At 35.9% G+C, this 72,089-nt stretch overlaps 1 protein-coding gene across 3 annotated transcripts; it reads right to left on the minus strand.

Moving 5' to 3' along the window:
• Positions 1–3,643: 3,643 nt before the first annotated feature.
• Positions 3,644–60,118, minus strand: LOC110442455 (LIM/homeobox protein Lhx9-like). Of its 3 annotated transcripts, none has more exons than XM_021486068.1 (6): positions 60,046–60,118; positions 53,078–53,238; positions 46,983–47,188; positions 33,510–33,859; positions 8,152–8,369; positions 3,644–6,550 (listed from the first exon to the last, which is right to left on the minus strand). In XM_021486068.1, the coding sequence occupies exons 2-6, from the start codon at positions 53,219–53,221 to the stop codon at positions 6,254–6,256; spliced, it is 1,215 nt and encodes a 404-aa protein (XP_021341743.1). In that variant the 5' UTR covers positions 53,222–53,238; positions 60,046–60,118; the 3' UTR covers positions 3,644–6,253. The 3 variants fall into 3 exon arrangements, with proteins under 3 accessions (XP_021341743.1, XP_021341742.1, XP_021341744.1); XM_021486067.1 differs by lacking the exon at positions 60,046–60,118 and adding an exon at positions 58,021–58,034; XM_021486069.1 differs by lacking the exon at positions 60,046–60,118 and having other exon boundaries at positions 33,510–33,856; positions 53,078–54,118.
• Between the last annotated feature and the right edge of the window lie 11,971 nt (positions 60,119–72,089).

Raw genomic sequence — 72,089 nt, forward strand, 5'->3', positions numbered from 1 at the left:
GCGATTTACGCACGTGCTGTAAGTATACCGATAGGGTGCACGTGCTGCGTATTACCGTTATGATGTACCAATGTCATAGATCAGAAACAAAAGCGCGATGTTTGTGATTTGTGCCGTGGTAACTCCCCGGACATTCTGACATTTTGCGGAGATATATGTCCGATGTGGGAGTTGGGCCGGCTCCCCTTTCTGCCGATCAATGTTTGTTGGCACCAAACCCATGGGTACAGTAACACACAATACGGGGGCCGGATAATTAGAGGTTTGGTCGGGCACTCGCCTATCTACCAGGCTTTCATCAATGGGGTCTGCGCCCGGTGATAAAATCCCTGTACGCCGGCTGTGTTTATGTCTACCTGTTTCACGTTCTTGGAGTACAAAACCATATTTTCCCCAGAATAAAGCCAACTTCAGTTACATCTGTCATAAACAACCAGCGTTGTTAAAACTTACTTTACTTTCGAACTGCAAACATATTTATTAGAGATTTTTTAAAATGGTCAAACTATCAGATAGGTTGTAAATTATACGAATTAATAATTTGCTGTATAATATTCAGACACAAGAAATGAAAAAAGTCTTCAGCAAAAAAGTTGACAATGTGGTATATTTTGTGTTGTCTGTTTGTTGGTGATGTGGTATATTTTGCCCGTGTGATGATGATGTGGTATATTTTGTTCATGCGTCGACAATGAGGTATATTTTGTGTTGTCTGTTTGTTGGTGATGTGGTATAGTTTGCCCGTGTGATGATGTTGTGGTATATTTTTGTCCGTGTGATGACAATGTGGTATATTTTGTGTTGTCTGTTTGTTGATGATTTGGTCAATTTTGTCCGTGTGAGGACAATGTGGTATATTTTGTGTTTTCTGTTTGTTGGTGAAGTGGTTTATTATTGTCCGTGTGATGACAATGTGGTATATTTTGTGTTGTCTGTTTGTTGGTGATTTGGTATATTTTGTCCGTGTTATGATGATGTGGTATATTTTGTGTTGGTTGTTTGTTGGTGATGTGATATTTTTTGTCCATGTGATGACAATGTAGTATATTTGATGTTGTCTGTTTGTTGGCGATATGGTATATTTTGTCCATGAATTGACAATGTGGTATATTTTGCTCATGTGTTAATGATTTGGTATATTTTGTCCGTGAGTTGACGATGTGGCATATTTTATGTTGTCTGTTTGTTAGTGATGTGGTATATTTTGTCCATGAGTTGACAATGTGGTATGTTTTACCCGTGTGTTAATGATGTGGTATATTTTGTACGTGAGTTGACAATGAGGTATATTTTGTCCGTGAGTTGACAATGTGGTATATTTTGTGTTGTCTGTTTGTTGGTGATGTGGTATATTTTTGTACGTGTGTTGACGATGTGGTATATTTTTGTCCGTGTGTCGACGATGTGGTATATTTTTGTCCATGTGTTGACGATGTGGTATATTTTACGTCCGTGTGTTGACGATGTGGTATATTTTTGTCCGTGTGTTGACGATGTGTTCTACATTGTATATTGTTACTTTTTTTATTGCAGATCCCAAGGTACACTGGAAAATTCCCAGCCTGCTTCACTTGGGACGGCTAATGTGGGCCTATGCAGAATCGGCGGTTCTTTGGGCGCTGTCCGATGTGGGATGTTTCTTTGGGCGCTGTCTGATGTCGGAGGTATCTTTGGACGCGGTCTGATGTCGGAGGTTTGTTTGGGCGCTGTCTGATGTCGGAGGTTTGTTTGGGCGCTGTCTGATGTCGGAGGTTTGTTTGGGCGCTGTCTGATGTCGGAGGTATCTTTGGGCGCTGTCTGATGTCGGAGGTTTCTTTGGGCGCTGTCTGATTTCGGAGGTATCTTTGGGCGCCGTCTGATGTCGGAGGTTTCTTTGGGCGCTGTCTGATGTCGGAGGTTTCTTTGGGCGCTGTCTGATGTCGGAGGTATCTTTGGGCGCCGTCTGATGTCGGATGTTTCTTTGGGCGCTGTCTGATGTCGGAGGTTTCTTTGGGCGCTGTCTGATGGTGAACGATATTGAAGAAACCAAAGATGGTCTGTTGTACCCGTTGTGATTCCTTGGACTTTTCACACTTGCCCTCCTCATACCTTTCTATTCCGTGTCTGTCGTTCCTGTTTACCCATTTTGTACCGTGTCACCATTTCTGACATTTTTCAGGTCGATTAGTGGTTTAGATTAAGAAAAAAAAATATTCCACCAAACCACTGTATCATTTCTTCAGTAGTCAGCAGTACACAAGTTTGTAACCACTGTTTTCTTTTTGCTGTCGATGAATACCAAAATACCCGTGTTTCTGGTGATAGATGCATGTGCTTATGTAAAAGAAAACTTTTCCTTGATACGATGTCTAGTTTTTGAAAATTGAAATGATTTGTTTATAATGTAGTTTAATACTGAATATTTTTAATTGAACCCTTTCTATTTTTAGAAGAAGAAAAATTAGGCTACACTTCAGAATTGGTGAATGTATCAGGTGTATAGTTAGGTGTAGTTTTACCCATGTGAGGGTACTGCGGTTTTTGCCATATGCTTGATATGTTAAGTTTGTTCTACGCTATTTAATAAGAAGTACGGTTGTGTTGCTCCTGATGTATCACTGGGCCAGCATCCTGGTATATATTGATCTGGCGGCGGTCATAAGGTAGATACATCAGAAACCAATCACTAAGCACATTGTGAGGTGTACGAGAGGATCTGACCAATGGCGTCGTGGCAGCACATCGTGAGGTGTACCAGAGGATCTGACCAATGTCGTCGTAGCAGCACATCGTGAGGTGTACGAGAGGATCTGACCAATGGCGTCGTGGCAGCACATCGTGAGGTGTACCAGAGGATCTGACCAACGTCGTCCTAGCTACTAGGATGGTCGGCTGACAGTACGTTTGTGTTAGAGACTGTCTGACGTTCACAACACGTACCACTCGTGGTTAGGTGGAAACTAGAATGCTATAAATATGTACATGCGTCTGAATACATTTATTGGCGTGTAAATATATAATTGTATGCGTATGCTTCATACTTTTATAGTTACATGTGTGTAATATAATTGCATGCGTATAAATATATAATTATACTTGGGTAACTGTATCGTGGAACGTGTGTAAATACACACTGTGCACATGTTAATGTATATAAATCTTATTGTGTAAGTGTAAATAATTGTTACATGCAAGCTTGTAAATATACTGACATCCGACGTTTTAACAAGTACATAACTGTTTTGATTTCTGCTGTTAATTATGATATTTTAAGGTCATTGCGTTCATGTGACACGTGACCGACAGACTTGATTGGACGGTGGTCATCACGACATATGCCTACCTCTCCAAAACACCGCGTGGTTTTGAGGGTATTCATGTCAATGTGTTGAGGCATTAGTACATTGTAATTTTGTTTCTGTATATTTCACACCTTGATAAAGTCTAAAAGTTTAAATTTAACGTTCTTGTAGTGAGGATTTGACGCCCGTCTGTTTTTGTTTGAAATAAATCAGAAAACGTTTTAACTAAGCGTTCCCTGATATTAAAGTGCATTTTCTTTTGAATCATGAAATAGTCGATTATTGCATATTGATGTAAGTATTCAGAACCCTCACTAGGTCTGACTTACTAACGATAGAAATGATAATGACAAAATCAGATATATACATCAACTGTAGTAGTCATACATACAGATACTTTAATCAATAAACAACAATGTAATATGTAAAACAAAATTTTAAAAACCTCATGAGTGACGTCACTTCCGGATTTAAGAAGAACAGTAGTATAAAATCAATTACGATATTGAGAAGTGTGTATACAAAAGTAGAGCATTACAAAGACAATCTGACCAGGGATATACAACATGGGGTTTATAAATAAAATCACACCTCAACACCTCAGACGAGTAAAACACGACAGCCTCGATACATGACAAAACACGATACGGCATTTATTATCACTATATAATCCTGTATTTGATTGAAAACGTGTCTGTAATACCTTTATATGGATTTCATTTTGAATTTGCACTGGGCGTATTTTTCTGTAATAAATTGTAAACGTGTCTGCGATTAACTATAGTAAATGTATGTAATTTATTTATCTGTAAATGATTGTAACTGAGCATGGTTTTTATTTATCTGTTTTTGATCCGTAATTAATTGACATGTATCTCATCCATGCGTACTTGATCTAGACTTTATGTCTATTTGGTTGTACCAGGAAATATTAAATCTCTTATATATTGTAACTGGTCTGGGATTAATTTACCTGTATTTGATTGTAACTGGCCTGTGATTAATTTACCTGTATTTGATTGTAACTGGCATTGTATTCATTTACCTGTATTTGATTGTAACTGGCCTGTGATTAATTTACCTGTATTTGATTGTAACTGGCCTTGGATTCATTTACCTGTATTTGATTATAACTGGCCTGTGATTAATTTACCTGTATTTGATTGTAACTGGCCTGTGATTAATTTACCTGTATTTGATTGTAACTGGCCTTGTATTCATTTACCTGTATTTGATTGTAACTGGCATTGGATTCATTTACCTGTATTTGATTGTAACTGGACTGAAATTAATTAACCTGTATTTAATTGGAACTGGTCTGGGATTAATTTAACTGTATTTGATTGTAACTGACATGGGATTAATTTACCTGTATACTGATTGTAAGTGGCATGGGATTAGTTTACCTGTATTTGATTGTTACGAGTCAGGAATTAATTCACCAGTAATTGTTTATGTGCTTGTATGAGTTTATCTATATTTTAACGTAACTTTACCCGAAACTAATTAACCAGTATTTGATTGTCATGGTGTCTAGAAAAAAATCATCTGTAATGGATCGTAACCTGCCTGGAGTTTATTAACCTAGGTCTAAACTTAATTATCTCTATTTAATTATAAATTCCTGTTTTTGACTGTATCTTGGTCTTGACTTCCTTTATCAGTATCTAAAGGTATCTGTGCGTTGACTTACTTTATCTGTAAGTGACATGATATCACGGTAGATCTTCACATTTACTCATTGGTGACGTTGATTACATTTATCCTGATAGTCATGTCTTCACATTTACCTTAGCCTTGGTTTTGTTATAGTTGTTCTAATACTCCTAACTAGTCAGCAGTGACGTTCTTGGCATTAATCGTTAGTGAGTAGTAACGTTGTTCACATTTATCCTTGACCCAACTAGCAATAGTAAGGTTTAGAACGTGTTAACAATATGTAAAAACAATTCAAAGTATATATGGTCTAGAGCCATTTAGAAGCAATTGGGGCTGAGGGTGGGGGAGAGAGGCAGTACCCACGGGGGATATACTTTATAACGAACATTGCCTTACTGGGAAATAATGCTGTTGTTCAGGAGCCCTGGTTAGGGAAGGTTTCTTGGTGATAAAAATAACTAATTGTAAAAATACACAATTTGAAAAGCCACTGTTTAAACATTTTAACGGCTAAGATAATCATCATTCACAGCTTGATTAGATAAAAGATGAAAACTTCTATAAAAGTTATATTAAGTTGACTTCATCACTAACCACACCCTATATATCCCTGTGTTATCATTGGTCTAATCTGGTTCTAAATATAGCCATGTAAAATGGTCAAAATGACGTGACACTAAAACAGGTCAGTAGAGTTGGAACAGAATATCACAGAAGTATCTGTTTCAGACTGGAGTGATCCGCCGTCATCATGGCTGTGGTAAAAAAACGTGAGGTACGACGTAATAGTGGAAACAGATGCTTGTAAATATACGGATTAAGATCAGAACGTCATTGCACACATGATGAAAACAAATATCATATACTTCAAAATAATTAATATCATTTTAGCACTATCACACTTATACAATGTGGTCCAACACATACCAAAGTATAGAAGAGAACCATTCCCTGGTATTTCGAGCACTCAGAACCTTTCACTTCAAATTAAAGCGTCTCTGATGATCAGTCATCGGCGTTCTCATATGTACAACACATACAAAGTGAACGATCAGCTGTTTGGTCAAAGTTTCTGGAAACATCCCATGGTCCTTACTTTGAACTCGTCGACCTAGCGTCACATACAGTAGAATCCATCGTATAAACAGCGTGCCACCTGTTTTACACTAGTAGAACGCTAAAAATGTCACTATATGTTTTTTGATTCGAGTATTTTACTGATAAACATAGTCTTTTATCGTTAATCAATTTTTTGTGAGGGATTCGATTTGTATTGTTTTGATATTGAACACAAATGATCAACGCAGAACGATTTAGCTGATGGAATTAATGGAATTTGTGAAAAGGTCCGATAAACTACTGCTGGAGTGGTCCGACTCCAAATGGCTACTGTGGAGTTCTGATAGGGAGGGCGAAGAACTTATGTCGGACATGGCGGGGGAGCCACTGTCGGTCATCTCAGACAGCGATAGGTTCTCCTTAGACTTCTCGTCCTCGGGACTGTCTCCTGCCTGACTTCCGGCCTGACTACCGCCCCCACCGGAACCAGGTTTGTCGTCTTGTTTGAGTACGTTCCTCCTGTACTTCGCTCTGGCGTTCTGGAACCAGACCTGTGGAATATAGAAATGTCGTAAAAGTGAGTGTTTTGATACATCACCGTGTTCGTTAAAATCATTAATTGAAATTATCGTAAAAGATTGCAATAAACTTTCTTAGAAATGGAACAACCTGACGGGTCTAATTGCAAAATAATAACACAATATTTATCAATTGTATTTTGAAACTTATTTTTAAAATTAAATGTTGATTGTTTCTTTAAAGAAAGTAACATTATATTGCGTTGAAATTAGAAGAAAAAGAAACCACGTTAGAAATCTTTTGAGCACGTGCGTTTTAATGAGAACGTCGATTGGATGCACGTGCTTTAATGGATGCACCCGCATACGATTTGGCGCACGCGCACCTCTTAAGATATGAGGGGACCGCGACAGCAGGTGCGCAGATCGTGGCGCTAGGCCCTTAAAGCAAAGCTATCATTAACCATCCAAGGAGACTGGGACTTCCCCAGGAATGTTCACGCTCCAGACATCTCATGATCCAGGATCAATAAACTTTCTTAGAAATGGAACAACCTGATGGGTCTATCGGAGAGATGGTGGAAGGCGAAAACTCACAAACATATAATGTAATCGATGTGTTCGACTGAAAGAATATCTCGGTGTCACACTTATTGAATAAAGTATCACATGTGCAAAATGCTTCCTGGCCACAGGGTATTGTCTCCAATTTTGGGATTCATGATGTCTTTCCTTTTGTTTTGGTGTGGCCTCAGATCCTACTTCTTATCAACAGCATTATTATTTTTTATTTCAAAATCGTGTGCCTCCCCTGTTATGGATTTGTTCCCTATTTTACTGAACTATTTACATCATATGGAATGTAATGCTAGGTTATTCACCAGACAGACGTATTGAATGCTGCTGACATTTCGGTGGCGGATTCCGTGGGGCAGTAGGGGGTCTATACTATGTCTATAACACGGAGTATCTCATACCTGTGTGTTGACAGTACACTAAGGTATAACATTCAATCACCGTTAAACAATATACTAGTTACGAATTCACACCTCCGGTTTTACTTTAAACTTGAAAACATCTTAAATAAAACACAAAAAGACGTGGAAAATCCTAGTTAAAGTTCGCGTAAAAAGGCTTAGATCGTGTCAATGCTTGAAACTGGGATATCTTCAAATATTTGATTATCTTATGAGATCCGTATAGACCAAACACTCATGTTGGCTGGTCTTTGTGTGGCGATGATATCCCGCCCACACTGGCCATCATCATGTCAGCTTCGGAGCGACACAGGTGTCCAAACTTGAGCTATCGCTTTCACGTTTGTTATTTATACAAACGGCATGGCTGTATTCTTCCGAGTCTGTTTCCCATGTATCGACCTTTTCACACACATGACGCTGCATGGTTTACTTTACCGCCCATGTGCCGTTTTAAATAATGAATACAAAGTTTTAAATTCTATTCAAAGTCTGTTTTGTGATTTCTAGTTAAAAAAAAAATAGTTACAAATTTAAAAGAAACTTCTTGATTAAATATCACGATAAAGCCTTATCCCAAGGTATTTAAAAGCTTCAACTAAGAAAACGATGGATCAGATTAACATTAATATTACCAAACCAAGACCAGGTTCGTACCTGTAGCACTCGTTTTGAAAGACCCGTTTTCTGAGCCAACTGTTTGAGGTCTTTGGCGTCCGGGTTGTGGTTCAGTCCGAAGTACGATTTCATGGTCCTCAGTTGGTGATGCTTAAACGACGTCCGTACTCTTTTCTGTCGCGGAGGTGGGTGTGACCCATAACCGTCTTGTCGCATCATGTCTCCTCCCCGTTCATGTCCATCTCCGTGACCCAAACCTGGAACAGTACGGAACCGTTAATTGGTTGTCAAAAAGAAAAAGAAAAAGAAATGTTATTTGATCTCTTCGGTTACTTCACAAAATGTGATCCAGTAGCGTTATTTTTTTTATAGCAAGTATAATCCTTTTCTCATGTGGGTTATACCCAGAACATTAAACCAAGTCCGTCGTATGATATACGAATATATAAACACTTATCAAAAGGAAAATAACACTTGGTTTGGTTCTATATTCTGTTTAACGTCCCAATAACAGCTAAGGTCATTCAAGGACGTGCCTTCATGCGTGTTATGTATGCGTGTTTATGCAGATGTATTTACTCCCTTTGCCGACCTTTAGAGTGCTACCTCACTGAAATACCATGCCAAAGGCACCCAGCACATCATTTCATGCGGTCACATTATACTGACAACGGGTGAACCGGTTGTTGCGATCCCCCAAACACTGAACGCAAGCAGAGAATAACAACTACCATTTTAGAGGGCTCTGGTATGTGTTAGCCTAGGGACAGAACCCATGACCTACCCCACCTGGGCTAACGCTCTACACTAAAGCCAAACGTGAGGTGTTGTCAAGCAAGGCACTAGGAAACAAAAAAGGTTTTCAGGAAATATAGAGAAAATGTAAAGATCCAAAATGTTGCAAAGGCGGAAGCAGATCAATTGTGGTTTCGTCAACCTAACCTCAGCAGAAGACACGGAAAGCCCCAGTTTGTTCAGGGGGCCCTCATTGGTCGACTTTTAAGACGTATAGTACGATACAACAGGCCTAATTTCCTAATTTGCCCCGAACGTGCGCGAGAAAAATACCGAATGAATGTGTTTTTCTCCCCTAAAGATTCGCGGGGGTGGGGGTGGGGGGCTAATGTACCCCACTACATGTCGTAAAAGGCGACTGCAGAATCGAGAGCTTTCTTCTTCTTGTCGAAGTCTTTCAATGTCAGTTTAATATTGAAACCACTTACTGATCACGTGATACCTGTTTAAGATAACGTGATGATAGAGACGCGTTAATTTGAGCTTAGTTTGTTTATATTGTATTTACTATTCGTCCATCATTTTCAGCAACTTGCATAAGCTGTCGATGGCTACCAATCGTAAACCCAACACAGCATTCTACAAAGACCGTCTAGTTAAGATGAAACGCGGGCTGACACTGGACCGGAGATTGTTTAGTCACAGTGCGTGGTATTCAATGAATGATATTCTACTTCTACTTTCATGTCCAAAAGTATTCCATGTTGTTTTTACGGCAGAAGGAGAAACAATGGAGTGTGCGGTAAACAGCCTGGCTATCACATTACCAGTCGCGGTGGAATCCGAGAGATCAGGGCTGGGAAAGCAAATTACACTCGATTCATGAACCTTCCTTATTTCAGTAATATTTTCGAATATGTCCATTTTTTCTCAACGCCTCAGTATTTTGCTTTGAATGTGATCCTTCTTTCAGCAATCGCTCATCTCAGCGAGGATGTTATTGTTACAACAATTCTCATTTAAACAATATCCCGAATACGAACATTTGCCCAAATTATACTGGTACTCAGTAACACGTACAAGTTAGAAGAAATTATAAAAACGGATCGTGTTATTCTGATATTTTGTTTTTAAACGTTTAAAGGTGGCAACTTGTATTATATCAAACAACATTGGTAGATGTTGTATTTTATGGGTATTGGTTACATATTTTAGCTATGAGACAAGGATTTCATTTCATTTTTTTTTTTTTTTTAATATTTCACTGATAGTTCCTCAAGTGCATGTGCTAGCGTGACTATCTTTTATATAATTAAATTCGTTACATTTCCCTAAGACTTGTACACCTTCACCTCAGTAGGGGGCGTGTCTGTGTGCTTCTCGAGGAGTGTATTGTGCCTCTGTTCGGTAAAACCTATACTAGAGGTACGCCATAAGGTTAGGGTTGGGTAGCTGTCAGATTGGTTCAACAACACCTCAATAATACACATGGATGTATATGAAAGTGTTCGGTATAGGGAAGGGACATTCGTTTTGCCCCGTAGGGTACTACTCGTTTTGATCACTTTTAAGTCGTTTATATTGCTTGTCAATTTATTGATATGAATATGTGAAAGCTTCTTTGTTGATCTGTACACTACACAATACGTAAAAATGTTTAAATATTTATCTGTTTACAATATTTGAGATTAAAATATTCATTTGACCATACTTTAGCTATTAACTATTTACCATACTTTAGTTCGTAACTATTTACCATTCTTTTGTTTTTATCAATTCGTATATTTTTATTCACCATGTTTTTGTAAGTATATCTTTGCAATGTCATTCATTTACCATGATTAAGTATATATTTATTAACGGTTAAGTATATCTTTATCTTACCAGGTTTAATATATGTCTATTGAGCAATGGTTAAGTATTTATCCATTAACCATAGTAAAGTAAAAATCTGTTTACCAAGTTTAAGCATTAAACTGTTGACGATCTTCAAAGTAAATATATTTACAATGTTTAAGTTTGAATTTATTTACAGTAATTTATCTTTAACATAGCATGTTTTATTTCCTCGATTATCGTCAATACAACTGTCAGCAAGTACTCTTAAATAATTACATACATGTTGGTTATTCTTTTGAAGTAAAAATAGAAAGTATTGCTATAATTAAAAGTGTTATGTCAGAGGTGTACATGAAGAACGGTTTATTAACATTTGATGGTTGATATCAGATAAAACCTTTACGGCCATTCAGCACAGTAAGTTCATACAGACATAAATACCCTCACGCAAACGTTAGATGTGCCAATACAGACACTGAGGTGAACATAGTAGAAAAATGAGTGTAGAATGAAAACGATGCCAAGTACGTATTAAAGTGGGGAGAGCAGATTTTGTTTATTTCCTCAACATCCCCTTAACAAAGTAAACCAAAAAGGGCCACACTCTAATTCAGGAGATACCATAGTAATCACCTCATGCGATCATGAAGTGGGGTACAACAGGCAAGGTATTCCCCTACTACCATGCAGGGTATCAATAAACTATATAAAATAAAACGGGTTATCAGTAATCTGTTTCGGTTCGTGCGAATGGGGTTATTCATAAATTAGATATTTCATATACTACGGTGTCGTTTACATGTTTTTTTTCTGCACACGAAATATGTGTGAGAATGTCTAGAAATCAAGTTATTAAAATTATATCTTTAATGGAAATCTTAACCGGTTAAAGTATTATTTAAAAAAAAAAATGTAATAATAAGAAAATAAAGTGTTAGATTTAGGTATTAATGTTGAGATGAAGCTGGGTTGGCGATGATGTATGTTAGGAGGTCTGTTTGCTGTGTATCGGTGATCATGGTAGCGGTGTGGTAAACACTGTGATAGATACAAGCCAGGTCCACCACTACATACCAAACACACGGCACTCTCCACCATCAACACACTCCATAAATCACACTTACCTCCTACATCAAATCCAATTAATAACAGACAGGCACCGTCAACCCTACTTCTCCCCCGAGTCTGCACTACACTTACAGAAAAGCATCCATATTTACGAATTACGCCTAGTTTTATTAAATCACTGTTTCTATTAAGATTTCACTTTTGAATTAAATATTATGCGATATCTAATATTTTAAACCGAATATAATAATGAAAGCAGGTAGAATGTGATGTGCGAGTGCGAAAACGGAAATGTCTCGAGGGTAACACATTATAGCAGAAAACTAACATGAGCGTACAAATGCTGGATCATATTGTACCAGGGTACAAGGGACATCATTTCGTGACAGTCTCTTGTTCGGGTGCAACGACTGATTAGCGCCACACGAGCTTACTTGTGAGAACCTCGTTTTACAACAGATCTGTTCTTTATAAGACAACAGACGTTCATTATATATGGTAGCGTAGCGACTTTCTATATAACAAAACTACTGTCGAAAGGACATAAATGAAGTGGTTTGCTTACGGAAGTGATACATGGTATTCAGTTGGTAACTTCAAATCCCTCAACACGTTCGCTCAAATCTGCTGAATTCTTCCCTTTACCAGTAACTCGAACCTATTGCTGTCCTATTCATGGTTTTCATTAGTGCTCCATTCCTTCTAGTCTATATATCGTGTGTACTTCTGCCTCGGCAAAATTAACCCAGGTGCAAATATGTCCTATTTTTGTACGCCATTTTTTCATTCATACTGAATCCAATTCTTCATCAATCAGAGCCTTCATCGCGCTCTCCCCTTCACCTACGTTACATTGACAGAAGCATGTAGGCTTTCCGACCCGCTCCGCACGATTTGGCACCCTCCGCATCACGACCGTAAATCCGTCGTCCCCTCTTCGCCCCTCCCGATTCCCCCTCCCTAGTATGTCGTTATTTATGTGAGTTCCGATACCGTCTTGATAACGGCAATCTGTATCAGTGGCGCGCGCACCTGTTGTCGCATTTCTGTCATCTGCCAGTCCAACTTCCGCTGAAGTCATCTGGGAAGTTATGACTTCGGTTACCACGACAAATCGGTTTCACTTCCGATCTTACGAGTTATGAGGGGAGGGGGGCAGGGTAATGAGGAGCATGTGCATGCAGTCTGTCGCTGACAAATTCATGGACTGACAGTTTCATCGACTCAGAGGTGTAAAATATCTCGACATGACATTTTGACTTTTCCTCGAAGCCAGACTCCATTACGTATACCTATACTTGTTAGTACCTACTGCTGGTTATCGGAAGGGTCGTACAACCTTCAATAGAAGTGTTGATAAGGAAATGAACGTTCTATCATAATAGTAGGAAAAGACATCTCATTATCATGGTTATAAATAAGCTACTGATGTGAATTAAATACAATATAGATTCTCCTTGAAATAAAACAACTATAAGCAAGTTTAAATAATTTCAGATCGATCGAAAATGACGTGTTTATCACTGATAACGATTAAAACACTACTGAAACTTCATATATACGTGACGTTTGTTCAACAGACCAGTCGTAATTTTATTAAAAATACACGTTTTTCATATTTGTGAAGGTTTTACGATTTTTATAAAAAGTACGGAATAAAGAGGTATATGTAAGTATATGGTTGTTTTATTGACGTAAAAATAACAAACATACGACTACACTGGTAGACGACGGTATACTAGTACGGAGAGCCTCAATCATTGGCCGATGTGTTGGTGTTATTAGCAGTCGTAACATTCAAAAGTAGGATTTTTATCGCTCGACATTTCCCTTCAGCAGGTTCGTATTAAATGTTATTACTCTCGCATTCAATCTTCTGCTCTCCTTCACATTTCAGGCCCCAGATATGCCCGGGAAGGCTTATGGTATACTTTTGAACTTAAACCCTTTACATCCGTCATCGTCGCCTTGTATAAGTCTATCAATGCTATCATTGCGATCAGAATATACCACACAAAACAAGTATCAGGCAACTTCAAAAATCTTTCTACAAACCTCTTAACATTCAAAAGTTAAACCCCTGATATATTATTTCATAAATTTGTTTGTGCTGCCGTGTCGCAATTGTTTATTTAAACATTCGTTGAAATCGCATATCAGCATGTCTTTAAACTATCAGTCAGCGCTAGGAGGATGGTTCAGTATAATTGGGTTTAAAAGTAGTCATAAAACATCCCAAATGACGGGTTTACAAGTAATTCTACCCCGCTGTGTAAACACAGGCTAACTTACTACAATCTCATCAACAGCAAGTCATTTCAATATACATTGATGTGTCCGCATTTCTGTTCATAAATGGTTTCGAATTGATAGAAATGTCAATATGATGATTTTGCATGTCTGTCGAATAATGTCAATATCACTCGCTTACACATAATATAAACACTCGAAGCTGATAGAGCTCTCAGCAAGTATACCCTGTTCGACAACAGGGGGCGTTTTATTCGCTCATAACACTGAAATCCCCCTCCCCATCGCTATACTAGATCCCCCATGAAGATCAGGTGATAGCTCTTATTGCCGTGTTATCACGTGGTTTTAACAGCCGCCATTAATTCTCATCCCCTTCTGTCATTTTCACTATAGTTCTAACTTTTCAGCACAGCTACAGAGGACCTCAGTTGGCAGAGCGGCACTCCCTGACTGGTTCGCATCTCTTATCCTTATGTTTCCGTTTTTTATAAGAACGATGCTTTCTGTCTGTTGAAGTATTTGGCATATTAGCAGTGCTGTACAACCCAATCATTTGAAGTTATCTAAATGAATGCAAATGGTTAGTTTGTTATGAAAACTGAGGTCCTATTCTATATTTCCCAACACTCCTATCAAGTGATACAAACGTCACGTGGTTTTCGAAACTGACGTTTTCATGTCTCCGCGCGGGATACTATAAATCACAGACTTGTTATCGGACCCGAAGTCCGGAACAGCGTTCACGCTGGGCACAGCATTTTGTTGTGGCGGATTGACACTAAACACGGTGTGCACGGCGGTGCTAACAAATTACTCCGCTGCAGGAACTATCAGCGAAAATAATTCTGATCCATAAAACTGTATGTAGTTTTGAATTCCCCCCTGATAATAACACAGATTATGATGAGCCTATTTATAAAACCAGACCATTTATGAGTGCCGAGGGATTTCTCAAACCAGAGCAGGATTGGCAGTAGAATATCGGATTTAGCTCTGGTGTCACAGAAATCGCGCTCGTGCATGTTGTCGAGGATGAACATTAATTCTTTTTAAACCAAAGCTTTGAAATTAAAATAAGCTTTTAGAAATCGAAAACAAAATGCGAGAATTAAAATGAGATAAAAAAGATCAAAGATTAATTATGTGGCATTTAAGGGTCAAGTTTTACACAATCTAACCGATGTTACGGCTTAGCGCCATTCGACAGTGCGTCAGGAGTAGAGGGGATTACAAAGTGTCGTGTAGCGGCTCATCGCGTACATCCTAATCAACCTGACGAGGGTTACATTTAAGTACTGATTAAATAACAACAATTATGTCTTTTACACTCGCTCTTTTACGTCATACCAAAGCAAAGCTTGAGTTCACAAAAACTATAATTACATTTTAGAAACTTTTATTGATATCTTCAGGAAAAAAGGAAAGGCAAATGAAACGGTCGACTTAAACAAATCAATCATTACACTGTCCTCGACATTTGAAGCCGACGCTTATCAGATGTTAACTGCAATGTATATTATTGATGCGACGTTGACTCAAACATTTTTAACGTCGCTGACTAAGAGTTAATCAGGCGACATTGACCCACACAAATTTACAACTATACAAACAACTTTTTTTTCTGATAGAGAAACGACACAGATGACATTTTCCATTTAATGATAAGAATATTCTTGTTGGCATAAACTATATATTTATTGTATTTCCTTTTCTATTGACGACATATATTAAACCAACACATCCTAACCCCTGTTGCTTTGTTTTTGAAGAACGTAAAATATTCAACCCACCAAATTGTCGCCCTCATTCCTTATAAAACTAGTTTAATTTCCCAGAACTGCTTACAAATATATTATATATTATTGTATAAATTGTCGTCTTTATGCCTTATAGAACTAGTTTTATTAACCAGCACTGCTTATAATATATATTTTTTAATATTGTATACATTGTCGTCCTCATGCATTATAACACGAATTACATTGATCAGTACTGCAAGCAATATATAATAATAACTTTATACCATTTTAACCCTATTCGGTAATTACCAGGATGATAAATGCCAGTTACGCCAGAACATGATTGGTTTTATTCGGCGTTAGATGCTATTCGTGACATTGGGACGGAATGTTTACGTAGAACCTACAATATTGTCTATTATATTCAACACTTTGTTTACACACAGTAGATATCACAGTCAAAAACATTTTGGTTAAGGCACATACATTTATGTTAAAACTACTAGCATCTACCTGAAGAACTGGTAACGTGTATGTGGGTGGGTGGGGAGTTACATATTATTGTTGGGGGATAACTATATATTTACTGTTGCAATGATACCAGAGAAACATCATATTACATGGACAAGTAAGACGCCTGATCCTTTAAACTCCATTAGCCAACAGACTCCCATTCTATCAGTCAATTTCAACTCTATCATAAAACATAAGTAGACCAATGTAAACTATATTGTGATAATTTCACATGCACTATATTTTATTGGTATTTTATTGTAATGGTTGTGTTTTATTAGGATATTTCCAACAACAATAAAACCCAATACTTCTCATGGGTTATTTTTCTCAAACATTTACGTTAATGTTTTCCATCTGGTCGCGATTACTATGAAAATGTCAAGGTCACTGCTCATAACTGTATGCATGATTCGGATGTAATATCAATTGGTTAAATAAGATATAGCAACAGTATATGTGGGAGTTTCCTCCCAGAAAGCACATTTAATAACTCACAAGAGCTGTACAACGAATGGTACATATGTATAAATACATAAATATTAGATATTCAGTAAAACGTGGCGATTATAATGTAATGCACCAATGTGATTTTCTTACAAGCTTGTGTAAAACTTCAACCATGAAAAAGGATGCTTTATCAAAGAGTCTTAAACAAGCTGTGTCGGTATCCTTTTGTTGCTGTTTGACGTTATGTCTATGTCTCTGGGAACATCACCGGTGTTGACTAAGGAACGATCCCTGTGTAACATTCCTCCTCAAGTACGCGTCCCTTTAAACAACTAGAGAATGTTCATTCTGTTTACAAAGAAATATTTTTATCTTGAAAGCAGAAGAAACGTTTCGAAATATTCCTAGACAGTGTATATGAAACAGTGGGAAAGTCGGATAATTTCTTTATAGGAAATAAGATGTAGAGCCAAGCTTTCCTTCTGATGTATGAATACAAGCCTCGGTCAAGTGTGTAAAGAAATATTTAGGATTACACATGATCAGGATCTTTATTGTATTTATAGTCTATTAATGGTACACTGTTGTTTATTGTCGAGTTCAAAAACTATATGAACGAAGGGCAAATGTTGAAGAATATCTTTACCCTGATAATATTGTGTGGGCGTGATCTTGAACGCATTTCCATAATCATAAGGTCGGCTACTAGAACAAACAGACATGAACAGAAAATTAAAAAAAAAAATATCGAATTAGACAGAGAACCTAATATTTGAATAATGCTCCTGTGCTATGCTGATATTATTTTTATATTGGCGAGCCAACAAATATAAGTAAGACAATGTAGACAAGTTTAATGCTCAGATTCCATTTCAAAATAACTCACGTCTGCGATGACGATGATTTTTGCAAGAGTACATATTTATACATATATAACACTAATAAACTAATGTATTCCCGAGATTGCTTTGAAAATATACTCTAAGCTTAGTCATCAACTTTGCATTTGTTAATTGTGGCCACTGATACAACACAGTATATTGCTAACAACACATTTATTCAATGTAATTCCATTTGTTCTATACAGTTAAACTACCTAAGTACATTGTTCTACTCAGTGTACAATCCAGATTTAAACGATAACATATTGTTGTCACACGCATGTATTTGTTAGTCAATGTAAACATGCTGTTAGATATGCTCTGTGATTCCCAACAGACCGGATACACTATGATTAAAAACAGTTTTTGTTCAAGGCCTGCCGGTTTCTTGGTTCTAAACCTCCTGATAAATCACCCAGAGGCCATTCTTACATGCTAAAACAAAAGCTCATCAAAGTCGACAGTAACTAGCTGAATTATGCCTTGGGATTGTACATTACTAAATCGCCGTTTGAGCCCCATTCCTTTTTATTTCTCAGTCCGTCCAGGAACGTCCTTACCAACAACAGGCTTCTTAGAGAAAACGGGAGAACTACTCTCAGATACAAAATAATAAACATTTCATATAACTCTCAGAGTAGACGTTATTTACATCTAGGCGAAACTTCTTTGACGGTAAGAACACACGATAGTTTGATGCTAGTTGTTTTATCCTTATTAAATAAAACGGAGCAATTAGAACACATTAGTGAGCAAGAAACCTCGTGGGGGATAGAGAAAAAAATTGTACAGCCATACCCCCTCCCCATAACTATCCCTCCTCTCGGCTAACACCACACACACCGACACCTACGTCTGCTACACAAGGGGCATCCAGGTCTACCTTTCTCTTGGTACGATACCTCTGGCCACTGTATATTACAGCAACAAAATATCACATTGTAATGTCTACTATCAATACTTGAATAGCGAGTTGCTTATGAACACATAAAATTCCCCGTACAAAGTCTATTTGTAAAATGTACTTTGTGGAAATATGTTTTCATCATCGCTATGCCTTTTGTCTTTGTCCGTGTTTGGACTCGGCAATACGTAACAATTACGTCCCTGTTGTAGGATCTTAAATGAAGTACAGCTTTACATGGTGGTACCAGCACAACTTGACACGGATCAAAGCCGTAACACGAGACCTACAGGTTTGGGATACAAGAAAGACCTATAAGTGGCCGAAAGCGTTTTGTGGCAGCTAGTAGCCTGTCAGCCTTAGTAGTCGGGTGTTCGACTGTAGGTGACCTCAGATCAGACAGTCACAAGACAATAACACACAGCCCCCGTCAGTCAAAAACAAAAGGTACAAAGTACATGTAGTCGTCAACACCACGGTCAGTTTACCTAGGTATAATGCTTCGAAGATATCGAATCTACATTAATCAAGATTTATATTGTATTCCATTAATAATCAACGAAGTTCAGGGTGTTTAGATTATTTTTAAGAATTTTACGCACGAATTTAGATATAAAACAATCACGATCAACTTTTTGAGTTGAAAAACTGGTTTATCATGAATTCATATATTATAAACTTACTATTCGCTAAATGTGATGATGTGTCATCGGCATTCGGGAGAACCTTGTGTAAGACGCGATGTTAATACGGAGGTGTAAAACAATAGAAAAATACCGAAAGTGATAAAGTGTATAAGCATTCATATGATAACAATGTTATAATGAATAGTATCGTCATTAATTCATAAATCAAATTGTAATAATACATTAATGACAACGATACCAACAACCAACCATACATTATTACTCCCATTGCGGTAAACAACTATGACATCAAAAGACATACGCACGTGACCTTTGACAGTTATATCACTAATGATTTGGCCATTCACAAAAAAAATGTAGGTCAAGAGATGCTATAAAGTTCACACGGTCAAATCTTTACCTACATTTCAGGAGCGGAAGGATATTAGAAGTGCATAGACAAAGTACCGCCATCCTTAGAGATCCTATCAGCGGATGTAGAACTACGACTTCCGGACAGAGGGGTTATATTTAGAAATTTCGAGAAAATTATCACGTATGTTGATTTATGAAAGTTGTTTCGAAAACAACAATTAAGCCATAAATGTGCAATATCCCAGGAAGTCAAGGCACAATCTCCCTTTTCCAGTTTTCCGTCAGATGGGATGCGATAATGGATGAATCAAGGGTAAAAAACCCAGACTATTCGCCAAATCATAAATGTTTGATTCAGATCTGCTGAGAAACTTCATATTTGTATTTAAAAGTATAATATTTGGAATACATAGGTCGGATACTCTAAGTTTATCCGCTACAATTTACCCACAACTTCACCCAGGCACACATACACACATTTTTTAATGACACCTTCTAAAAATGCACGTCAAGCATACGCCCAGAAGCAGTTTCCTTCAAATATCACGATTTTTGCCTTTGACGCAAAAGGACAGAAATATAATCACCAGAAAACAAGACGCTTACGGATATTTTGTCTCCGTTAAAAAATACTCAGCGGTGTACATATCACTTAAATTTAAGTTTCGACTACACGTGTCCACCTCTACCAGTCAACACTTATCGACTACATATGTTTGACTTTATTAGTCAAAACGTATCGACTACATATGTCTGACCTTATTAATCAGTATCTCGGTTGTTCTCTGTAATCTGCTGACGAGATTTAAAGTTGTATCATTTCTCAAAAATGTCAGATTTCTCCGGGTTGCTTTGTTAATTTATTGGAGATTAAGTTTCTAAACTTTCACTGGTTTGTGATTACGAAGTAAATAATAGTCATACATTTTTGCCTTTCATGAATATGATAGGTACGTTTGTTTAGTGGACAGAAATGGACATCAAATCATACTAATCATATAATATCATGAACCTCGATCTTCTATTTCAGAACTGTCTCCATAGGGAAGTCATTATACAAGCATGTCTTTGAATCTGTTTCTTCATTGAGTGCCGGGGATGATTTCGATACTGAAGAAGGATATAACCCTAAAAATGCTGAAAGACAGGTTGGCCTTAAAAACTGTCATGCCATTTGTTCACGAATAGCCTTTTTATCAGCTTTGGCTGACATTTTTTATCAATTGTAAAAATGAATGCGTAGAAACGTTATGGTATCTTGTTTTATCACCTTTTGTTTGAACTTACATATTCATCTCTATATTGTCCAACTATTTCGATGTAAATACTAGAAAAGACTTTTGCTACATTCCCTTACAAAAACATGTAAATACTGTATTTAAGTGTGTTTACTCGATCAAATGAACAGTGGTATAGTCCCGGATCAGTGTGCTTTGTACTATGTACGCGCGTGTTATAGACAATATAATAAGAATTGAAATAAAATAAATATCACCACATACAATATTTGATGCGAAGACGACAATACCAGGAATTGAAGATTCTCAAAAACGACGTAAACTATCACAAAGGGAAATTTTTCTGACATTTTATATATATACATGGTACTCCACATTTTTTTCCCCAAAGTTTTGCAATGAATTGATTCAAATCTGATCAACTCAATATTGTTGCAAAATAACATTTTTAAATCAATAAAATTACACATACCTAAGCTAGCCATCATTGCAAATCTAATCATTTTAATTCATGTTGACGTAAAGGTCTAACTAAGACTTCCGTATATCATATACTGCCTGTATTATATAGGTTGATGAGAACCAGAACCAGTGTATCGGATCTTGGTTTTACACTTCATATTACACACTGATGTATGTACACACCTGTCTCCCATATCGACTTTATAAATATGCCGTATTTTTTATTTCCCTGAACATGATACATGAGTGTAACCTCTTTCTAACAGCATATGAAGCTATCAGGCTAGGTGTCACATTATATCTCGGTTACACTGATCGCCTGTACTTTGATTTCATATCGCCGAAACATTTCAACAAATCTAGTTCGACTAGGGTAAGGTGACATTTACTCTTTTCTTGTAGAGAGAATTCCTTATAACTCCGTCACTAGGCCTGTAGTTATAGTACAACTGTCGCAGAATTGTATATACACCTGTCGCCGGACCTGTTAAAATTTCTAAAACAAAGCTCGTACATTCTTCTAAAGTTTCCTATAAATACAACTCTTTCATTAGGCCTGTTGTAGCTCTACAGTAAAATAGACAATGCGTAGATTTTAGATTAAAAATGTTTCCCTACATTATTTTGAGATATTGAATGTTGCCTATGAAGAAGCGTCAAAATGATATCACAAATATTAGAAATCAATAAGACGCGCACCTGTTCAAACAAGGTTACAATGCATTATGCCTGGAGAAAAACAGATTTCTTTCATTAAAATATTTGCTTTGATTTTTATGATAGGAAATCTTGATAAAAAAAAAATTATTTTTATCTTGAAACGTCAGTCATTAGTTTAGTTTGAGTAACTCAAAAATATCTATACTTCCGGTGTTAGCAGCAATTAAAAACAAAGTGGAACAAAGCAGTACTCAAATATTAAAATTTTGAAACAAAACTAATATAATGCATGATGTCCAGAATGAAGAGCCAAAAAACCGCAGTCGAGACACGATTACTCAGCAAAGTCAGAAGTTCATAAAATAAAACGTTTACTGCACCACATATTGACCTTAATGCACCACATATGGACCATGCCAATCTTCTACATCGACGGTTTTTATGTTATAAACTAGAATACAATATTCCTGTAGCTAAATGTTATCGCTAAACACTCTTTGATGTATACTGTATTCGTCAGAAATCCACCTTTTAATGGTTCTACGTATTAAAATTGCAAAAGAAAAAATACTCTGAAAATAATGCAACCAATCATTTAGTGGCGTATTACGCAAGGTAAATCCTATCTATATACTCTACGATCACACAGCTTTTAGAACAAGATAGTATCAATGCTTTATTTTCTCTATAGTCTCGCTTAATCTTCACATTGCTATCTATTCTTTAGGTGATTCTTACAGATACAGCTGGTAACATTCTGCGGTCAAATCAGAAATGTTTATTCCGCTGGACTGACCATAAACCACGCCGTGAGTATCGGACTTCAATACACGAGACTACCATTGCCGGAGCCTGTCTCCGGTAATCTGGCGTTCTTATCTGTGGCCCCGCCCTCCGGGGTTTTCCTAGCTCAGTCCCTGACAGGTCCGATAACGACGTCGACGCCGTATCAGGCTGCTGCGACAAGTCTCCTGGGGTGACTATAAAACTACAGTTTAAGTGTAAATTTGTTGTTGCTCGGGGTTATCACAAGGTTCAAGTGCTGTAATACCTCACGGTGCTAGCACAGATAGCATATCTACCGGCCAAACGTCGTCGCAGCGTACTTATTGCCAGAGTTCAAAGCGTTGAATTCCATGTATACTATAGGTTTTCGGGTGTAAAAACTTAAATGAATCCCAAGTTTTAATAAAGTGCATTATTTTGTTGCGATTCTGTTGTTTTTTTTCAATATTAAAAACATTATTGCTCTTTATATTTATGTACAGTCTCCTTCCTAATGAGCGTATTGTCTCCCTAAACATCAGTGCAAGTATATGTTCCTATTTCGGAGGAGACAGTTATGAGGTGATATATATGTAGTCTTTCTTGGCCATTTTCTTGAGGAAGCTTCATTTCAGATTTATGATCAGAATGTGTTTGAAAATATTATAATTCTCATTCATACATATCCAATGTTGTAAGTAAGTGGAACAATCTATGCATCCATAGTGTAAGTATAAATAATGGTAATGGTCCGAGGAACACCGAACCGGTTACCGGGACCCTTTTAGTGTAAACATTCTCTGGTCGACACCCATTGTCCTGTGGACTAATTATGGTTTCTGTTCAACATAAAATACTGCATCATCCAGCACCATGATTGCCTTGTCATCTCTCTAATTCACTGGACAACAGGGTAAGGACCATCACACATTTCTTGTCCAAATATTTTCTGTCCAATATTTAAAAAGACAACCCATAATATTCCTTCTTTTCTACGGCAGTCCCTCTATACCGCCAGACTCGTATACAAACCTGAGTAATCATGGCATTCTCTAGACTACCCCAGTGTTTCTTACCGGTGTCACAATTCGTGCGACATTGCTGACACGTTTCTGATATACCATTGTTGATGTACACAAATAAACTATTCAATAATATAAGAGAATACGAAGGCTAATTATATCCAACAAGAGTGCAAAGTTTATAGTCGAGAAATTCCTCTATCAATTAGTCGACGGATCTTAAGTACAATCAAAGAACGCAGCGTTATTTATGATCGCAGAGCAGGTGTACTTCTGCGATACATATATCGAAATATGATGAGGTGAACATGCATATCATGAACCTAGTAAATTTTATATTAACCGACGCGACGCTTAATGTTGGAGAATTACGTTATATTATACAAGATATATAATCACAACTCCAAGGCTGGCAAGCGTCACTATCGTTGACAATTGGAGACTTTGATAATGTTATAGAACTGGAAAACTCGATTTTGACAGACACAGCACTTGTTGAGTAGATTATTTTTGATGCCAATACTTCTACAACTGTTGACCCAGAATTCATCAGTTGTAGCTCTTGTAATCACTCACTGTCTTTTTTCTTTTTTCTTCAGTAGATCAAATCTACATACCCGGGTGCACGATATGCTGACTACGTCATCAAGGAATAGCAAGTAGGCCACACTAACTCACTAAATACCTAATGAAGATTGCTAATTAGCTCTAGTTTTACGCGATTAAGTCTGGCATATGACAGATGGATTAATAAAGTCATTTTCTGTCTACCTAATCAACAACACAAGAAAGCCTAAGTGAGCGGCTAATGTTATTTAGTCGACTTTGTGTGTCGTGAACTAGTGTAGGGAGTATTAGATCATCTCCGAATCCCGTCCACTGCGGCTCAGCTTCATCAACTTATCACACACGGCGACGAGCATTGTTTTTGTTTTCAATTAACAACATAATTTTTAAATCTCCCTGCACTTGATCATACGAATATCTATTGCATAATCGAATCACGTTAGATAATACAATTTATGCTGACAAAGCCAGTAAACGTTACATTGATAAGTTTGAACGTATCCATCTGACGAGCAAATCTTTGATGAATAAAACCGATACTGTAAAAAGTTGTTCTCAGTGTAACTCTAAACGTCCACGTTATTTTTCTAGATTAATGCTGATATCTTTTAATTTTTCTTATATAAATTCCATCCCAATGCCTCGTAGTTTTCTGTCAATAAATCAGTTTTATCTTGGATTTATCCTATTTTGTTTAAATAGCATTAGATAATACTTAAGGCTGTTTCGGTTGATATGGTAAGGTACGCGTGCACACTCAGCACTTATGTAATCAACCACAGATTTACACGTAGAACACCGAGTTGTATACAATGTAGGTAAATGTGTTACACTGTTTTTAATTGTTATACTTTGTATGTTGTTGATAAACACTGTATTTAAATGTTGCACATTGTATCAAATGTATATTTAATTTAATTGATGTACGATATATTTCATAGTTCAACGTAAATTGGTTATTGTTTACTTTTTATTATAGCATAATATTATCTGTAATTTCTCGGAAGATCATAAATTCATCTCCAAACTGTTTGTATAAAAGGATGCTTCCTTTTTAAATGTTTTTTTTTTTTTTACGAACAATAAAACATATTTGGTATTACATGACTGCTTTAAAAATGATAAAATCACCATCGAAAATTGGACCAAAGCCAAAACGAGAAAAGTTGACCAAATATACAGCGAAAGAATGCTCAGATTATTTCATAAATAGGAAAGCACTAGACTATGACATCAAAACACGACCCAGAGCTGTTATAACCATACACTGGGAAAATCCGAAGTGGTTTTCGAGCATGTCTTGTCATATAGAGGTGAAAACCTTGCCCAGGGTGCTTTGTAAGATACCTACAGCGTTAGCTTCTTTACCCACATTTTTGTCAAAGACAAATCGTATTCGGTATTGATAATCCTTTAAACCGTCCTACGGATCATACACAGTTCAGGGCTACCCGGATAACCATTCACATTTATAGAGAAAGGCCAGACGTACAATAAGATAAAAAAAAATGTTTAGTAAGATCAAAACTTGAAATCCACAGGGGTTTCCTAGTCTTTTGTTCGAGACAGAATTATCTTAGGAAATCGCAGTGGAGAAGACCGTGGTTAAGCCTTCGGCAAATTTAGACCACCTTCAACGCAGTGTCAATGGAAGTTAAAGAGCGTTACAAACGCTGGGAGAGGAAAGACTGTGGAGGAAACGCCCCGTGAAGTTTAGCAATTGTGAAGTGTTTAGAGAGTCAACCAACCGTGAAACATCCTGCATTCTGTCAAAATCTGTCAACAAGTTGAAAGCTTCGCGACAACTTCCTAATTTTATTTGAAGTTTCAGTCGATGTCACAAGTTTGCGTGTAAATTTGTACTCCTCTTTCTAGTTAGTTGATGTCGTATGCAGGATTGGTATTCCTCCCTAATGCTAGGATAGTATTAAGTATAATGTATAGTGTTTCTACACCAATCACACACTGCTAGCCTTCCTGTTTCCTCCTCAAAATCGATTTCTTCTAAATACACGATAATTAACAATTCTGGTTCTTATAAAAACAATTCTGTTTCCAATAAAATATCAATATTTACCATTTGTTTCAGTTTTGGCCGAAATTATGACATAAGAATACGCGCAGACACCGTAGAGAATATTTCTTTAGTGTTCTCTTTCGTAAAAAGTTTTTGGTAGATAGCGATTTCATGTACTTTTATAAAAATGCATTTTGTAAGTTTTATTTATTGTCTTAACCTACCCATTCAGTATGGTAGTATTAATAATCGTTTACACAGAGTAAGAATATTATTTGTTACATATTTCACAGGTAGAAGTGTTGACAGAATTCAATATTTATGTATGTTACAGGAAAACAATATCATATATCCTCTTGCTTACTAGGTTATCAGGGTAATTAGTACCTCCTGTTATAACTTTATAGGTTTATTTGTGTTTTCGATACTCTTTAATGAAAATTAAGTGACATTGAAAAAACACTTCACTGTGTCATTTTCAATGACGTTGTATCTATTCTGTTCCTAAAGTATCTGAACAAATCACATTTGATTGATTTTTATGGAAATTTCCGAATCGGCCATTCGTCCATTTTTCACGGTAACAGGGTTACAAATTGTAAATGTCAATTATAGAAAACTTATCATATCAAAATGGATTTAAGAATATCAATTTCTTGTTCCTCCGAGAAAACAATGTGTCGTCAAGACATGTTAGATATGCATACTATTTCAATATCAGTATATACACTTAATTATTTATGAGAGTGTTCCGAATTCCAGTTCTTGAGATGAGCAATTCATTTGAGCTGGTAGGCGCGTGACAGTAACAAATAGGCCTATTACCAGCAGGAAGAGCGAGGCTTGAATAAAGAGTCCTATCTAGTGGGGATCGCTCATTAATTCCTAGTTGTGATAATCCGATGCTTCAAGTATGCACATGACATTTATAAGACACAGTGCTACTCTTCAGAGAGCGCCATCCTCCTTGCCCGTGGATGAGGCACAGAAGCATATATAACTTCACGTAGTTCATGTAGCTCTTTAAGTATTGATATTTCAAATAGTCTCAAAAGTTTTCTGGATAAAAAGAACCATAAAAATCTAGCACCATTCATTTGTAATTAATCCAAAAGTTTGTCGAATTACCGATATTATATTGCCTTGAAAACATATTGTGTATATGATGAATAGGATCGGTTATACTAACAAGACTAAAAAGAAACTATTTTGTAGCAAGGGCAGTTGCTCTATGAACAGATATGCTGAAGACAACTTGTCTCATTAATAAGTGTCAACGACTACTAGCGAGCTCATGAAAACTCGATATGCAATGTCTTACAAATCTGCAAAGAAAGAGAGTGTAATGATACTGTATTGCAATTGAATAGAAATTAATGTTACTGAGGTTTTGGAAATTGCAGTTTGTAGCAGTTCCAAAGAACAATTATATTGATGAAAGAAGAAATAGCATAACGCTTTGTGACGTTGATTTTGTGTTTTGTTTCAATTTCATTGTATCACAACATTGTTTTTCTTCGAAATTCTAAGCTTTTATAGAAATTTTTATTTTTTTGCAAAAGAAATTATAATACAAATTTTTCACAGTGAGAAAATAACAGGAAGATATATTAAAAAATAATTTAATAAAATGAATTGATTTGATTATCTTATGTGTTTTTTGCCATAAAAGTATGTTTAAATTGTTGAATTAACCTCCTGTTTCTTATGTAATAAAATAAGTTAGGATATGTAACCCAAGTGACACTATACTATAAACGAAAGCACGATAACTAAACAAACTGTTGTAATTTAATACAGGTCTTCTAATTGCTTTTACAAAACTAGCATACCCTGGTATTTCAGCAACAAATGTAAACTGTTTTACAACAATTATACTTCATCATTATATTTGTATACATTTTGATGAATTGAGAATGATGTATTTATAATATAAGCTATAAACAAAGTGCTTACATGTGTGCTTTCATTTTAAACAATACTTAACACACTGTCAATAAGTAGTTTATTGTGTTTTGATCTTGATCAGGCTCCGGAATCACATAGATTATTTTCATAATAATTTTTCCAGAACATTCCGAAATTTCCAAAATCAGGTTTGTTATCATCGCTTTTTTTCTTTAAACTTAAATTTAATGGTAAACTATTGATTAATTTATATTGAGATATGTATCAGTTGATATATATTGCAGAAGAAATTGCTCTGGTACATTTGAGATGAAATATGAAATTTAAGAATATCTCAGCTAAGATGTTCGTAGAATTAAAACAACCAGTCATACTGACGTTAGAATCCTTATGTTTACATGTATGTACAGGAAACTATTGTTCAATAACATAAACTGTAAATATTATAGAAATATATCACGTTTTCTAATGCGTTGCATTTGTATGCTTGTTGTCGTGTTTCTTAAGTCCACATGGATCTTAAAATGGACATACACACTATGTGAGAGAAAGTAAAGAAGGCCATGAATCTCTGTGTTACAATTATATGACCATGTGGGGTATCAAAGCTATCTAATCTAATGAATGCTATCAGTGCTGTTACGAGTCGTACTCACGAGACTATAATTACATGTTAACAACGCTAAGCTGGCTAAACAAATTACTCGGATTATTAAGACAACTGTTTAGGAAGTATTAAGTCTTCGAATGTTTTTTCAAAGGATGACCAATCACATTGCCGATTTTATTAACAGAAGAAGTTGTTTTCTGAGATTTATTGAAGAAAGAAATGATGTCTTAAAGGTAGAAAAACATTTCTATTTAACAAAGGGGCTTCTTTATATATTTAATAGAATGACTTTCATCATATGTTTCATTTATCTTCATATTTTCCACCTGATCAACGCAATATTACAAAATAACAATAGGAAGATAAAGTGAGACAGAAATATGATAAGCAGGAAATGTTAGAAACAGGAACGTGACCACTGTATTCTATTATATTATTAAACCAGGGGTTGGCAGTTCTTCCGGCGGTTTCCGGGACATGAACGAGAGGTATGATTGGATAAGAAGCTGGGACAGAAGGGGGTAAGTAGGTGACCACTTGTAAGTACTTATAGTCAGTGTAAAGAATGTCCATATCATGAATGAATCAAATTACACACTAACATTGCTTGCCCCGTGAATTTATGTCCATTAATTATATCTACGTACTACTGTTTTCTCGTAACCGATTTTTATATTTTAATTAACAAATAGTTTGAATTACAGTGATAAAACCACATCAAATGTTTGAAATGTAGCATTTCAGAATGGGGTTTAATTTCCATTGTGTATATAAGATTTCAATATAAGTTTAAACATTTGAATAATGTCAACTATTTAATTATACTAGAATACATTCTTACCTTGCTGTAGTTTGTCTCGGGAGCTACTTATTGTTTAATTTATATAATACACACATAATTTAAAAGCTTTTGCAATGATTATATAAAGCGGTAAATATTTCGACAAATTTTGTAGTAGAATGTTATCTAATTTAATAATAAACTTGGTACAACTTTAATAGTAAAAACACCGTATATCGAAAACAGTTTCTGAAGTCATAATGAGTATAATGCACGAAATGTTTAGCACCGATGAGTTTTATTATCTATATTAAGTATATCCAAGTAAATATAATCTAAATGATAAATTTTAAAGCAAATATTTAACAAAGCCAGCAGAGAAAGTGTTTCATTGATATATTCACTGTAGCCCTTGTTTTATGAAGAAATTACTAGTATTCCACGTTTAAATTATTTTTGTGTTCCAACAAGTCGCGGAAAATAACATTTCTTCTGCGTTATATTCATTAGCATTGTCAAACGGCTCAACAGATCGACTTAATCAAAACTTAGTATTAATAATGCATTATATTAGATAAACATGATAAGCACGATTATAGAATTCTGAAATGGGTAAAAATGTTTGATTTTGTTTGATGTCGAAAATAACTTGAAACAGGATTGCTTTATTAAATATTTTGACGAAAAGAACTAAGATTACGATGCAAAACGATTCTTTCAGAATACTACATAAATAACGACAAAAGGATAAATATAATTACGTTGCAAATATCAAAGAGCTTTCAGAGGAAATTTTATAAATAAAAGAAACTCTGCAAAAATCGAAACTCAGACATAAGAATGGGAATTAAAACTTTGACAAAGAATATTCAAAATAACACAAACGATTCAATAACGCAGAGAGATTAACTAATTTCGTCACATAAATATTTCTGCTACTACAGGGAAATATTCTGCACGCTATTGTAATACTATTAGTGAACAGAAAGTAGCGTTCTGCGAGTTTTATCCCCCTTTCATAATCCATTTAACAATATCTTTGAACTTTACAATAAACGAGTATTAGGTTAAGTAAGTAAAAATCTCGGCTATAATTTCGTTTTTAAAGAAAATGCAAGGATGTAATTGCAAAAAATTATGTTCCATTGTTTAAAGAATATCCGGGATATAATTCGGTTTTAGGGAAAATGAAGATAATTGAAAAAGCTTGCAGTTCATCCGTTTCATTGTATTAACAGAATCCGGAGTATTATCGCATGAGAAAAAGACAAAAAGGTAGCAAATGTTTTGTACGTAAGCTGAGCTCCCTGTACGTTGACAAGTTAATCTGGGTATTTTAGATATACATATATTCCTAAAACAAAAACACTTGACTGCGGCACTGGCTTTTTACTATACGGCGGCCTCACTCTAACAGCTCGGTCTTAATTCACAATGCGATTAAGCAATACAATTTTCTTCGTTGTCACTTCCATCAAAAACGTTAATTTAAACTTTCGTTTGATTTATTTCATATATCAGAGTATCACAAATGTATCTGCTGAAGCTATATCCATTATTTGTAAAGTTCCTCAATCAGTCGCCCTTGTATACAACCTGAACATCATTATTTATTATAAAATTTTGATGACGTATGACCATGGAAATCTTACGGCACTACTGATATATCCTAAACGTTTTCACATACATCATGGCAGTTATGTAGATTTTGCATTTAATTTGCTGATTGTATCAGCTCCTCTGGATCATGTAATTCAAAACACATTTCATGTCATATGACGATAAGCTGGGCTCAGATAAAATCTTTTCATTAAAAACTTCACCTCAGTTTACACTGATAGCGTCGAAGATTACTGTCTTCGTCGTAAGATTGGTTTGTTTATTTAATAAAATATTTTTTTTCCATCCTGACGTATATTTTAGTGATAAAATCACGAGGTTGTAACCAAAGAGTTTTATATGCTCATTTCTATCTTCATGCCTGTTCCATAATCTTTTAACGTTGTTCCTTGACACAATCCACTCGGATACCTATCTATTATCCCTATTGCATATTTAACCACTTCCCGGAGATAGCTGTGGTTGTGATGACATTATGTAAATAAAATTATCATGATAGTAGTTATTAAATATCAATTGATACTTTAATCAATCTTCATCCTAAATGATATAATCCAATCAAATACATATGTTTTTACTTCTACGAAACTTGTTACAAGCAGTATTTTGACACCTATTGATATCGTACAACGGCTGTCCCATACCGTGTTGAATTTCATAACAAAACATGACCGGAGTCAGGCGAGTGCTGGAGAAATACTGCAATGTTAATTTAGCGTGCGCCGGTCTGATTTGGCGCGAGGAATGTTGGACTTATCAGCCTCTCGCTTCAGCCGGCCCAGCGTGATAGTACAAGGCCCAGATAAACCCTTTCGGGGTGACAAACGAATCCTGGAGTACAGTGATGCTAAAACGTTCAAGGGCCAATGTCCGTGAAATGAAGAAAAAAGAATTTGGCCAAAAGCAAAAAGATATTTAGATCATTATATCAGAAATTATATTCATTCGATTTAATTTTTACATAATGCTATGTCCACTTGTATTTGTTTGAAACAGAATATCATATACACTATTACATATCGAGTACATATTGGCGAAAACATTCCTTTGCTGCAATATACTATAATCGATAATTTATTATGTCAGTGTTATAATTGAGTATTATCCAGCCAATTTACAGTTTGCATGTCGACCTTAATAAAACGGATATCTCAGTTGTATAAACCGAACCATGTGGAGTACCAGCTCTCCCAATAAGAAGTAATGGAGCTTTGACGAAAATAAAATCCAAAGAATCTCTCATCGATTTCTTCGAGGAAACTTGTTTTCAATGTAATGACTTGAATTGATGTATTCTTTCAAATCAATTACCAATCAAAATAATATCCATATATAAATGTACATGTGGACTGTTTTAGTAATATCGTATATGTATACCTAAAACATTTTAATTTAGTTTTATCGACCGTTTTGGCAATTCTACGATGAGAACTCATCAGTCTTTGCAATTGTTAATACAGTACATTGATTTTCCTTTTTTCCCCAAAACAAATCTATTTGAGGTCACAACATATGCTCTTTTCACCGATTTTGAGCAAATATGAACTCATTGTTTTCACACATATAAAAAATAATGTAATTGAATATTATTTTTGTATAAATCGAATTCCGGGAGAAAAATAGGATGTGAACCGCCCGCCCGTGGAGTGTTACTACTTCAGATAATATCAATAGAGCTTCATGAAATATTTATAAACCCTATTTGTTTTAATGATAGGAAATGGAAAGGACAACACCCTTTCCTTGGCCTGGCAAATATTTACCAATGTAAAAGTAAAGACCAACGGGATACGAGGCTAGATCCGAACAAATATCCTTTACAAATTGCACCTTATTGACTCAGCAATTATCACCAGTGTGCTGCTCTAGTGAGGTACACTACATTGCAGTTCAGACACCACATCAGAAATATGATTAACATTGATTGCTGCATTGTTTTAGAGCATGTGTCTTTTTATACGTACAATTTTCGTAAAATTTGTAACTTGATTTGATTGAAATTGTGATTTAATTTTTTAGATGCTGATGGTTGTCAGTGAACATTTAATTACTGAAATATTTTGATATTGTATTACAAATTGGCAGAAATATCACATAATTTGTGCGGATTCGCCAAAAAATATCGCATTCAAAGCAACGAACGAAAGAGAAAAGGACATTTGCACGATGTATTTTATGGTGGTGTTGAGATCCTAAACAACAAAATACGATCAGAAATAGAAAAGAAAGCGACCGAATTGTATGAGAAAAACTCTCAAAATCCAGAGAACGTCTACGGACCCTCCAGATGCCAATGTGGCCAATTTTAATGAAGTGTATGATCACGTGGCTAGCGTATGAATGAAATGAAGTGATGCGACTCACCCATGCCCGGAGGACACCCTTCTCCATCCGCGATGGGATTCTTTCTCTTCCTGGGTCGTCCCTTTTGTACCGTCCCGACTCCATTGTAATAGGGAAAATGCCCCCCAGACGAACACGGGAGTCCTGGAGTCATTCCGTGGAAAAATTCGCCTTGGAACAATAGTTCATAATCCGTTCTGCAATAAACTAAATTTTCTTTCATTCCGAATTGGTCTCCCGTAGTAAGTGTTTTATTGCACGCCATACATGTGAAACACGTGATGTGGTAGACCCAGTCCCGGGCGCGCATTACTAGTTCATTAGCAGATATTCCTAATTGACACCTTGCACACCTTTTCACAGCAAATCTTCTGAAATAAATAAAACATTATATAAGTATATCTTTAATGCTTTCTATTAACAAATTACTTATATAAGAACATTTTGAAATCATATGAAAGACTTTTACAAGTTAAGATATAATGTGCTAATAAAGCTTTAACTTAACTTTACGTTTGAGTAATATTCAAGTAGCATAAATCGTATCTTGATAATAATATAATTACAACATTTTATTTCAGTCATTCCGTTTTAGCAGATTTATTTGTTCCATGGCTATGATAACATAGCCAGACCTTCCTCGTCTGGTAACACACGAGATTAGTGTGACCCTTAGTGTACAGTACTTTGCTAAGGAGTAGATGTCGGACTGGGACAGGTGGGGTGTTACATGTAAGTTTGGTTACATGTATCATTGTAATAAAGAATGGGGTATTGACGATAAGGAAACATTACGTTGAAAATTGGATTTGAGAGAGAAAGTTACATTGATTATTAGCAATAAGAAAATTACTAGGTATATATATTATAAAGAAGAGTTATAGAGAATATAGAAGAATATAGATCATAAGAGAAAAGGTAAAATTTGAAATAAATATGATTTTCTTAATTTTTGAAATTTAAATTAAAATATGTACGATCCTCGATTTAAATGGAGCATAATCATATTACAGACATCAAAGAAAAATCACAAAAATACACATCTTTAATCTGATACTCTAGAGCAAAATATTAAAACAATTGGTGTGTAAATCTTGAGACGACTGTATTAAGGGCAATTTATTCATGGTAATAAGTACTTAACAGCCATCGATACTTGTCTAATTTGATAACCCTCAATAACTTTTATTGTTTTGAAACATAAATTATTTTGCCAAATGGATAAAATTAGGTAAAATCTATTATATATATTTATATAAAGTACTCTGTCAAAAAGGTAATATCATTAATCAAATGGCATATAATTATAGATCCTTATGGAAGACGACTTACTTAAAATGAGTAAATTGGACAAGAAAGTAATAACATAGCGTAAACAATATAAGGTTGTCATATTTTTCGAAAATTTTCTCTTTTATCAACACACATCAACAGGAAAACACGGAACCAATTACGTGTCTTGATAAAGCAGCGGATCGTTTTGAAAATTTGACAACCTTGTATTGTCTACACCGTTGCGATAACTTACTTGCCTCATGTATACATATATTATTTTAGCGGAAATTCATTTGGTTATTCCATGCATCTTAATGAAAAACAAACACTTAATGCATGAAATTATAGATTTTGTGATATTTTGAGAAGTAATTTCAGATATCACACTAGGGTGGTAAAAGTGAGTTGCATGAACTCTGGAGCGGAGTGTGAGGTAACGACAAGCACATGACGAAATCCTATAGCTTTGATAAGCTGGGAGAAGTCAATCTAAAACATCAACCGGGTAAGTAGGAAAACTATTTGAAATCTTTATCACGTAATGTTATATATAGTGGAAATGTAGATCAAACGAGTTAGAGGCACTATTGACAACTTAATTGCTGCCATGGATGATAAATCTGTAGAGGAGGGGAAACAGAAAGTGCTGCTTCTAACATTTACGGAGATTTACTTTCATAATCGACGCCCAATGAGGATATGTGGACCCTTTGTAATGCTGAAATTTCAAACCCAGTAAAGAACTTATATTTATATAACGATGAGCTAATATGAATTTGCATGTGACAGAAGTTTACATGAAAGATATCAAGAGAAAATATTATAAAACAAAAAACGGAAATGCGTTGAAAATATAAAATCAAAAGTCAAACGCATGTGTGAAAACCGACTGTCTGGATTCATTTATTGCTGTAAAAGTCTGGGCTACCACCACAGACCAAACCCACATGTGCTTACTTTCAAAAACAACAAAAAAGACAAGGGAGGAACTAAGAGCAACAAAATGGCCAAAAGAATCCTATTCTTATAGCTTTTCTCGTTCCGGATCAAACACAACATATTTCAGTCCTGCCCCTGTTGAAGGCTGAGTACACGGCCCCTCCGTGTACAAACCACCAAAACAGGAATTAGGGGTTCAAAGAGACACGCGCGCGCTGCCAGATGCATATACCGAGAGAGAGCCAGATGTCTTAAGCCAGGGATCTGGGAGCATCGTACGCATGCCTTGGTCCCGATCTAAGACTGCACCTGCAAACAATGGATTACCTATAGGATTTAGGATTTAAGAGTACAATTATACAGAAAAAATACAGGCTAGAGGTCCGGTTCATGCTGATGATGATTCCGACTGAAGGAATTATAATGTCGAATACAGATATGTTGTGAAATCTTAAAGAAATTGCTATCAAAGCTTTAAATTATCAACATTAAAAGATTTTAAGATTTATCGACGTTCTCAAACTGTCACGTGAAAATTATCAAAAGTATATTTTCATTATCATAAACTGGCTTTCCGCAGATAACTGATATTGTTCTGTAACAGATATATTTTTGGAAATAAAAATGAAGACGAAGATATCCTGTTTATTGAATTTTTGAAAATTAAAAGGGGAATTCTAAGTAAACATTAGGGAAGGATATTTTCAATAGCAGTGTGTCGACAAATAAAACCTTTAAATATCTTACAACTTTTTACATATTGACATACAAAATCCCTCGACGTGTTCGATTTCGAAGTGTGAAATGGATGACCGTGTAAATCTAGATCAAATTATGACAACTTGTTGCTCTCTGCTTGGAAATATGGATACGAATTAATCCTTCAAAATTGGCAACTTATCTTACATAAATGAATTATGAATATTTTATGTAGAGGATTGTGCACGTTTAATTTCGTAATGTCAATTACAAACACTATAATTGTGACGTGTAACTACTGTAGTAAGCTTACCGAGCTCTGTGTTACCACAGTTTGAATGGATCTAAGATGAGCAAACAGTGATGAATCGCCTTATCACGCGACGTGAGGGATATAAACACTAGTGATTACAGTCCAAATACAGAGCCTTTGCTGGTTACTGTACATTGTTAATGCATTACATCGGGACGGACTGCTAATATTTACTAAGGCGCTTGGTCAATATTGGTTTAGCATCCAAAAAATCGCAGGTGCCCATCTCATATATATCAGAACAGATTCAAGCTCTCAGACGAAATCAAGTACTTCATTCACTCCATTCCACAAACGATATATCGAATTTTATAACTGAAAAGAAATTTAACATTTCATCCATATTTTATTATTACCAAATTCAATATATCGAGCTCTTTCTATGGTAAATTAATGCTGAGTGTATGTATTTTCAATGTAATATTTCCGATACTTCTGTAGATATTTCCTGAAAAGCTTGTGTACATACTTCCGTATGCGGACTATCTGATGGTTGATCCGGATAGCGTTACAGTAGTTTATCGATGTTCACAGAAATTAATACAGTAAAGTACACGACGTAAATCGAAACTACAGCAAACCATGGACACACAACAGGCACATGGAAACGACAATTTCTACTCAATCCCTGGAAGGGGTATCTTAGGTAGCAAACAATGGAAGTGTGTATATAAAATACCAAAAGAACTGGAGGGGTATCTGGAGTGTAATTTACAGGAAGCGAGTGGTATCTTAATCATATTATAAAGCACCATACTGACTAGTTAATCATAATATAAAGCACCATACTGACTAATTAATCATAATATAAAGCACCATACTGACTAGTTTAAACATTTTACATTACTACAAGGTACGATTATATGAGGTTCAAAACATCTACAGAGTATATGTCAATAATCAATGACACAAGAAGGTGTGTATCAATTAGCTGACATTATCTTTTGTATCAATAAATCCCATGAAAATCGGTAAACAGTTTACATGATACATGCAACGAAATATATTTCATCAGTGAAAAGTAGAACATTATTAGTTAAAATTGTGTAATTTATGCTTATAATTTTGTTCCAACCATACTGTTTTCAACTTGTGTTTTCAATAGATCGTAATACCATTTAGATATATAAAACTTCCTTTTGCCAAAATAATGTACTCCTGATTACGGTGGAGACATGGCGGTTAGCGTATCACCAAGCTATACATTCTTATACAAATAGAAAATAAATGAGTACACATGAACATCGATAAAGTAATTTCCTAAAGTCCATGTATTCATTTTGAGTAATACTTAGCTCAGTAGGATTCCGGATAGCTACAATCCGACCTACCGGAACGTATTAGAATGGACCACCAATACACTGTTTACCTAATGTCACATAACATAATTCGGGGCACACTCGGTGTTAAATAAACGTTATAATACGAAATGATTAAGTTTTTATCATTTTGACACAAGAGGTTAAAAGGATTATTGTAGGTCAATCCCTAACATCTTGTCGCCAAATAGATCGGCTTTTGTATTGATCATCGCGCCTGTAATTATACACATAATACACTTTTCATGGTTTCTAAAGGCAAACCAAACGCAATGAACTTAACTTTATAAATCAGATTGATAGGATAAGGGCATTTTAAATTTCATAGTTATGGCACTTGAATTGCATTTCCTATGACAAATAACATTTAACGCGACGTTTAGTTTGCCTGTATTTCAACCAGTTTTTAGTTCCAAAATTCTTAATTGATTTGGGTACAATTTCCATTACGTCTTACTCGGGTTATCTCAGTACACACATTAACATATAATTAAACAGCTTTGTTAAAGATCAGTCGACCATTTCAAAACATGACATAATATTTACGTGTTAAAATTTTGACAGCTTATCTTATTAAATATTTCTCTTCTGCATTTAGATAATTGAGCTCTTTTTTTTGTTACACAACCGACTCTGACAACATGAAAATTAATATTTCAATTTTAGAAAGAGATTTCCTCAAGTTAATTTGTATATTATACAAATATGCTTTCAAGTACTCTGGATATCTTATTTCAATATTAGAACCAATGCGTAGATAGTTACTGAATTAAAGATTAAATATTACATATAAATATGTAGTTGCGACATCTAGATTACATTTGTCTGACAGCGCGCCGTGAGGAAAACATCGTGACGTTGCAGTTTTCATATTGGGTCCCTGTTTTGTGTTGCTTTTTTAGTAATTAGTTTTATTTTGTTCTTGTGTATTAGTGTTGCCGTGGCATATCTCTTTCTGTGTTCTTGTAACTTACAAATGAAAATCATGAAAATTCAGATGAAATTTTGTCATTTACATCGGACAAAGCGGTTTTACGCTATGCAGGATTTCCGTTCGATCGCAGAACTCATTTATACTAAATAATATAATGAATTAACAGGTGAAGTGGGCCTATCATTGCAGATCTCTTCGTTTCCGTTCTGGAGTACTCTAGGCACATCTTATGATAACTAGATTAACGAATCCCAATAGTACATCTATTCGGAACGAATGGCGTTAACAAAATTTGCATATGTTGTACAATCTAGCAACATCCTTCAACATATTCTACCTTTCATGTCGCAGAATAAACACAGATTGAATTTTGGTCCAAAAGTCGTTTGTACACGCTGCAAATACAAACTGAATGAGAGAAGAGGGTCGTTAGACCGACGGTATCAAAGAGGGCGAAACAATGAAAGAATTGCATATTGAAAGGCTAGCTAAATTAACGGCCACGCCCCCTCCTTGTGTTGTCAAGATTCCGTCGACTAGCTGTTTGATTAGACTCCTGTCATACACGTGCCTTAATATTCGCAAAACAAGCATGCACATGCACATGCGCTTTCTCTCGTGTACCGCCATGGTCGAATGCCGACAATTCCAATTTACTTAGCGTGGAACATGAGGTATGCTCATGGTAGAAACAATGGCATCTAAATGCACGAAGACAGTACGGTGTTTATTAATAATCAAGTTAGCTGTGTTTGGCAGCGTAGTTTATATCAAGTTTTGTGAAATACGCTACATTTGTAATTTTAATTAAAATAATCATACAACATGTTTTCTATTTTGAAAATGTAGACGTCGATAAAATTGGCACAACAATCTTGTATCGAACAGACTTTTTAAAAGGTAATAATTTAGTTTACGTTCTAAACATCACAAGGAATCTATTCTTCAATAAACTAAATGAATATTTTTTTTAAAGTGCCATTTTTCAACAAAATTGAAAATATACTAAAACTGTGTAAAGCTAGGCCTATATTTGATATCTGCCAATCATCTTAGGTTCGCGGAGACAAATGAGTTAAACACACATATCTATATCGGATGATGGATAAATATTGCATGGAATATTTCGATAATAAATAGAACAGAGAAACTAACCCAGAAACCTCTTGCCTCTTGCAGTATTAAGAAAAAAACATCGGATACGCATTGACACAGCGTCACCGGCATGTATCGCCGAGAAAGTTTTGGAAATCAGCGAAAAACGAATCATCATATTTCAGAAAGCACCGGGCTCCCTCCCCAAGCATTGATGACTACGGACTGGTAAATCAATTTTCCCGAGTTCATACAAGTGCATAGCCCCGATAGAATTCTCTTACCAACTGTCATTTTCCGAACTTTGAATTCATGCGAAGGAAAATCAAGTTTGCCCTGACGTTTCCTGTAGACCAAGCCGCGTATTTCTTGCCCCGGGACGATTTGAACCAATGACAGCATGCCTCCTGTGTCAATAAAATCTCTAAAGTTTAGGAATTTCGCACCTGGACCCCAGTTTAGACAAAAACATTGCTGTCTGCTTGCTTTCTGTCGTTATTAACATGTAACTGCGAGAGAAAATAACAAAGGAACAGCAATAAATTGTATTTGTAGTCGTCAATGCTTAGTTGCGTCTGTAACACTAAAGATCTTTGAAAGAGGTACCAAGTAAATGTGTTCAGGGTATGTATATGGATACAAAGTAAACCATGCTCCCCCGAATCTGGTCCTGATCGCTTCTTCAGAGATAATAGCAAGCTTATAGGAAATGTTTCCACGCGGGACACTCGCAATAGGTGGTCTGAAAAAGAAAAGAGCGGGAAACATGTTATGGAGTCTGGGTGTCTTACGGATGTTTAGGATTCCCTGAGGTGAGGAAAGATCCGATGACGGTAAATTACACGGCGAGACAGACTACCAAATGTTGATGCAAAACGCGTCAACACGAACGTGAAAACATGACTTAGCTAACACCACTGTGTGTTAGGGTACTGACGCTAAGGTATCCGACGGTATAGCAATGTTATGTATTTGAACGTAGATACTAATTGGAGCATATTAATGAAAATACGTATTCTTGTCGTACAAGCAGTCTTAATTATATTTGTAAATTTGAAACTGAAACGCGTCCAAGTAAGGATAACGAAGGGTAACAAAATCAAATTATACCACGTGAGTTATTACAATAATACCAGATGTACTGACTGAACAGTAATCAACACAATTTCTATGTACAGAAGCATTTAACATAATTGCTTTAAGCTACATTTTGATATTTTACATGTCCAGTTTTGAAATGTCAAGACTTTTTTATGTTCATTAAAATAAACGAAGACGAATTGAGAAAATGTTTTTTATTGTCATTTCTAGAATTTGACCCTGCTGTCTTATGAAAATCTGGGTCTGCTATGTTAAAGAAAAATCTTACAAATAAGGTACTAGGTTAAACTGGCTTCATGATAATTACTTTTAGCATATTACATGTAAAACAAATATATTTCTGGCTGATTTTGATTTCAATTAAGTTAAACATTCATTATTATTTTATTTTTTACCATTAACAAAGTAAAGAAATTAAGAAATCATGTACTGAAAGGTCACGAATGAACTGATAAAGTAATTACAAACAAAACATTTAATATCAAATACATTATTATGTCCCGAATGAAATAAGTTTACTTTACATACATTGTATAATATTTATATTACAAAATCCTGCCATCTGTATTTTGAGAAACACATCCTACTAAAACCCATTTAATCTAGTTCTCATTTGTACAACTATTTCAACAGTGTTTCAATACGCATATTATCTATCAGGGAAATATGTATTATATATATGGTTAACAAATCATTTTCGTTCTTTAAAAAATCCATTTCTTCATCAGAAAATAAAAATAAACAATGAAATAAAATAAAATCACATGAAACACATCCATTAGACCTATATAATGTTTTCGTGTTCTGTATATTATTTTTATATCAACATTTCTGTATAGAACGTGTAAACAACATCAGTAATAAATTGAAACCGACCATTAATGTGTTACAATAGCTTGTACTCTCATATATTACACTAACTAAAATATTTCTTTTTCTTTAAATCTCCTGGTAAAATATTTCTTTTTCTTTAAATCTCCTGGTGAAATATTTCTTTTTCTATAAATCCACTGGTAACATATTTTTTTTCCTATAAATCCCAATATCTCATGATTTTATTAAACAAACATGATACAAATTGGTGTAATACAAATGTGGTTGTTTTCCTGAATTTGTTTACAGATATAAAGAATTTATGAAAATATATTTACAAAAGAAAATACGTTTGAAGTGCTATACATTTTAAGATTGCAGCATTATTCTAATAATTAAAATAAAATCCTTAAAATTATTTCTGTTTCCATCCTTCAGATATTTTTGTATATGCTGCCATGTTAATACAATATAGATAATATAATTATTGTTAGCCTGTAGTTAACCACAGAGGGCGTAAATCAATTATACATAGTATAACAATTTGTTAAATCAGATCGTGCTTTACTACAAAGGACGTTAATAAATTGTCGAAATAAATTAACGTTATAAAAGAAGGTAAGCTAATATGTGTTGTTATAAAAATATATGATCTATTGGAAATCAGATTGATTTTTTCTTTAGCACTGATGAAATGAAATAATGGTACGGATATTTACAACAATGTAGCTGTCAAAATTGATTACATCTGGAAGAAATACAACAAGAATACATACATAAAATTATATACACACAAAATGCATAGTCGTTCAATTATCGCCTTACAAATCGGTACTATTTACAGAAGGAAAGTGTCAATAATGTCTAAATTTTACAGACCACCTGTACTTCGGTATAACGTCAGAGTAACTATCATATGCTTATCCTCAAGTACGCTATCATCTACCAAGGAATGGACGATAGAAAATCAGTCAGGCGTGCCTTATGAAATTATAGCCCTTAAATACCCATTATCCAAGTCTCAATGCTTTCCCACTGTGCCTCACGTCGCTCGGTGCGCGCTAACCATTTATCGACAGGTTCAGCGCCTGTTGAGGTCTGATTCTATTCTTTATAGAAAAACGAACCATAGCTATTTTGAATTAAATCATATACACTACAACGTTATGGTAGTAATTTGTGAATTATGCCTGAAACGTTTTTATTGTACTTACACTGATGTGATTACGAACCAATATTTCAACAACTAAAACACATGTCTATAAATCTGAATATAGTTTTATCTCCATCAATGCTAGAAATAAAATGTCAAAGAAGGTATTGTATCATATGAGAGTATCCTGTGATCATCCTTTAATTATCAATAATCAATATTTATTCTATGTTGTTAGAGATGTACTGTAATGAATAGATCACGGTATGAAGTCAGCATTGTAATTTGGCCGGTACTACCATTAGCTTCCTTTCTTACTCTTCTTAAACAATATCACTTGTATAACACTATGTCACAAATACCAATTTAAATTTTGAAGATTATTTCATTTCGGTTCAAACCGATATCTTACATAAAAACAGAATTATATAATATAATGATAGTATTGAATGTTAAACAAAATCTTACATCAAAACCACAGTTATATGATATAATGAGTATGTTAAAAGTAAGATTTGGAACTGAATCAGGAATTTCTGGTCTAAATAATCAAATGTTGTGGTTGGTATATTTGGAAATTTTAATACGAATTAATTAAGTGAGTTAATTTCCTTACACAGACAAACTACACGACTTTGTTATAACGGTAAACAGATTGATAATTTAATCATTATAACAGATTGTTATTGTTTTTAATTAAATTCATCATGTTCATATTAGCATTTTGTATTGATATTGTGGTGATAGAATTTCCCGTGGAATTATTGACGCTGGGTTTCTTGGAGTCGACCCTAAATTAACATCGACACATGTTAGCCGTCAATCCATACAACCAGGATATTGAACTACAACCTGACAATGTACTCCGGAAATAGGACCTCCATCAATGGGCTCAACCATACTCAACTTAGATTTCTTTTGCGATTTTGTCATTTGAAATTTGTTAAACAAATAAATTTGGAATAACACTCCAAATCTTTCTGATCACAATCCAATCGTAAATATGTTAGCTACATTCTATGAAATTTAACAACTAATCTTGTTTCTCAATGATGGATCAATGCGTTTCAACTTGAAAAGTTTCTTTACTTAATAACTGTTATATAAGTAGCGTTGTTATAGAAAAATGTAATATTAGATTTTATTATTAGTAACTTTGTTGCACTTAAATAATAGTTAGTACATTTGATGGATTTTAATATTAGTAACTTTGTTGGATTTTAATATTAGTAACTTTGTTGGATTTTAATATTAGTAACTTTGTTGGATTTTAATATTAGAAACTTTTTTTTGGATTTCAATATTAGAAACTTTTTTGGATTTCAATATTAGTAGCTTTGTTGAATTTTAATTCTAGTAACTCTGTTACTGCAATATTAGTTATTTTGTTAGTCTGTTACTTCTATATTGTTAACTAGTATAGTTAGATAGCAATATTAGAAATTTTGTAAGACTGCTCTATTATCAATTTTGTTGGACTGCGATATTAGTAAATTTGTTAGACTGTTATATCATTGACTTTGTAAAACCTATAATGTTATTAGCTCGTAAACGAGATAATTTCCTTATTTCAAAAGAAGGATTGTTTTGAGGAGACGTAAGTCTAAACCACTCTGATTATTTCTATTGACCGACATACTCATTATTGAAATATAATTTAATAAGTTATCGTAAACATCCGGATTTTTAAATGGGTTATGATATTGGCCTTTTCTTTTTTTATTGATATATAAAATGAATGGACGAAAGTTTTATACAAAATAAATTCTCTATTATAAAGCGTTTTGACAATTTCAATGTGTGACGTTAGGTTACACAAAACCTTACCCTAACCCTGTTAATGGTGTGGAGACGCCTGCGTTACAATTAAATATTTGTGGTTAGATTATCATTGTTTACACTTAATAAAGTAACACGGAACCGTTTACCTGTTATCAATAGGACAAACGGAAAATATAACGATATTTCTAATTCCATCAAGATTTGTCATTGCTATGGTACAATTACAAACTAAACTACAGTTATGTTTTGTGCTTGCCGAATAGTGCAGGTAAGATAAGCATTAGTCACTATAAGGATACAGGGGATTGGTTCTGATCAACAACATACATCAAAGTGTTGACACATTGTAATTCAAAACATTCTTCACGACAGTGAAGATGGCTGACATGACAGTACTATTGCAGGGATGTGTAGATGCGCTGGATTGACGTTGATGGGGTTCAATCCTACCTTAGCGCTAATAGTATCTAAAGTATAAATGTAGCATATGCAATATAGGTCATTTGCCTTCTGGTTTAAGTCATACCGGTCACTCTGGTTCAACAAATCACGTAGTAATCTGGACAAGGACATGACATTTCGCCAGCAACTTCACAACAAAATAAAAGACCACATTTTTTGTGTGTAGCTCAAAACACAATGTCATATCCCACAACAATAATATAATTAGACGTGACGAACTTCCGGCCAACCTCTGTTTCATAATTTTCACAATTCATCATGCTTAATGCTTTTTTAGAACTTAATATCATGCTAATGTCATTACCTGGTGAAATTATATAAGATGTCATTATTTGGTGTGTATTTATATATGACGGTGTCATCAGTCATTACTGACTGTGTAGTTAAATATGATGATGTCATTACTGGCTGTGTAGTTGAATATGATGATGTCATTACTGAGTGTGTAGTTGAATATGAGGATGTCATTACTGACTGTGTAGTTGAATATGAGGATGTCATTACTGACTGTGTAGTTGAATATGATGATGTTATTACTTGATGTGCAGTACTTGTATATGACGATGTCGTAACTTGGTGTGTGGTTATATATGATAATCTCATAATTTTATGTGAAGATACTTTTGATAATGTTATTATTTTGTATGTCTTTATTTATGAGGATTACATAGTTATATTGCTTTTAGAAACAGGCACCTGCCTTTGTTGTAATAACAGACACACATCCTTGTTTCAATACGTCTTCCATTTATAACAGAACTCCTACCCTTGCAGTAATAACATCTACCCTTGTAGTAATAGACGCTTACTATTGTATTAGTAATAGACATCTACCTAGTAACTTACATCCCCGTGTTAACCAGGTCTAGGTACGGATAAGGGTTTGAACGTTCGTCCGCCCTTACTGTAACAGAAACTCACCTAACGAGTATAGCCAACACGTGTTCCTGTTACAAGGGGATATGTCTGTCACTACATGGGTAGATACATTTTTGTCCATGCTCCAAGAGTAAGTAGTAGTTTGCAGAAAGAGATAATCTCTTCGGTTCTTTACCAATAGTCATTACTAAATGCATGTTTTCCCCACTATTACGGGTAGCTGTCCATTACACCGAGACTACAAGGGTGGTAGTAGGTTGCAGATAAAGATAATCTATTCTGTTATTTCGGCCAGGAATTTTTTCTATGGACTTCAAGTTCAAGTACCACCTTGAATTTCTGCTTGTTGCAGTTTACACATTTTAAAGTACGCTTCAACCCAAGCTGTTTATTGAAGTTCATTGCTAACCTGTTCTCTTCTTCATGAATGTGACGTCAACGATCATCACGTGGTTCCTTGAAATTGAATGCGCTTGTGTATTGTGGTGGGGTAAGAGACAGCCCACTAGTCTTACAATAGTGTACCTACCTGTAATAATCTTCTTCAACTTACTGTGTACCAATGAACCTGTAACCCGATCTTCATCTAACCAAGGTTGTTACTAGAGGACGCGTTACTCTGCGCGAACAAACCAACGAACTAAACCCTGTAATAATGTTCTTTACAGTTTAGATATAATGTACATACCCGTAAATTGTCATCTTTACAGTCTAACTGTATTGTACTTACCTGTAATAGTCTTCTTTACAGTAAATATTTCCATCTCTTGCAAAACACGTGAGTTCGGTATCCAATCGAATTTTGCATTCACAACACTTGAGGCATTGCATGTGCCACTGGCGATCGACCGCTAGGAGGTAGTACCTGTCCAATATCCGGGCACCACACCCGGCACAGAAACTCGGTATGTCGCCATTGTTAAGGACAGGCATCGTCTGTAACGAGGAAAACATTTCGTTTATAATGTCACTATACCGAGGGAAACATTTCTTATATAATGTCACTGTTACGAGGGAAACATTTCGTATATAATGCCACTACATCGATGGTTTATTTCTCCTATACAATGTTATCATAAGTAGGAAATACATGTTAGCTAAAATGTAAATGCAACGAAGATTACATCGCATGTTAAGTCATTGTAAAGAAGGAATTCGTCTTATATATAGTCATTGTAACGATAATTCCATCTAAAATATAATCAAGAATATCGCAATGCGAGAACTTTGGCCGCATATGATGTCAATGCAAACAGGAAGTATGTGCTTTACATAATAGAATTGCAACAAGGGAATCAATGCGATCTAATGGCCTCGTGAGGAATGTTTGTCATTGATTATTACTTTATGACAAGGGGTACATGTTAGCAACAAAGACATTGTAACGAGTGAATATTTTTATCTTTAGGAACATTCGAAAACAATGACACACGTTTAAATGACATTTTACTACCTATATATGCATTCAACTAAAATTCCAGCTATCCGCGTGTAAGCAGTTGTTACATTTTTGAGGAAGTACTTTGTTTAGCTGTACAGTACTAAACGATCGCTAATTGTTATATTAAAATTAAATAAGATTAATTACATTAAGGATGGTGTTCCGCCACTATCATACCGATGTATATAATTTATGTGGAGAGAAGACTGCAAGCGAGTGATGATAGATCGTGAGTTATATCGAGTCGGGTACATTAATTCTCACGAAGTGTTACATAGGGTGAGGATTTATTACACGAGGTCGTTTCTCTGCGCCTGTTCGCGCCCTTGCAGTGTACACTGTGGAAGGCCTGGTGGCCCTGTGAAGACTCCCCACGCTAGGGTCATGTGTCACCTTAACTTTTGGCTACAAGTTTCATCAACCATGTCAATGCCATCATCCCTGATCGCTATCGGACGTGGTGATAGATTTGATGGGGACCGTAGGAAGACAGTATCAGTCATCCCAAGCCTCCCTGCCCAAGACATCTCGTGCGATCATCCCCATACCCTAGCCACACCGCGCTCAGCCCGTGCCATCATCACCATACCCTAGCCACATCGCTCTCTTATACCCAAGACACCTCCCAAGACACCCTGCACCGATATGCGAAAATCAACTCTCACTTAATGTACCCCAGTCATCCCAGCACTGATACCTCCGTCCTCTTCACAGCCCAAATCATTCTTGAACTCTCTATACCTTTTTTTCACGCCGACTAGACTCATCAACATCCCCTACCCCAAGAATTCAAACCTTGGTCTTACCTCAATTATTCTTTTATAATTACTATCTCATGTATGTACCTTACACAAATCGCCGAGCACACGCAGTACTAGAAGAGAATGTCCGCCGTTCATGATATTTTCGCTACTGCAGCGTCCTGTCTGCCATCTTATTGTATATCAGACGAAACATGAAGTCCTCACAACTCTGTTTTGCTATCAATAAACAACATCGATACCTAAGAGTCCTCTCTTTTTAGCAGTAAATATTCCTGTTTCATCAGTTTTTGTACTTGATTTTGACCCAACAGCCAATTTTCAAAATCCCTTTGGGGGTATGTATTGGACTGTAACATGTATTCTTTACTGTAAAACATAGGAATAAAAGTATTGTGCGTTATCTAAGATATTGACGGCTCGTCCCGACTGGTGGAGCCACTAAGATACTTTGGTTTGGTAAGCTTGCCCGTACTGGCGGAGCTACTAAGATACTTGGTTTGGTAAGCTTGCCCGTACTGGTGGAGCTACTAAGATACGTTTGGTTTGGTAAGCTTGTCCGTACTGGCGGAGCTACTAAGATATTTGGTTTGGTAAGCTTGTCCGTACTGGCGGAGCTACTAAGATACTTTGTTTGGTAAGCGTGCCCGTACTGGTGGAGCTACTAAGATACTTGGTTTGGTAAGCTTGCCCGTATTGATGGAGCTACTAAGATACTTTGGGGTTGGTAATTCACTGAGCTTCGTCTGTCAGATCCCATCATGCGAATACGTCCATCTTTGTGGCACTCGACAAAAAACCCAGCTTCTAGTTATTTCTGTCAGTTTATCAACAACCTGGTGTAACATTAGAAACTAATTTTGGCGTTTGACTTAAGATAACATACACTTGCTGTTTATTTTCACGAAAACCTCTTTTTTAGTTTTGTAAAAGAATTTATGAGAAGTAAAATTGAAATGCAGAAAATAGCATCTTTTTTTCTTCCAAAAACTACAGCAGATACAGTACGGTCTGAGGGCGGTAAACTATACCATATACCAATATCTCCTTCAATCATAATCACACTAACACTACACAAACCTAAGTTAAAGAGGTTGTTTGTTAACTTTATAATTAAAAAAAGGATTAATGTGCTGTACGACCCACCAATCACTGGACGTTATGACAGAGGCAGTGCAAGGTAAATTATAATTTGCGCGCGCCCAGACTGGACTTTAAGTGTTAAAATCAGAATTGGGTCAGACGCAAAAATCTATTTCGACTTTTGGCTATAATATAGCACATGTTGAGAGTATCCCACACATTAATATCACATTTGAACAACCGTTATCTCCCCATAATATTTGTCACCGTGGGTAGATTGGAAGTAAATGAGTACGCTTCCTTCACGTGTCACACATAAAACGCGTTAATTATTAACACTTTCTTTTATTGATGAGACAAGTGTCCGGAGTTAGAAGAAAGTTATCGGTCCTATAATTTGGGCACAAGAGAACACGTGATTAAATATGAGTTACTTAAACTATCACAGAGGTGTGAATTGTTTAATAATGACACGAGATGCTGGAAAAGATAACGTATCTTTATAATGTCATTCCGGAAGATTATACTCCAAAATTAATTAGATCAGCCCAAAATCCTTGACTCAATAATTACAGAGATTAATTTGTTCTATTTCATATAATTATATACGAAAAGATTGGACTTCAATTATTTAACGTACTTCTCTCCTTTCCAATCAAAAATATAAAATCCTGATTAGGAAGCACAGGTCTAGTAAAAGTAAGGAATAGGTACGTGTCGTGTTCACATCATGGACTAGTGAAGACACTCATTTCTAATTCACGACCTTTATGGCAATTAATTTACTTATATGAAATATATTTATTTTTCGTGAAATATAATAACTATATCATTATATAGATTTGAAATTAAGGGCAATGATTCATTTTGTGTAACCAATACGTCTTTATATTTCTCTTTTATTTCATAAAAATTTGGATATCTGCATATTTCTACAAGGAAATGTCATTGGAAAAAATATTTAAATCGAAATTATTGTTGCAAATGAAAAAATATAACTATGTAAAGTATGTATAAATATATCATTTACATGTTGGGGGTTTCGGAGAAACCACGTGTTAATGTTTAGGAAACAGAACCTGTTATTGGTTCTCGTCCAGTCCCCCTTGAGTTAGGACCAGCTAACCAAGGCTGGAACCCAAGGGACTTGTATGTACCGACATCTACTGACCACACTATCAGATTATCCAAACACATTACAAGCTATATACACCCCGGTCTTGTGGTCACTTCACACCCAAACTGACTGCGACATCTGTTTTACTGGACACTGGTCAGTATGGAGCTAATACAATATGTGCCGCATGTGTTCGAACTAAATGTGCAAAAATAAGCTTAGCTTTGGCAAATACCATCATGTCAAACAATCCGTCACTGTCACCGAGCCGAGAATCGGGAAGGTTTTTCTTACTGAAATGTAGCACTGTACTGTTATTTTTTCGATAAAACCTCGTACACATTTCACATGTAAGTATAGCAACGCTGAAGGAATAACGACAATTGTCGTAAATGAGGTACCAAAGATATAAAAATGACGTACTACACGGAATACATGTAACTACAAAATGTACGATGAAATATCATTTCTGAAGAAAAACTAAATAGTACTGTGGAAACCGACATTGCTGTGACATTGTACTACAGTTACGTAATCATAAATATAATTACTGTCTACGGTTACGTAATGATACCGGACACAACAGTTGGTGGTCACACTTATAATTACTGTCTACGGTAACCGGGTTCCTGATTAAAATGATACTCCAAACCTATCTGATTGTATGATATTATTATTTCAATCCACACAAATCACAAATATTTAGGCTACTGAGAACAATTTGACGTTTTATTTCATTTGTTAAATCTAAAATACATGTAATAAGACAAAAAATATAGAAAATAAGCATGGTTCTTCTTTCCAATAACCGTACATCGTGGTCTGACAATGTAAAATAATTTTCAAGTCACAGATCAACCATAATAGAAAAATAAGGATTTCATTGTGCCAATCATATGATAAAAATCCTAAATTTTAAGTCTCCTATATGTCACTTAACTATCTTTTGGAAATATTTTTTTTTATCTTTAGTTACAGACGTCTGCATTTAAAACAGTTTGTTGATATGTTATTTTATTTTACATTTATGAAAAAAGGCGCAGTTGTTTTGTATTGTTGTTTTAACAATACAATTAAATACAAACCAAAGTATTTGATATTTGGACGGACTCGAATATGTAATTATTTGTGACCGTGTAGAATCAGAAAGAAAATATTACCAGCAAACTATGGTACACACACTCCGTTATAAAACATCATCAAGGTTATCCTGGTTTGATATCAGTTTTTGAATTATCTTAAATAATTTGTATAAGCTCAAGGAATGGAGGTATTCATGCCGGCAGATGTGTTATTTTGTTTTAATAAGTTTTTATGTGTAATAGTATGCTAGGTATACAATAGCTTTGTCAGATCAAAATTAAATAATTTCGTCATCACGTCAGAAACTAAATATTATCACTTCATCAAACGATAAATTATATCGTGTAATCACTTTATCACACCTGAAACTGTGCTATCATAACATTTAATTGAAACGAACAGCAGGTTTTTACTAAGCGCTAATTTCAACACACAGAAATTATTTTTTACATATTCCGCGCCCCCTTATATTAACCAAAACGTATATATATATATATTATTAATCATCAAAACCTTTACATACACATCTATCTTTATCCGTCGGTATGAACGATAGAAAATACAAATATCTAAATTACTGAAATAAGCCCAACACAGTACAAATAATGACATCATCATTTGAATTTGAAAGTTATTCAAACTATTTATTTACCAGCATAAAATATAACTGTTGATTGTTTTTAATTGATTTTTTATAGAAACAAGAAATGAAGGTGGTCAGATTTGAAAATGTGTCATAGACTTCAGACAATCGCCGAATTCCATTTAGAAATGTATATGTTTTATCAGATATTTATTAGATGAAAGCAGTTGTAATTTTTGGTTGTACGTATTTCCCGACGACAGAGAATGAGTTGTCAATATTACTTTTAAGACAATCTTTACCCTCTGAAGACACTGTAAATAAGCAGCCACTCATTATCCTAGTCTAATTGTTCGGATAACGTTACCAACAGTTTGTTCTACTCATGTCAACACTGTAGTTTTACGTCTATTATCTAAGCATATGATAAGAATTTTTTTTTTCCTTTTTCCTTTTATTTTCCTTTTAGTTTAATAGATAATTAATTTAATAATCAGACATAAATCGTATAGACATGTCACAGGAGGGCAAACAAGCATTGAGCTTTTATAAAACCTAATCTTTTATTTTGAAACCCACCTGTTAGACTTTAAACATCATGCGATTCTTCATGATTATATTACTACACCTCCTACTAAATGTCTATGAGATAGTTATTAGCTTCAATCATAATTATTGAGGGCTGCGAGATAATTGTTCAAGTTTTGCTAGATTCTTGCCCACACCAGCCTGACATTCCGAGCGGAAGTTGACTTACCCGTCTAATATGATGGTCCGGATACTGTAGTTCCTCTCCGTGGTAGTGTGGATTATCATTGTGGAACTCTCCCGGATCGGATAGACCCAGATTTGACTTCTCAACCATCTCTCTCCCCTCTGTCCAAACGCCAAGCTTGACCATAGACTTACCGCTGTCCACTGCGAACAATTAATCAAAATGATTGTCCAAAATTACGGAGAATACGCCACTTGACGTCTCTTCCAGAAGTCTCTCACTTTTCCATCAGATATCTGTTGATGGACCCAGTTACTGGAGTTTAATATACTGTTACTAACACGTTATCTGAGCAGTGACCACTGTCCACTGTAACACTTAGTCCCAATAATTGTCCGAAATTACTTCGCAAACTCTATGACACCTCCCTGTGAAATCCCTCACGTCGCTATCTGATAACCGTTACTGAAATATGTTGGTCAACTTTTGAGCACTGTCCACTGTAACACTAAGTCCCACTAATCGTCCGAAATATCTTCGTTGGATTAGTTGACAGTTCCTCGACAGATATACCCTATTTCTCCAGATGACTTGCCTAGTTAGAAAATCCACCGTTTCTGTTTACTTCCAGGTTAAAATGAAACCTTGTAACAGTATCTGTATGTTCTTGGTATGTAAATAGGACATCAAACGGAATATTCGCATGGCATTCTTAAAAAGTCGCCAAATACATTAAACCACTTTCAGACTGGTAATGTTACGATGGTGTAAATGGACACATTTGAGGCGTATTCTCTCTTTGCTTAATACTAGACACTGTCGAGCAGGCTCTCGACTATTATATTTAAAATAAAACCATGTTCCTCTGGTAGATCCCACATGCCGTTTTCCCGTTGTACGTAAGCTTTTCTTTTTACTATAGGTGAAGTTCTAACCGAGCCGAGCTTCGGATAATGAAGGGGGCGGGGCGCCCGCTCCGATTGTAAATTTCAACACCAGCTAACCTCTCCACATCAATGGTGGTTCGGATTTCCTGCTCAAACGATCTCATTGGCTGAAAGCTGACAATGGAATCTGTTGCCGAGCGGTGGGCGTGTCTATTTCTCTTTCTCGTCCATAGCACATGTTCTTGGAGTTGACTTTCTCTCAGCACTGTCAGTTTCACGAAGGTTTCATATCATTGCTTTCGATACAATTTTCAGTCAATTGCATAGTAGCATATCTACATATTCTTGTTGATATGCAACTCCACCATGTCAAAATGAGGTAAACATGTTTATAATTCTTTTAAGTGAAACCACAAAAGTTTGATTGATTAACATAATATCGCTAAGCCGTATGAACTCCGGTCGTGTTTACCACTAACGCGAAATGAACGTGTCGTGGTAACACTGGTCCAGTATGCAAAGGTTTTCAATATATTTTATTACATACTTAGACATATCATCGAGTAAACGACACACGTGCATACATAAATAACCAATTATACGTGGTGTTGTTACATTTAATGTATATGTTTCAGATTCTTTCAATGATCACGTCAACGTCTATAGTTTATGTGATACACCGAAATCACATCAGAAGTTTAAATTGTGAGGAAGATTCAAAACCTTCTAGATTAAAAGTTCATTTCACCAACTTATCGTATGTAAAACCTGATAGACTTGACTGAAACGGAAATCTGTAAAATATAAAAACTACCAGCACTGTTTGAGATGTGGTACCACACGCCACCTGTTTTACACAGGCAGTCGTGGTGAACCCCGGAGTATCTATGTGTCCCGGGAGCCCTAGTCGACTGGATATTTGTATTTGTTCCACAGTCCAGTGTTTATATATCTTTGTGTTTATAGGTCTGGGTGTTGACCATTGGACTTAGGGAAGCGAGTGACCAGTCGTTTACAAACATTGATTGACCACTTGAGTATAAGGGTCAATAGCAATGTACAGTCTCTACATCTTCTTGCCGTCCGCAACAAGTGAACGTGGCACGGGTTCCTCGTAGTCCTTCCGTCACTTAGGAAGTGTTTAGTGTCCTACATGGCCTGGAACAATTTTATAGGAAACAATTCATTCTGAATTTAATTAACGTTTTACTTGGATTACCAGGGAAATTGCGCCAAGTAGAAATTGATGAGCGTACAAAGCATATTGCATCATTTGTTTTAAACAAACCCTATGTACATGTAAGTGTAGATTGAATAAACTATTTACTAATCAACAGCCAACTGCGAGGCCACAGTTAGACGAACATTTCTTAACTTCCCATAGGCAAGCATTGCTGAAGTTAGGGAAAATGCAATTAACTGATGATGTCCTTAAATTCAACAATGCTTCCCCACACATCCAACAAATACAAGACTGAACAAGGCTGCCCAGTATCGGTGATACTGGCCTTGCTGTCTACGTATTGTTACATTGAGATACCTAGGGTGTATATTCTTTTGTCTACAGTGACGACCAGCTATGTAAAGTTACGGAAACAGAGGTACTCTCGACAACAATCGTCATCGATCGTCTACCGCCAACATTTCAGGTCCTTTCGGGTGGTCTCTTGTTTTTCTTTGAATATTGAAGCTTTAAAGGTAAACACTACAGTTTTGAGTGGAAAAGACAGATTTTAACACAAAACCGGACCTAAGACGAAAATCAAACCCGTGACGTAAGCCGTACTTAGCGTTCCGTCTCCGACTCTCTTTTGTACACTATGCTTATTTTAGACAGGTGAGCTTTTGCAGGTCAAACACGACTCTGTAAATGTTAGCTGTATTGTCCGTGTCAATATTGGATCAACACCGTTTTATTGAACCTAGATTGATATCATTGGAATTCGGAATGTACCAAAGTGAGAAGAATTGATTTTTCAGACTATCGTGTTACGTTACTGTGAATGAGAGAGGAGTTTGTGTCCTCCATAGCTCACATGATTCCAGATATATAAAGAATATATCACTCGGTCATTTTTTTTCACATTTCCTTATTGGTTGTGGTTTCTTCTGTAAATATATTTCTTACATTTGTTGCTTCCTTTGGAAGACATCGATAGGGTGTTCCATTAGAGCAGCAGGAAGGACTTAGGACTATATTTAACAGCTCCAGAATCCGTACCTGTTCCATCGGACATCTTGTCGTTAATAAGGAATCATATCATGGTTAAGTAAAGCAATGTATTCTAACTTAGTGGAGGGGTATTTTTACTTAGGTCAAACAAAAGAAACAATATTAACTTTAACTTGAAAATTGCCAGGAAAGATAAGGATAGGCACTAAAAATTAGTGTAGGCAGGGTAGCTGTAACTGGCGGTATGATGTGTATATGGTGTTGATGTATTTAGATGGTGATCGGCGGTATGATATGTATATGATATGTATATGGTGTTGATGTATTTAGATGGTGTTCGGCGGTATGATATGTATCTGGTGTTGATGTATTTAGATGGTTACCGGCGGTATGGTGTGTATATCGTACTGATGTATTTAGCTGGTGACAGCTGTATGGTGTATATATCGTGCTGATGTATTTATTTTTACTTAGGCCAATCAAAAGAAAACATGTTTGTTTCCTGCTACATGTCTGAAAAACTTGGGAAGGTACGCAACTTTTTTGTTTCATTTTCTAAAATATAGACTTAACATAGGCAAGTAATATTAACTTTAAGTTGAAAATTGCCAGGAAAGATAAGGATAGGCACTAAACATTAGTGTAGGCAGGGTAGCTGTAACTGGCGGTATGATATGTATATGATATGTATATGGTGTTGATGTATTTAGATGGGGACAGCTGTATGGTGTATATATCGTGCTGATGTATTTAGATGGTGACAGGCGGTATGGTGTGTTTATCGTGCTAATGTATATAGATGGTGACAGCGGTATGGTGTGTATATCGTGCTGATGTATTTAGAGGGTGACCGGCGGTATGCTATGTATATCGTACTGATGTATTTAGATGTCGACCGGTGGTATGGTGTGTTTATTGTGTTCATGTATTTAGATGGTGTCAGGCGGTATGGTGTGTGTATATCGTGCAGTTGTATTTAGATGTTGACCGGCGGGATGGTGTGTATATCGTGCTGTTGTGTTTAGTTGGTTATCTGTACATAGTGCTGTTTTGTTTAGCCGTTGACCAGCGGTATAGTGGGACAGACAAACCTGACAACTATTTACCACATAATCACGGGCGTAGATACCTACCTATGATATGTATATCGTACTGATGTATTTAGATCATGACAGCGGTATGGTGTGTGTAAATCGTGCTGATGTATCTAAATGGTGACAGCAGTATAGTGTGTTTATCGTGCTAATGTATTTAGATGGTTATCGGCGGTATGATATGTATATCGTGGTGATGTATTTAGATGTCGACCGGTGGTATGGTCTGTGGCAATCGTGCTGATGTATTAAGATGCTGACCGGCGGTACGATATGTATATCGTGCTGATGTATCTAAATGGTGACAGCAGTATGGTGTGTTTATCGTGCTGATGTATAAAGCTGGTGACGGGCGGTATGGTGTGTAAATCGTGCTGATGTATTTAGCTGGTGACAGCTGTATGGTGTGTCTATCGTGCTGATGTATCTAGATGGTGACAGGCGGTATGCTGTGTTTATTGTGTTCATGTATTTAGATGGTGACAGCTCTATGGTGTATATTTCGTGCTGATGTATTTAGCTGGTGACAGCTGTATGGTGTGTATAGCGTGCTGTAGTGTTTATGTATATATCGTGCTGATGTATCTAGATGGTGACAGGCGGTATGATGTGCGTATCGTGCTGATGTATTAAGATGGTGACGGGCGGTATGGTGTGTGTATGGTGTTGATGTATTTAGATGATGCCCGCGGTATCGTGTGTATATCGTGCTGTTGTGTTTAGTTGGTTATCTGTACATAGTGCTGTTATGTTTAGCCGATGACCAGAGGTATAGTGGGACAGACAAACCTGACAACTATTTACCACATAATCACGGGCGTAGATACCTACCTCGTCCTATTGTCTCGTCGATACAATGCAAAGGGCACTTAAGATGGTGACCGGCGGTAGGATATGTATATCGGGCTGATGTATTTAGAGGGTGACCGGCGGTATGATATGTATATGGGGTTGATGTATTTAGATGGGGACAGCTGTATGGTGTGTCTATCGTGCTGATGTATAAAGCTGGTGACGGGCGGTATGATATGTATATGGGGTTGATGTATTTAGATGGTTATCGGCGGTATGATATGTATATCGTTCTGATGTATTTATATGGTGACCGATGGTAGGGTGTGTATATGGTGTTGATGTATTTAGATGGTGATCGGCGGTATGATATGTATATCGTGCTGATGTATTAAGATGGTGACCGGCGGTACGATATGTATATCGTGCTGATGTATTTAGATGGTGGCGGGCGGTATGGTGTGTATATCGTGCTGATGTATAAAGTTGGTGACGGGCGGTATGATATGTATATCGTGCTGATGTATTTAGATGGTGACCGGCGGTATGGTGTGTATATCGTACTGATGTATTTAGATGGTGACAGCAGTATGGTGTGTTTATCGTGCTGATGTATTTAGATGGTGACGGGCGGTATGATATGTATAGCGTGCTGATGTATTTAGATGGTGACAGGCGGTATGATGTGTGTATCGTGCTGATGTATCTAAATGGTGACAGCAGTATGGTGTGTGTATGGTGTTGATGTATTTAGATGGTGACCGATGGTAGGGTGTGTATATGGTGTTGATGTATTCAGATGGTGACAGCAGTATGGTGTGTTTATTATGCTGTTGTATTTAGATGATGACAGCGGTATGATGTGTGTATCGTGCTGATGTATTTAGATGTCGACCGGCGGTATGGTGTGTATATCGTGCTGATGTATTTAGATGATGACAGCGGTATCGTGTGTATATCGTGCTGACGTATTTAGATGTTGACCGGCGGTATGGTGTGTATATCGTGCTGATGTATTTAGATGATGACAGCGATATCGTGTGTATATCGTGCTGACGTATTTAGATGTTGACCGGCGGTATGGTNTTATCGTGCTGATGTATTTAGATGGTGACAGGCGGTATGCTGTGTTTATTGTGTTGATGTATTTAGATGTCGACCGGCGGTATGGTGTGTTTATCGTGCTGGTTTATTTAGATGGTGACTGGCGGTATGGTGTGTGTTAATCGTACTGATGTATTTAGATGATGACAGCGGTATGGTGTGTATATCGTGCTGACGTATTTAGATGGTGACGGGCGGTATGGTGTGTAAATCGTGCTGATGTATTTAGATAATGACAGCGGTATGGTGTGTAAATCGTGCTGATGTATTTAGATGATGACAGCGGTATGGTGTGTGTATATCGTGCAGTTGTATTTAGATGTTGACCGGCGGTATGGTGTGTATACTGTGCTGATATATTTTACTTGTGACCGTAGATATGGTGTATGTATAGATTATGCTAATGAATTTAGCTGACGACCAGCGACATAACGTGTATATCGTGTGTTTACCTCGTGACTTACTGTATATTGTTTGTATATCGTGATGCATTGTTCAGCTTTTGACCTGATATATATGGTGTGTGTATGTATCGTATTGTAGTGTTTAGCTTATTAACGGCTGTATTGTGTGTATATCGTGCTGTAGTGTTTAGTTGGCTATCTGTATGGTGTGTATATCGTGCTGTAGTGTTTAGCTGACTATCTGTATGATGTGTATAGTGTGCTGTAGTATTTAGTTTGTGATATGTGTGTTGTATATCGTGCTGTAGTGTTTAGTTGGTTATCTGTACATAGTGCTGTTATGNCATATCGTGCTGTAGTGTTTAGTTGGCTATCTGTATGATGTGTATAGTGTGCTGTAGTATTTAGTTTGTGATATGTGTGTTGTATATCGTGCTGTAGTGTTTAGTTGGTTATCTGTACATAGTGCTGTTATGTTTAGCCGATGACCAGAGGTATAGTGGGACAGACAAACCTGACAACTATTTACCACATAATCACGGGCGTAGATACCTACCTCGTCCTATTGTCTCGTCGATACAATGCAAAGGGCACTTGCTATGGGTGAATGTCGACTCTAATCGCCTTACCAGTTTCCAGTGTCCCCGACTGGTCAAGGAAAAAGGAGAGCCCCCTACTGGTTTCCGGACAATGCCTTGTCAGTTGGCAGCTCTCATGTGTGATCATCCCAGGATTGTTCACCTGGACGGTAACACGCCAGACAAGGGTTACATGGTAACGGTGTCAGGCGGGCGGAGAGAGGAGTAGAGTGTCTGAGTGTCGCTCAGTCCGACGCTCACTACGTGATACCTTTGGTGTTCAACCTATTACATAGAGAAGGAAATGTTTCATACATGAATTCGCTTCGATGTGGTCAGTTTGTGTTTGGCGACAATTGCGGGAGTGTCAATTCTTTTTTGAAGAATTCTTATATGCTATGTCATTTCATACTTGGGTTATTATCCAAGAATACTTCCGGTGAATGAGTCTAGATACTAGCCGCTAAAACTGTTACTGTCTAAGAGAACTTACGTCTCTCCGAGCCTTTATTATCAGCCGCTGTGCTATTCCGTCGCCTATTTTTCAGATCGTGTGGGATCAGTATTTTCTCTATTCTGCCTCCACCAATTGCGCATGCTACTTACAACTTCCTCTGATGCGACCGATAACACATGTATCATTTCCGCTCCGCCATTTTGCCAGGCGGATGTTGTACTTGAGTCGTTGTGTAGGAGTGGGTTGTCCTGAAGTATACTGCTCTGTAGGAGTGGGTGTGCCCGACCCGTCCCCCGAATTTTCTATCCGTCTCTGGTCTGTCTTTGATGTCACAAATGTCCCAAAAGTTGACCTATTTAATGTCGCCATCGTTCGCTCTGTGTGTGTATACGTGTTGGTGTATTTGGAATTGCGATAGGTTACGCCCGAAAACATGTGTAAGTGGATGACCGGAATGTATTTAATACTCATGCCGGTATGAAGAAATCGGTTACATCAGCAGAATACAATATATATCGTGCCCGGCATTCAATTCTGAATTTATTTGAATGGTGTGAAAGGTAAAACATCATTTTTCTTTTTGTCTGTTAAAACTTGAAAAAATGTTACCTGAGTTAGAGAGAGAAAAGTCCCACCTCACCATATAACCTGCACAATGCATCATTCAAGAAATTTACAAACACAAGGGGGTTCAATACGCAAAATTACAACCCACCATTTGTACCACGACTTCAGATTTCAATATGTTGTTAATGTTGTTTTGACTGATATTATATTTTATCAAAGTAGGGTACAATGTAGAAACGAGGGATGTATAAAGTCGGAGAGTTCTTTCTTAAATAATTCTGTAACCCTACCTTTGTAATGTCCGAATGCTTGAAGTGTGAAACAGTGCAAGTCAATGGTGGAATGGCTGATTTTATAACCCACCAATTTGAACGTTTATTAAAGATCTTGGTAAAGATTTTGTCCACGCTGTTTCTACAATTGATACATGACATACTGTAAATAAACCGTTCATTTTGTACAAATTAACAATTCTAGAATAATATTCCGGGATACATTATCCCTTATTCCATAAACCGAATACTTTTTACCTTTGAAAAAATAATGGAATCTTCTCCAAAGTTTTCATGCCCAAATCATCCACTTGAAATTACACACATGAGTTCCGTGCTTTTTAAACGTTAACGTACATGTACAACTGGATGTGTCAAAATAGAAAATAATCTTGTATTATTTGGATTTGCTCCGAACATCTTCCATTTCCCCTATGTACCGTAAAGTTACAAGTTTTCCTTCTAACACTAAATATCATTTGCAAGTGAATCGTCTCTAAAATATTTATATTTCTGTAACCATACCCCAGTCACATATAACGTTACAGCACTGGCGAACTAAGGAATGAAGCAATTCCTCTGGTAAATCAACCGGTAAATTAGCATTTCTTAGTTCCCAGTGTAAGGCGAACAATGATATTTATGCTTGCTCTGCTATATTCTTTTTTTTTCCAGAAGATTCCTGTATAATTTAAAAGTACACTGGCATGTCGGTATGATCTACGATATCAATTTCATTTCAGGGGTAAATTTGTGGGGGTTTTATGTCATATCATAATGTGTAAATTTGTTATTTTTCTCTAATACATTATAATGTTCGCTTTTTCTTGTTCATTAACATATAGTTTCCATATTTTACAACAGTGCCCAAACACATTTAGGTCTGTCTAAAACCCTTCAGGAGAATCTGCTAATATTACCGTGTCATCTGTATATAAATATATCTCCAGACCTATTCCGATAAAATTTAGACAATGTTCGTTAACATATTGAAGGCAGGTTACAATATTTTGAGAAAAACAAGTCATTTAGGTACATAAATTAGAAATAACGGTGTTGGAAAAAAACAGTAAAATCATATGCGTTCTTTTCGCGCGATAAGGAGTTATTTTGGACTATTGAAGTTGAAAATGATACTAAATATCCTCCATTAATAGTATTTTCTTGCACATTTCACTCCATCCCTCCACAGAGTATCAATTGTTTTAAAGAATATTTCCTAGTAAACCTAACCAAACTCGTGCTTTGTATGTAAGGTTTGTTACACGTGGGAATCGCCCTAGTTGAAACGTCTCCTAAATACGTAACCTGTTACTTACATTTCACACTCCATTGAATGGGTTACCCTATGTGTAAGTGACTCGAACACTTAGACCACCAGCGCCATCAAGCGGGATGGGTTGGGTTGGATGGTTGGTAGGGTTAGCGACACTGGAGCGAGAGGGGAGGGTTACCGACTAAAGGCACAAGTCAATAAAATCGTCTAAAATTCAATAATAAGACATCAATAATACTACCCCACGCCAAGAAACCACTGTATAACTCGTTAACGGTTAATGTTAATTCAATTATTCTACCCAGAGGTCAAAAGCCAGCGGCCAAGTACACCTGTCTCTACTCGGGGGCCGTAGAACGGTTACATGATCTGATTATGATCAGGCGAAACCAAAACACCAAGCCGACAATATGGTAATCGGATCCGGAAAGCAAGTGCCCAATATACACATCATAGGGAACCGTATGTTTACGTTGCGTTCCGTATTTATTTGGACAACATTCTGCGATATGGATACACCGTGTTTGTGAATGAGTTACGTATGTGCTGAAGCGAACCACGTGGGAAAACGTATCGCGAGAGTTGGCTGGCCGGTGCTGGCGAGATGGTTAGTTATAGGTAACACAAACCAAAATTAGGTGGTTTTGAATATATAATTTTGCATCTCATTTGAAATGTCATCGTTTAAAAGCACTTCAAGTGATCGACAGGTAACTATTGCGTTTTAAATATAAACATACGCATATCGGACGATAACTCAAAATAGTCGTTTGTCGAATAAGGGAAAGTATAGTTTTCGTCGATATCAGTGATAACATTATCTCCGGGTGACAATGTTACTGATACATTGTCCATCTTGTTAATAATATCAAAATATACACGTTTGTATTCACATGCACTACTTCAAGACTAAATATGTTCAATACTACATGTATGTAGCAATATACAACAGTATTGTTCAATACTGTGTCAATAGACATTATATTCAAGACACCTCCGGGGTGATTTATTTTGTCTCTTTCAAGTTTACTGCAGTTTTGAAAGCAACCATGTTCGTACCCATCTCAAGTTTCAAGTTTTATTCGAACTTTAGGCCATTGGCCCATCAGTATACAATACATATTATACACAAATCATGGACAATGTACAGAGAATTAAGACAATCTTATTCCATTATAATACCCTTAATTTATTTGCCTCATAGATGAATTTTCCTAGTATACACAATTCTTTAATATTATGGACACTCAATAACTGAACGACTTTAAACACCGATGGGTTTTTTCCAATAATATCTTTTGATAAAACGTGATCTGAGATTTTGGAATTTATAACAGACTGATGAAAAATGAAATTCGTCCTCTACTTCAGAGGGTGAGTTACACTGTTTACAATATCTACGTTCTCTAGGTATATTGTTATCCCTTCCAACTTCTACAGCCAAAGAATGTGTAGATGTACGGATTCGAGTTAAACAAATGCGATATTTCATTGGTATATATTTTGTGAGGTAAAATTGTAATGATTCTCCAAAATCTATGATATTTTTATGCAATAAACATTTTGGAGAGTTTTCCACTGAGGCCCTTAGGGATTGTATGCCTTGATCAAAAAGTCTTTGTTTTATCAATGGTAATAACATATTATGCTGAGAAATACATGGATTTAACCAAACATCACTAAGACCTAGATTATTTAATTCATCTCTTACTGCTTTAGCCCAGTTGAAATCATTTTTACTACAACATTGTAATAAAAATCTATATGAAGTGGATATGATACAATTTTAAGATTTTAAGATCTTAAACCAATATTTCATCATTCCAATTTTTCTCATCCAAACTAGAGGTAATCGTCCCAATTCAAGATATACCATATTGTTATTGGCCGATTTCTTCACTTTTAGTAATTTCTTACAAAAATGTAAATGTACACGTTCAATCTCTGGAGCTTTGTGCATACACCAAATTTCACTTGCATAAAAAAGGATACTGCTTACATATGTATCGAAAAGGTGTAGCATAGTTTTTACATTTAAGTTTAATGATGAACACTTTGAAAACAATGCAAACATAGCTTTTCGTCCTTGGGTAGCTAATTGTTTTTGGATAGAAGTGAATTTATTATTGTATTTTAGAATAACGCCTAGGTAAGGAAATTGATCCACACAGTCGACTTTACTTCCTTTGTAATACCATTCTTCATCATTATGTAATCTTCCACCTTTTCTAAAAACTACAATTTTTGTTTTTTCCGCATTAACAGTTCAATTCCATTTTGTAGTCAAGAAGAGTCTGCAGGCCCTTACAGATTCCGAATTAACAGAAACAAACTTAACTCACCGAAATCGTAATATGTTGCACCGTTTTCAATAAAGGACATTTCAAAATCATTGATAAAAAGTGAAAACAGTAATGGTGACAAAATTTCCCCTTTGCAATAAACCGACATTGTTTTCAAAAAAGTTAGAGCATTTCCCATTAAATGAAACACAGGATTTGAGTGATTTATAAAGCGACTTAACAACAGACAACATTTTCCCTCGAATACCAAGCCTAGTCAACTCACAGTACCCGGCACGTCACCAGGTATCACACTGTCAGGGTAAAACACCACTACTCACAAAAGTTATGTATTTGATGCAGGTGCGTATGTGTTATCGTGTGTAGCTATAGCAACCGTTCGGTTCTGTAACGTTCACACGTGACCCACCTTGTTACTATGGTTCGTCGACCAGGGGACTAGAATACACTAACGGGATAATTGGTGACCTATGACCTCCAGAGTCATTATACCCCTCATTATAGACGGTTGCATTGTGCCATGTGACCAGTGACCTTGTGTGACATGACCTTGCTGACCTGCATTGACCTGACCGGACAATAACATATTTTTTCTGTGGATATTTTCGAGCAGATACAAAGCCACACATCTGAATGGCTCCACAGGTAATTGCTCAAATAAAGGTCTGTTAATAATTGTCAAACATCGATAATGACACTTCTCATCTAGAAATGGTTATTGTGGTGAATAGAACGAAAAACGAAAATGCAAGCGTGTAACAAACATTGAGGATATGCACGTGGCCGGGAGACAAGGACCGGCGGTATCACATTTTCTAGACAGGATCCAGTGATGTCAAGCATCATACCGACAAGGACCAGTGACATCAAGCTTCTCACTGACAAAGTTAATGGTATCAAACGTCTCACAGACAAGGGCCAGTGATATTAAACTTCTTACTGACAAGGACCTATGGTATCTAACTTCTCACTGGCAAAGACAATAGTTTCAAAATCATAAACATACGATAGAATAATCTCGCTTAGGCAATTTGCATAATTTTGAAATTTCTATTTTGAGATTGGTAATAATTATACAACAGTTAAATAAAACCAGGTCTGGCTAATTATCGAATGGGCAGGGAATATTTACACAGTTGTCAATTTCACCTTACATCGTCGCGAACATGATGATATGAGAATACGGACATCGGAACTGCTGTATAACCTATACTCTGAAATAAGGTCGATTTTTTTTACATCGGAAATAATTTCTCCGACCACATGGAAACGTTTGTAGAACAAAATTTTAATTGAAAATTTATATATATATATTAATAAAGCAAATGAAATTAGAAATGGGGTATCATCAAATTAAAATTACATTAAAATATGTCAGTATATCCTTCGTTCACAATTATGTAACACTTCTTAAGAATGTACACCTCCTGTATTGAACTATTTTTCTTATACAAATTTTTGGAAAGGGCTGTTAATGGCAAAGATACCAATTTGATATAACATGTGATTTTTAGTGAATTTTGCGGTTTTGACCATTTGGAGGACAAATTCTTACAATAGCTTCCAAATGTGCTGTTAGATATGTCTGAATGTTTGCAGAATCGACAAAAATAGTGTTTTCTTTTACATTATGGAAGTACAATTTCTTTAACTTTTTCTTTTAACTCATAAGAGCAATTTAAGTTACCGCTATCCCTTATTTTTTAATAACAAAATACATTTTTGCAGATTTAACACTTGATATAAAAAGTTCTGCTGTTTAACATTCTTTTAAATGTTTGACAGATCAAAAGAAAATAGTTTTCTCTTTCTTAAACAGCAATAAAAATGAGGGGTCCGTGTGGGGTTTTTTTTGTCCCATTATTATGTATTTTTTTCACCGTTTTGGGGGTCAAAAATCAAAGGAGCTTCAGTCACACTAAATATGTAAAAAATGATAGCCAAAATGTTTAATTTCCCACTTTGTTGCATGATACTGAACATTATAAAGTTGTACAGCAAAAATAAAAATGCTTCAATTAGAAAATGGCGACACAATGACGATTTCAGTGATCAATATTGTATCAAAAAGGTGTAATTTTGGCCTTTCACGAAGCGCAAGAAATACGCATTTTCAAAATGGCCGCCGAATCAATCATTTTTACAAATTCTTGTGAAAAAAGTTCTACAAACAACAGACATCTAGACTTTTGACATACTTTTCAGATGCGTGTTTGCTATTGAAATAGAAAAAAAATTGTTAGATATTAAAAAAAAATAAAAAAAAATACACGACATCAAAACGAGACATATTGTATTTACTATGTACAGATTGTATTTACTACGTACAGATTGTATTCACTATGCACAGATTGTATTTACTATAAACATATTGTATTCACTATGTACAGATTGTATTTACTATATACATATTATATTTACTATGTACATACTGTATTTACTATGTACAGATTGTATTCACTATGTACATATTGTATTTACTATGTACATATTGCATTTACTATGTACATAATGTATTTACTATGCACAGATTGTATTCACTATGTACAGATTGTATTCACTACGTACAGATTGTATTGCCTAAAACTTTCAAAATAAAATAAAATCGGTCGGACTTTGAGCTACGATTCTTGCAGCTTCTCCTTGGTCCATATTCACAAAATGGTTCTCATGTTCAAACTTATATTGTGTACACAAGTCCAATTTCTTGTTCGTCAATGATTTGGAGGAATTTTGGAGAGACCTAAAGACATATACCGTTTTAGTATTTTAAACTTGACTTTTTTGAAATTTGGTTATAACCCAGTATCAATGCTTGCGCAGGAATACGGGCCCAGATTTTGATTTGATTCTGTTTTGTATTCATTGTCACGGTTATATCTAAAATGGCGAATATTTACCAATATGTCTAACAATAACCAATATGACGGAGCGTTCTCCTTTCTTCAAATTTAACGGTGTCAGCTTTTTCGCAGCTTTATTTTTAAAATAGTTTCCTGATCTTACTATCTGAGATGTTGGTGTAGATTTTGTTTTCGATGTTTCAACTTTTTAAAAAGAATTTTAAATTTCAGGTACAACAAAAACAAATAAGATGAAGAGGTAAAATTGGAAAACAAAGAGGAAAATGTCATTTTTTTCTGGATTAAGGAAAGGGGTTCCAATATTTGACGTAATAGGATAGACCTGTTAACAGACAATAAACGGTTGTAATATTCTGTTCGTGAGATCCACATAATCTCTCTACCTTTGTCTACGCCCAGTGTAAGTGTAGGGGGAGGGAAGGGGGATGTCGGCCTCTGGTTTAGCTTCACGAAGCAAAAATCCGACAAAGAAAAAATCACCGCTTGAATATACCGCCTTTTGTCCCTAATGTATGAACACGTCAGTGGGAGAAGCTTTTCGAAGAAGAACATTTAGAATGCCTTTCTGTTAAAGGCAGACCTGTGACGTCACTAATAGGTATAAGGACACACACATTACCTCCCTTGATCATTCACTGGTTCCGTATAGGAACCCCACGTGGGGGTCCTGTCAGTAACGCTGATTTCTGGCAAGACTTTATGTGGCCCCGTTACATCAGTAAAACTTCAGAAGTAAAACCGTATCACAGAAACGCATACAGATTCCGAAAAGCATAGTAATGTTATGAAAGTGGCTCAAATATAGATTGTTTGACTTAAAGACACGTTGTGTAGGGAAACTATCCTATACCGTGTGCTTACAAACAAGTCTAAAGGTATATGGTATATACACATCACACACACTTATATAACTCGGAGAAACTGAACAAAGAGTAGGTAGACATAGAGTATGAACACAGACCACAGATTAAAGATACATTGTAAATGCACTAGAAGGACTTGTTATTTTACAACAATCAACTTCCGTAACTATTGTTCAGGAAACTCGATCGGGATCAATAGCGGTACAGAACCGCCAGCAGCTTTTATACTTCATTCGCCAACAAGTAACGACAACCTTGTTTTCATTTCTATCAAAAGATTGTGTGCATAACTTATGATTTATTTTCAAACACTTGTATAACAAGTAATAAGAACTTGACAAATGAACCAAAGACGTTTTGAATAAATGATATGATAGTCAAAGGAATATACTTGTTGTCTTTACCTCGGTCATAGCATATTGTCCTTATCTCAGTTATAACCTTATTGTCCTTATCTCAGTTATAACCTTATTGTCCTTATCTCAGTTATAACCTCATTGTCCTTATCTCAGTTATAACCTTATTGTCCTTACATCGGTTATAACATCATTGTCCTTACATCGGGTTATAACCTTGTTGTCCTAACATCGGTTTTAACCTCATTGTCCTTACATCGGGTTATAACCTTGTTGTCCTTACATCGGTTATAACCTCATTGTCCTAACATCGGCTATAACCTCATTGTCCTTACATCGGTTATAACCTCATTGTCCTTACAATGGTTATAATCATATTTTCCTTACCTCGGTTATAACCTTATTGTCCTAACATCGGTTATAATCTTATTGTCATAACATCGGTTATAACTTTAATGTCCTTATCTCAGTTATAACCTTATTGTCCTTATCTTAGTTATAACCTTATTGTCCTTATCTCAGTTATAACCTTATTGTCCTTACATTGGTTATAACCTCATTGTCCTTACCTCGGTTATAACCTTATTGTCCTAACATCGGTTATAACTTTATTGTCCTTATCTCAGTTACAACCTTATTGTCATTATCTCAGTTATAACCTTATTGTCCTAATCTCAGTTATAACCTTATTGTCCTTATCTCAGTTATAACCTTATTGTCCTTGTCTTAGTTATAACCTTATTGTCCTTACCTCGATTATAACCTTAGTGTCCTTATCTCAGTTATAACCTTATTGTACTTATCTCAGTTATAACCTTATTGTCTTTATCTCAGTTATAACCATATTGTCCTTACATTGGTTATAACCTAATTGTCCTTACATCGGGTTATAACCTTGTTGTCCTTACATCGGTTATAACCTCATTGTCCTTACATTGGTTATAACCTTGTTGTCCTTACCTCGATTATAACCTTAGTGTCCTTATCTCAGTTATAACCTTATTGTCCTTATCTCAGTGCTAACCTTATTGTACTTATCTCAGTTATAACCTTATTGTCCTTACATTGGTTATAAACTTGTTGTCCTTATCTCGGTTATAACCTCAGTGTCCTTATCTCAGTTATAACCTTATTGTCCTTGTCTTAGTTATAACCTTATTGTCCTTTTATCGGTTATAACCTTATTGTCATCTCAGTTATAACCTTATTGTCCTAACATCGGTTATAATCTCGTTGACCTTACATCGGTTATAACATTAATGTCCTNGTGTCCTTTCTCAGTTATAACCTTATTGTCCTTATATTGGTTTTAACATTATTGTCCTTATCTCGGTTATAACCTTATTGTCCTTATCTCAGTTATAACCTTATTGTCCTAACATCGGTTATAATCTCGTTGACCTTACATCGGTTATAACATTAATGTCCTTATCTCCTTTATAACATTATTGCCTTTAACTCGGTTATACCCTTGCTGTCTTTACCTCGATTATGATACTGCTGTCCTTATTTTGGTTATAACCTTGTTGTCCTTAAACCGTATATATTATTGTTGTCCCTTTCCCCGTTATAACCTTGTTGTCCTTAAACCTTATATATTATTGTTGTCCCTTCCCCGGTTATAACCTTGTTGTCCTTAAACCGTATATATTATTGTTGTCCCTTCCCCGGTTATAACCTTGCTGTCCGATTCTCAGATATTACCTTGCTCGCCTTAACTCGATGATAACCTTGGTGTTTCTGACTAGGATACAACCAGAGCAAGACCCTATAGCACCCACACTCAAGCTAGGTAACATCAATCAATCACTTGAAGTAGTTTCATTTTAAAAGAGACGAGAGAACGAAAATCGAGATTTGTTTTCTATCTTCTCGTTTATGTTGAAGTACAGATGAGTTATTCTTATACAATATCCTAGGCTTCATATACAACAATGGACATAACAAACAAACTTCAAAGCGGTGTTCTACTGAAACCCTTCACAACCAGAATCTGTAAGGTGTATAAATACCAATATATCTTATGGATACACAATCCTTTCGTTCAAACGTTTCTTATCACCGTAAGTATGTTCTGTAATCACGAGTTACCTCCCCCTTTTAACACTAACTCGTAGCTCTCTGTGAAAGACACGTATTGATAAAAAAAGACCTTCCAAGTCAAACGATTACATGTACCTTTGAAACGCTTCCATTTCCGACTAGGTCCTATTCATTTTGTTGTGAGTGTGTTTGTGTATTCTTGGCTTTTAAAGCTGTACACACAGATTCCATAGAGGTAGACAACGAGTACATATCATACTGGGTGATCTCCCCTACTACCGCCATCAGTGTTCTCTACGCATGTCATAGGTCAACGATGGACACTTCACTTATTTCCGGTGAATGCCAGTGAACTTCTCATACAAACATAACACCTATATATCTTATACTGTCTTTTCACTTTATCTTCAAATTTCTAGGGTGCTGATATACTTATCTTTTCTGGTAATGAAGGGAAGATATGTACGTTGGGAGCGGAACCCTCGGATTTCGAAGATGTTGCACTTTGGTCAGTTGCTGTAATAATACAACGATGCAATGCAATTAACGCATGGTCAAGGTTGTGTATAAGTTATACAGGAGTACATACTAATGTTTAATGAATAGGGGAAATTATGTTCTGTTTTGTTGACATGCTCCTACTTCGCTCTACTGTTCTCTATACTGATGAGGTGAAAAGCTCTACTCAAAGTATTAGTGACTTTAAACTTATCCTCGTTGTGACAGTTTCCGGTTGGGGGAGTGGAGACGTACTTACTATGAGGTCATACAGGGTCGAATGGTAGAACATGGGTAACGATTTGTCATGAGAGTCAATAAGGTCCCTGGTATTGTAGCAGTACTAGTAGAGTAGTGTTAACAGTGACCCGATACAATATGGACGGTTCCAATAGACGCCTCAGTCATGTTAAGTTTACTACCCTCTTGTTCTCAGTTTTGGTCGCCTTACAATTTTGTCGCCGGTGTTGATATGTTTTGTAGATTGTAGTGTGTGGCCCATGTCTCAATCATGTGGCACTGA

The sequence above is a fragment of the Mizuhopecten yessoensis genome, unplaced genomic scaffold (genome assembly GCF_002113885.1).
Source record: "Mizuhopecten yessoensis strain PY_sf001 unplaced genomic scaffold, ASM211388v2 scaffold716267, whole genome shotgun sequence".
NCBI classification, from domain to species: Eukaryota; Metazoa; Mollusca; class Bivalvia; order Pectinida; family Pectinidae; genus Mizuhopecten; species Mizuhopecten yessoensis.

Coding starts and splice junctions, on each gene's coding strand:
- LOC110442455 (XM_021486068.1), bottom strand. CDS start 53,221: ATGGTCAAGCTTGGCGTTTGGACAGAGGGGAGAGAGATGGTTGAGAAG. Junction 33,860..46,982: donor TGTAAAGAAGACTATTACAG/GTAAGTACAATA, acceptor TATTTATTTCAG/AAGATTTGCTGTGAAAAGGT. Junction 8,370..33,509: donor AGGGTGTCCTCCGGGCATGG/GTGAGTCGCATC, acceptor GTACTGTTCCAG/GTTTGGGTCACGGAGATGGA.